The 72,089-nt window shown below is 47.3% G+C and overlaps 1 protein-coding gene across 1 annotated transcript; it reads left to right on the plus strand.

Moving 5' to 3' along the window:
- Positions 1–13,843: 13,843 nt before the first annotated feature.
- Positions 13,844–49,439, plus strand: TENT5B (terminal nucleotidyltransferase 5B). Its single transcript, XM_063954705.1, has 2 exons — positions 13,844–14,534; positions 46,561–49,439. Exons 1-2 carry the CDS (start codon positions 14,370–14,372, stop codon positions 47,578–47,580), a joined length of 1,185 nt encoding a protein of 394 aa, XP_063810775.1. The 5' UTR covers positions 13,844–14,369; the 3' UTR covers positions 47,581–49,439.
- Positions 49,440–72,089: the final 22,650 nt, after the last annotated feature.

A 72,089-nucleotide genomic window follows, 5' to 3' on the forward strand; every position in this document is an offset into this window, starting at 1 on the left:
TAGAAACAAAAGTGTACATGTGGTGAGTGAGTGTTTTTACATACAATTTTGAGGTTGAACCAAAAGAAATCATCGAGTTCTCGTGAGGTACATACGTGTAAGTGACATGCACGGTGGCTAGGGAGGCATCCTTGGTTAAACATAAAATTTGAGCATTAGAGTATAGCAGACCAGGAGGTCATACTGTAGCAGACCAGGAGGTCATAGCAGACCAGCAGGTCCAGGTACAGCAGACAAGGAAGTCCGCTATACAGTCCACAGGCACAACACCTAAAAGGGTTGGTGCAACACCCATATAGGCCATACAAGCTCTTGCTGAAGGAATTCGCAGCCGCAATTTTCGATTCCACTGGTCGCTCCGTACATAAGATTAGTTGCTTATGTGCTGAACGATTGTACCGCACGTAATTGTGTGCATTAGTAAACCTGACCGGTACTATTTGTGTACGAAGGTCATAAACGCTATTTGTACATTCTGACGTGATTTGTGTAATTTTTTATTTTTACAAAGGGAAGTTCGCTGGTCACTCAGGAATTGTCCAACAACCTCACCTTTACTGGAAAGAGTAAGTGTTCTGCGGATATCCCTCGCATGTTCCAGTAAACAAAGGTTAAATAGGTGCCCTGGGTCGAGTACGCCAGCACCATATCGGTGTGATCAGGTCGTATTGGTCGGCGTGGGCAGAGTGAGTAAGGTGCTCGGTAAACCTTACCGTCAACCTATCGTGAATATCTTGGTTTTTTGTAAGGGTCCGTAACACCTGCAAATTATGGGGGCCAGTTGTTCAGGAAGGGGGCGATCAACCTCGGTTTGGGTTGATTCCATAAACCGTCCAGTCGGGTCGGCAAGGTACGTAATGTGTGAAAAGTACGGAAGTCACACAGAAGCTTTATGTGATGAATGGGAGAGAATGACAGTACATGACGGGGAGAAATTCCCAAGAGTAGGTAGCTTCAGCACAGAAGTGTTAACGAATTTAAGGAGAAGGATATGTCTCATTAAATCAGCAAAGAGACGAATCAAGCATTATGATTATTTGCAGTTGTGGCAACAGGAGGGTGACATACAGAGAGGATTGGCTCAGGCGGCGGGATCTGGCTCGATCTGAAAACTGATAGCCACGGCCCCACCGCCACCATACATATCAGGAGAGAAATTGGTTGCGGAGAATGACGCACTAAGGTGTAACACACAAACACTTAGCAACTGTGTAAATGTTAAAGATAATGTTAACCAATTAACCAATGCAAGTATTAACCCGTGCAAGTTGTACCCTGTTTTGAACTTTCCTCAGGAGTGTGATCAAGAGGACGAATCGGCAACAATTTCAGCGCTCTCTCTAGCAGCCACCATAGCAGAGACCACAGTAGGCACAGCTCCACCCCCGAGATTAGTAACAAAGGCCCCTAGCGGAGGGATAGGTGAGGTCGTATCAACGGGTAAGTACGGCACCATACACTATGCTGAAACTATTTCACCACAGCCTGTAGAATCTACACAGAATGAGGTTGTTAGAGTTAATCCTGTTAAGGTAATAGTAGTTCCAAATGGGAAAACAGACACTTCAGGAGTCACTCCTGTTAGGAACATTGCCATGTATAGCCCATTTTCCCGAATGGAATTAAGGACCATAGTGTCTGAATTCCCTGACCCTAGAAAAGACTTAGTTGCCAGCAAAAATACATCAGAGACCTAGGTAACACGGTAGAGCCCAACAACAAAGACTGGCAGATATTGCTGAGAGCATGTTTACCCTCCAATGTTGACGCAACTCAATTTTTAGCTGACTGTGGATTAGATCAGGATGTACCTCTTACAGATGTGTACAACAAAGACAATGTAAAAAGAATAAGCTTACAGTTAAAAGAGTATTTCCCAGCGGTAGTTAAATGGAACAAGATTTTCTCCATTAGACAGAAAGAGTCAGAAACTGCTGCAGAATATTTTCACAGGGCATTATTAGAAATGGCAAAATACACAGGCATAGAGGACATTAAAACAAACATAAACCATCGAGAAGTAGCAGTATCGGTACTGATGGATGGTTTAAAAGAATCATTAAAGACTAGGGTACAGACCACACAACCATGTTGGCGAGGTCTGTCTGTGGCTACTTTGAGAGAGGCTGCTATTGATCACGACCGGAATATCACCAGACACAGGGAACAACAAGGTGATAAGTTAATGGCAGTAAGTATACAGGCCTTGACCACAAAACAGCCTGTGTTAATATCACCAAACCCTGTGGGTAAGTCAAATGTGGTAACATGTTATTCTTGTCACAAACAGGGACACTTTGCACGAGACTGTAGATCGAGAAATATACAAAAATCTTATCAACCCCCTAGACAACGACACGACACACGACATTGGGATCAGGGTCCGCAGAAACGGAGTTATGAGCCACATGCAGGGGAAACAAAAAGATATCCCCCGAACAGAGACTGGCAAGCCTCTGGTAGCTCCCAATTAACTCCATCACAAGTAGTTGCTGCCAGCGGGATTCAGGGAGGTCACCATACCCAATAGGGGTGTGGCCATACCTGTAATCTGCAGCCAGTAAAATTGATTGCAAGCCTTGGAAGTGAACCAGAAATTGCAATCAATGTAGCTGGTAAATCATTAAACTTTCTTGTAGACACAGGGGCGGCCAAATCAGTGATAAATTCGACAGTGGGCATGAGAACCACTGGTAAGACAATTCCAGCCATAGGGGTAACGGGAGTAGTCCAGCACTACCCTGTTAGCAAACCAGCCGAGATTACAGTAGGGCCTTTACATACCAAGCATTCCTTTTTGCTGGCTGCATCGGCACCGACTAATCTCCTGGGAAGAGATTTACTGTGTAAAATGGGGTGCGTCATTTATTGTACTCCTGAAGGTGTATTCTTGGACATACCTGAGAATCACGCTCAGGAAGTGCGAGACATGTTAGACTCCCCATCAAAGTTAATGTCACATACCATTATGACAAATAGGACTCCCTCCCAAGTAGAAGAAATGACATCTCAGATACCAGAGTCACTTTGGACTAAAGATGGACAGGACACTGGATTAATGGCAAACGTAGCTCCGGTAGTTGTACAAGTAAAAGATGGTAGGATAGCTCCAAAAATCCCACAGTACCCTCTGAAGCCAGAGGTGGAGTTAGGAGTGTACCCAGTAATAGAGCGCTTGCTACAACAGGGCATTCTGGTAAGAACGTCCAGCACTGCCAATAGTCCCATCTTCCCTGTTAAAAAGAGTGGGGGGAGGGGTTACCGGCTAGTGCAGGATCTAAGGGGGATTAACAAAATAGTTGAGAGTCAGTTCCCCGTAGTGCCAAATCCAGCTGTCATCCTAATGCAAATCCCTCCCACTGCGAAATTTTTCACTGTTATTGACCTCTGCTCCGCTTTCTTTTTGGTACCTCTGCACCCTGACAGTCAATATTTGTTTGCATTTACATACAGAGGAGTCCAATACACATGGACTCGATTACCACAAGGATTCATAGATAGCCCAAGTATATTTTCCCAGGCTTTGCATGATTGTTTACAGTCTTTCCAACCAGTGAGTGGATCAGTATTAATACAGTACGTGGATGATCTACTACTGTGTTCTGATTCATTGGAAGCATCCCTGAAGGATATGAAACAGCTCCTGTTTCATCTTTCAGACACAGGACACAAGGTTTCCAAAGACAAGTTGCAATTATGCCAAACTAAGGTAAAATATTTGGGACACTGTCTAACACAAGGACTGAGACACCTGACCGCTGATAGAATTCAAGCAATTAGAGACATGACTCTGCCACAAACCCAGCAACAGATCAGAACATTTTTAGGAATGTGTGGGTATTGCCGTAACTGGATCCCAGGGTTTTCCATTCTAGCGTTACCCTTGCAGGAGATGGTCTCCTCAAACAAACCTGATCGGATTTCGCATACAGACGAGTCTGAGACAGCATTTGAGAGACTTAAACAGTGCCTAACGCAGGCACCAGCATTAGGTATGCCAGACTATGGGAAACCCTTTGAACTATACGGAACAGAAAGTGCTGGTTGCGCGGCAGGCGTACTAACCCAAAAGCACGGTGATGCCAGCAGGCCAGTAGCATATTACAGCGCTCAGCTAGATACGGTAGCGCGATCCCTCCCCACATGCTTGCGAAGCGTTGCTGCGATAGCATTGCTAGTAACGAAAAGCGAAGACGTCGTGCTAGGTCACAACCTCACAATTCATACACCACATGCAGTGTCAGCCTTGTTAAATTCTGCCCAAACCAGACACGTCTCATCAGCGCGGTTTACAAGATGGGAATTGGCACTAATGGCCCCCGTAAACATCACCATAAGGAGATGCAGTGCATTAAATCCTGCAACATATCTCCCAGGTGTGCCTGGACAGGCACAAAGGGTGGAGGATGAGAGTGGTGGGGAAGGAGGATTTAATACAAAGGAAGACACACATGATTGTATGGAATATTTGACCCAAAATTTTACCGCAAGGCCTGACATCAGTGACAACCCACTGGAAGATGTAGAACTTACGTTCTACACGGACGGTAGTTGTCATAGACAGTCAGACTCGGGAGACTTGTGTACTGGATACGCAGTCGTAGATGACCAAGGCACCATAGAAGCGGAACCGCTAGGCCCACCTCACTCAGCCCAGGTTGCTGAACTGGTCGCCCTAACCAGAGCATGTGAATTGGCTAAGGGCAAATCAGCCAATATCTACACCGATTCTAGATACGCATTCGGGGTAGTCCATGATTTCGGAGCCCTATGGCGCCTCAGAAATTTCATGACGGCAGCTGGTACACCGGTAGCGCATGCAGCTCACATAACAAGGCTTCTAACAGCGATACAGGAACCCGACAGAGTGGCTGTTATCAAATGTAAAGCACACACATATAGCCAAGACCCAGTATCACTTGGTAACAGCCGAGCAGACGAAGCTGCTAAATTAGCAGCTGCTACCCCCAGACAGACAGACACCACACAACTGATGGTATTTAATACCATCAACACACAGAAGTTGTGTGAGATGCAAAATTTGTGTTCCACACAGGAAAAGGCAGTCTGGAAGGCAAAAGGATATGGCCAGGAGTCCTCTGGACTCTGGACGGATGGACACGGTAAACCAGTGGCCCCCAGAGCATACCTACCATGTTTAGCTGAGGCAGCTCACGGGCTGACTCATCTGGGCAAGGAAGGGATGTGCAAGTTGGTAAGAGCATATTGGTGTGCCCCAGGATTTTCATCTCATGCGAGTAAAAGAGCAATGTCATGCCTTACCTGTCTGAGAAAGAACATCGGAAAGGCAATACCTACAGAACCATCTCATATCCCACCTGCAGGCGGCCCTTTCCAGGTAATACAGATTGACTTTATTCAATTACCCCCTTGTCGAAATTTGAAATATGTACTTGTTTGTATAGATGTTTTTTCAAATTGGGTCGAAGCATTTCCAGCGGCCACAAATACCGCTATGTTTACTGCTAAGAAAATTGTGCAGGAATTTGTATGTAGATATGGTATCCCTAGAATTATCGAAAGTGATAGGGGTACCCATTTTACAGGTGATGTCTTTCAAGGAATGTGTAAATTGATGGGAATTGATAGCAAGCTGCACACTCCATACCGTCCACAGGCGAGTGCGAAAGTGGAAAGAGTGAACAGCACTATTAAAAATAAACTGAGTAAAGTAATGGCAGAGACGGGATTGACATGGCCAGAAGCTTTACCCATTGTACTGTACAGCATCAGAACCACTCCCAGGTCCCCTCTTAATCTGTCTCCCTTTGAAATCTTGTTTGGTCGACAACCGCATGTTATGATTAACCCTCAGGATGATTTGAAGTGTAACAATGAAGTGACTGTAAAATACTTGATTAACATGAGTAAACAGTTAAGGAATCAAAATGATAATCTGAAGTTAGTGATTCCTGATTTACCAGATAGTAATTGTCATGACATTGAACCTGGGGATTATGTAATGATACGGAATTTTCTACGCTCAGGTTGCCTTATTGACAGATGGGAAGGACCATACCAGGTCTTATTGACTAGCACTACAGCATTGAAGGTTGCTGAGAGAGAGACTTGGGTTCATTCGTCCCACTGTAAGAAGGTTGCTGATCCAGAGAGGTCCCGTGATAAGGAACAGACGGTAGAGGTTGTATCACTGGAGTGTCTGTTCCAGGAGGATTGAGGCGGCACCTGAGCATTGAAAATCACAAGACCAAAAGCAGTTGTCGATCCCCTGTTCCCTTTTATTGTTTTTCTCCAACTTCCCATCCCCTCTCCCTCAAATTATTTTTTCCCCCTTCTCATTCTTCTCCGTTTCCTCCTACAAGATGGACTTGCCCCAAGAGACTGTGATCCGGATTTTCCTGTTGACCATGATGTTGACCAGAGCAGTCTGTTCCGGCGAGAGTACCATGGAGGTCGAGAGAGGTTCTGGAATGGGTTCTGATGATAAAGATGGAGGCATAGTTTTCCAAGAACAACTTAACCAACAAGTAAAGGCGAGTATCAGAAAACGATCCGATAGCATTGACCATAGAAGGAATCGTGAAGGATTGTTAGCTGAAGAAAACTGTATCTGTCGACTCTGTAACAATGTCATTGAGGATGGGTGCATAAAGAAATGCCAATCCAGTTTTAATATCCATATGGACCGGCATCCATTGAGTGACTATCACTCCTTAGTGGGTAGTGTGTTAAATAAAACAGATTGTTGGGTATGCTCTCAAGTACCTCAAGGTCATAGCAAATCAGGGCTAGTACCATTTCCTTTAACGTTAGGGGAGGTACTTGAGTTAAGTGGTGGGAGACCGGTGGACAGGAGATTTAATATCTCCAGCCCTCCTAGTTTGAAGCTCCACCAATACCATGTGGATAGGTCCCTATTATGTTTTAACATCTCCAATCCCCGAAAGCCGGGAAATTGGGAAGTGTCATGGAGTAATCAAACCATGACCTTTTCGCATAGAGCAGATAGAATGCCTACAGATACAGAGCTTATACGCCACATAGCCAGTAGAGGAAAATCTTTCCGGTATAGGTATACCTTAGGAAATAGGATTACGAGAGTTGGAGAGGTATCACCAGGATACTGTGCACATATCGTACAACCTGATACGTGTACTAAGCAGATGGAAGAATTAGGGTTAGGAGATTTCACATGGAAGGTGTGTAATATGGTTATGTCCTACTCCGTCCCATATGTTCTCCCCGATGATGCATATTTCATATGCGGGAGAAAGGCGTATAAGTGGCTTGCCCCAAACTCTGAAGGATTGTGTTATATTGGAAAAGTACTGCCTGAAGTAATGACTGTATCACATGACAAAATGAAAGACATACACCGTGTTGCCCAAACTCCTTATACTCACACCCATTACGAGCACGTAGTTAAACGGCACCTGATAGAAAGAACAGAGCATCCGGCCTCTGACATGATCCATGAATCCACCGGGATTCAGTTTCTAATCACGTTAGACATCACTCGCACCGCCAGAGGAGTGTTGAATTATAAATACATATCTGCGCTTGCAAATTTGTTAGATAATATCACTGAAATGTATGATGACACGTTTAGGTATACTGGAAGGGAACTTCAAGCTTATAAAACAGAACTGGTACAGCATAGAATGGTTCTTAATTACCTCACAGCAGTGACAGGCGGATATTGTGTCACACTGGCAACACAATACGGCGTGAAATGTTGCACATATATTACGAATAGCACCGAGGACCCGGTCGAGGTCATAGACCAAAAGATGGACGATATTCTCCAACTGAAGTGGGAATTTCGCAGGAGACACAATCTCACTCTTGCTGCTGTAGGTAATGAGCTGACTGGTTGGGTGTCATGGTTGAACCCGCGAAATTGGTTCTCTGGTTTAGGAGACTGGGCTCAAGGAGTCATAATGGATGTTGGGAAGTTTCTCCTATGTATCTTAGGTGTTATCATAACGATTGGCTTGATATTTAGATGCGGTCAGGCTTTAATGAAGTGCAATCGTCGTACTAGGGTAATGAGTTTAAGGAGTGAGGAAACTGTAATTCCAATGGACTTGATTTATGACCCAAATGTAGAAACAATGATGTGATGAAAATGCGATTTCTACGGTCCGTTTCTTTCACCTGTTTTTCAGTTTCCTCCAAGGTAAAAAGACCCACTTGGACGAGGAATTTGATGAGCCGATATACAGACAACAGATGGATTAAAGAAGAAGTTTTGACAACCTGATACACAGATTTTTGATGAACTATGCCATGGATCCCCAGTTTCCCTAGAAATTTTAAAATTACGCTAACCCAACACTTTTGTAAATCTATGGACATTGACAGCTTTTGCTCGCACCTTATGGGCAAAAGCACAAAGAAGACTGCATTCAACAGACACCAAACAAGACCTCAATCGACGAATGTACATTTACCTGACATAGAATACCACCGCATTTACCGTAATTATGTCTTTTCTTCATTTCTACAACCCTCAGGTAATGACACACATAGTCGATAGGGAATACAGGCTCAGATATCAGCAATCACATATCTCCCCCATTCATGTATCATCAACTAAAATGTGCTCCCCCATTTTGTTACAACCAAAGCCGAAAAGAGCTCGGTAAAGTTTGACAGCCCATCCACAGACCCGTACCACGGGATAAGAAGGAATTCAAATGTATACTTCGCAATACCTCGAAGCTTGATTTAAAACACGTACGGCACGATGATACATGACCCCCAAGCACGGATTCATACACACATGCTTCTGCTATCTCACTAGGTCATACCCTTTTCCTACCTTCTCCTCTCCTCCCCTACCCAACCATGTAAATGTATTAACCCCTGACATATATTTTTCTCTTTTTGAAATGTTTTAGAAGGTGGCAGTTATTGTTGACTGCCAAAGGGTGGACTGTCAAAGTCAGAAAAATATCTCTATGCACACTACCATATTTGCACCTCACACAGGTCCGTGCTGCGCATGCGTACGCTCTCCCGTTCGTGCGCATACTCACAGTCGCGGGCACCCGCAGGCGCACGGTATGCGTATTTACGGTAGAGTTTATGTGATCGTAGCGTGCGACTCAATCGTTACATATTTTCACTATATAATGTATTTTGTAGATCATGGTCCCTTTGATAGATTCTGAAAGTTTGGTTAATATAGAATGTTCGTGAACAGAGAGATCCCTCTTTGTTTGATACGAAGGGTCAGACAGGAGTAATACAGTGGTGTTTAGTACCCATCGGAAGAGTATTTAATTAGCAATATTCCGGTGTTGGTTTGAAGCGGATTAATCGCTCGTGCGAATAGTTATGGACATAAGAAGTTTATGAACATTTACTGTATTTGCACTTACTTATCCATGCGGCGGGAAACCCAGTTTCCCTCCCACCTGAGCTGTTGGAAATAGTCACGGCCCACCTGTATGAATCAACCTATGACCTTTTGTTATAATGCGAGGAGGAATTCCTGTGTCCAATGAACAATGAGATTGTAGGGACCATTGAATTGCATTGTGTGTGGGGCATAAATAGACAGGCCGATCACATCCAGCTCTCACTCTTCAACGGTTATCATTGCTGAAAATCGGGAGCTGGATGTCCAGAGGCGCATGCGATCGTTTCCCCTTGTGCGTAAGTGTTTCTCCGCAACTATATTGATCTTCTTGTTATTGTGGGCCAATCTCTCTCTCTCTTCTCCTCTTTCTCTCTTATTTTCCTTTAAATAGTAATTGTATTATATTTCCTGTGTAGTTATCTGGTTAGGTAGTCTATGTTATATTGTAGTGTATGATTTGTATTTGTATTAATTCTTTTGCAAGTATATCATTCATAATATATATATATATTAGGTGTTGGACCCTAAGCCCAGGTATCTGTGTATTTCTTATAGTGTTAAGTACTCTCAGAGCGTCGGTGACGCTCAAACAGCTTCTGAGTTAATAAGGTTACACTGTGTTGCATCTACACCCTATCTCTACACTAAGGTTTTACAGCATATTACATTGTTTATGGTTTAGATTTAAAGGTTTAACATTGTGAGCGTCAGCGCCGCTGGTGATCTCCTCGTGGTCCCGAGCGTCCGCTACGCTATAGCGAATCATTACGTTAGTCAGCAGCCAATAGCATGCCTGCCTGTGATCTCTTGGCCGTGAGCGAACGTGACGCTTGAGCGTCTCGACTACGGCTAAGCGATTGTTACGCAACGAGCGTACCCTTACGGTACTTCATACGTAAATAGCGTACAGTGTTCTTAGACCTCATAAAGGGTTTTATATACGATAAATATTCAGCTTTATCACCTCAGTGTCAGATACACATTGCCCCACAGTGCCAGATACACAAATGCCCCCACTGTGTCAAATATACATTGCCCCCCAGTACCAGATACAGAAATGCCCCCACAGTGCCAGATACACAAGTATGCCCCCAGTGCCAGATATGCCCCCAGTGCCAGATACAGAAATGCCCCCAGTGCCAGATACACAAGTATGCCCCCATTGCCAGATATGCCCTCAGTGTCAGATATGCCCCAGTGCCAGATACACATGTCTCCGCAGTGCCAGATATGGCCACAGTGCCAGATACACATGTCCCCCCAGTGTCAGATATGCCCCCAGTGCCAGATATCCCCCAGTGCCAGGTACACAAGTCCCCCCCAGTGCCAGATATGCTCCCAGTGCCAGGTATACATGCCCCCCCAGTGCCAGATATCCCCCAGTGCCAGGTACACAAGTCCCCCAGTGCCAGATATGCTCCCAGTGCCAGGTATACATGCCCCCCAAGTGCCAGATATGCTCCCAGTGCCAGGTATACATGCCCCCCCAGTGCCAGATATCCCCCAGTGCCAGGTATAACATGCCCCCCCCAGTGCCAGATATGCCCCCAGTGCCAGATATCCCCAGTGCCAGGTATAACATGCCCCCCCAGTGCCAGGTATACATGCCCCCCCCTCCCCGCTGCCGTCCTGTCTGTGTGAGGGAAGGAGAGCGCAGCCTGCACCCTCTCCTTCCCCTCAGTCTCCGGCGGGTGTCTCAGTTTAATTCAGCGCCGATCCGTGAGCCAATCAGAGCTCGCACCCGCGAGCTCTGATTGGCTCACGGATCGGCGCTGAATTAAACTGAGACAGCCGCCGGAGACTGAGGGGAAGGAGAGGGTGCAGGCTGCGCTCTCCTTCCATCACATCAGCGGCGGTGCGGCGGGGACGGAGGGAAGAGGAGCGGCGGCGGCCCGTCGGTGTGGGTACGGCGTACCCACGGCTAAATTCTTACGGGTACGCCGTACCCACACACTTGCACCACTGGGCATTACATTAAATGGCATGACATGTAGGGAGCTTTACAGTGTGTGACATAATGTGTAAGGGGCACCTCGGTGTTACCATAATGTATAACGGCATTATAGTGTGGTTCATAATGTGTAAGGGACATTACTATAAACAGAAAAAAATAAAATAATTTAAGGGACATGAATCAGGAGCGAAAATAAAGTGCTATAGATCGTTTGACGGAGGGGGGCCTCAAACAAGTATCTTGCCTAGGGCCTTATTAGGTCTAAATACAGTTTTGAGATTGAATATGGGGGACAGTTCAGTGTCAACTATGCATAGAGCACTAAATATAATGAGAAGCGGTTAACATACCGGCAGTCAGGATCCCAGCGATCACAATACAGATGCCGGAATCTCGACAAGCAGTGAAACGCTGATGGCGAAATACTGGCAACACAGGCTATTCTCCCTCTGTGGGTGTCCGTGACACCCATAGAGGGGGAATATAACCTGTAGCGAGCACAGCGAGCCTCTGTACCCGCAGTGTGGCGAGCGCTCACCACGCTGCCTGCATACTGGTTACTGGAATGCCTCTGTCGGTATACTGATGGCCAACATCCTGGCCGTCAGTATACCATACTGAATCCTATATAACATGTTAAAACACATTATTACCTATACATTTACAGTATATGGCGCCAAGTGACGATTTAAAAAAAATGGCAAATGCGCTTCAAGTTTATCTTGTGGGAGCCTCGGGCCACAATGTCCTGGTCATGAATTTGCGCCATTAGCATGGGAACTTGTACCAGAACTTGTGTCAATGACTGGAATGCCAACTCGCAAACGGGTGCAAAGTCCACTGACTTGGGAAGACCCTTCCTAGTCAAATCTGTAAGGGGTGTCACTACAGAACTAAAGTCAGGGACAACTCATCTGTAGGGCCTTACAGTTTCTAAGGTCAGTGCCTGTCTAGGGGTTGTGGGCTGAGAAGTCTCTGGTTGCCTCTACCTCTCCAGGTTTGGGCCTACACCTTCTTCCTCCTAGACACAGCACCTCTGTAATTTCTACCTGGCATCCGTCTGACCTAACTGTCAGACCTGCCCTCCAATCCTCCTCTAACTACCTATCACTGGGGAAAACCTATCCTGTCACCTAGGTCTACTCTTACCACCTCATCTGCTACCTGTTCCACAGTGAAGGTGTACAGAGATATTTATTACGATAGCACTTCTTTTTATGATCCGTGGTCCAGAACTATTCCCTGATCCTGTGAGAACCGACCCATCTGCCATATTGTTCTAAAGCAGTTACGGTAGCGTCTAGTTTCTCTTCGTGGAGAGGACCTTTCCCATAACCCCCTGGGTCCATGTCACAATCTATTTGGAATAGAAAAGTGTGGCGAGCGAAGCGAGACACCGAGCCCGAAGCGTGGCGAGGGTCCAATGCTGCATAGACAAAAAAAAATTACCCCAAACGAATGGAGAACGAAGAAAAACATTTAGGAGCTGTAAGGGCGGAAGTTCTCTCCTGCCCTCTCGTTTTGTCATGTCCAGGTCCTTAGCACGAAGGACAAAGGTAACATAGACACAACCAAGCAGATACATTGTACACTAGTTATTTCTCCTATCACTCTTTAAATTCCCAGAGGATGCATTTATCTAATGGGAGAGCTCAGTGCATCATAGAAATCCCATATTACTTTGCTTTTTACACCAAAACTTTAGAGAAAACTAACAGGAGGGTGGCATTGAATGGTTCCCAGGTTTCCATCATCACATACATCCTATCCACGGTTTGCAGGGCCGTCACTATGTATGTGAGGAGTGTGCCACCGCACACAGTGCTGCAGGATAGCGGGCGCTGTTGGCAGCGCTTGACGATTATCTGTTTTTAATACTATTCACTAACATGTAGACATTAGTAAACCAGATCACGTTCTCTGTATAGTATGAAACATTTGTTAAACCTGCTGAAAAAAAAAAAAAGCAGTGGCATTGCCCACAAAGTCCAAGCAGAGGATTGCTTTAATTTTGTAAACCGCACTAATTGGGTGTGTACTGCAACTTTTGGGAGAATAGGCAATTATGTAACACAACCATAGGTAAATCTCATTTTACCGTTGCTTTAGTTTTCATAAATGCTCCCAGTACAGTGTCTTAAAAGACACATGGCCAACAGCTGATACACCTGAGAAGCTGTAACATTATTCTTTGACAAATAAAAATATGAATAATATTAAACAAAAGATGCACGAGATTCACAATGTACAAGTAATCAGCTTTCCTTGTCCTGTCGAGAGAGAGAGAGAGAGAGAGAGAGAGAGAGAGAGAGAGAGAGAGAGATTGAGATTAGTATGGAATGTTCTCTGCTGGTGCTGCGCCTGCAGTTGAAAATGTTAAATTCTTTCTATCTGCACACGCTGCTGCGGCTGACACTGTCTAACTCTATGACAGGTCCGTCCGTCCCTTTAAACCAAATATGCATTTGTATCCACCAATCAGCGCTGGGATTCCTTTGCAGCGGGAGGTACTTAGTGGCGACCAATCAGTTTGCAGTGTCGCAGGCAACTGCCAAATGGTGAAGCGTTGCTGCCATGAATGACGCAGAACGGGTTGGGTGGGGCCACACTAAAGTCAGTGTTCCTTTAAGCCAATCATAGACGAAAGATAAGAAAAGGCAGATGAATGATGTATGTCCCATCCAATCGGGATGAAGCTAGACTATCTATATAAGTCGCAGGCAGAAAGTGGGTGTTGCTCACTGGGTGCTCCGGCTGTCAGAAGTAACATCTTGTTCGGTGTGAGGACGCTAAGTGACCCGCCCCACTCGTCCGCCCTGATCGCTGACAGCCGCACCGGAGCAGCCCAAACCCCTCGCATCACTAACACCCTACTATCTGCAGTTGCCGCTTTCTTGGTTTTATATCTGTATCCGTCTCCCTGACGATCTCTCTCCTCCGATCAAGCAACTGCGGGACTTGTTGCTCCAGCCTCCACCCTCCCAGCGCTAGAGACAGGCCGAGCGGTCACACGTGTGGAGCCGTCTGACGAGTCCCAGAAGGATCAGCTGTCACCGAGCACCCGACATGGCCTCCCAGATACCGGCCGCCACCTCGCTGGCCTCTCCGCGCTTCAGCATCCTCTCCTGGCCGCAGATCCGCCGCCTGGATGCCATCCTCGGGGAGAGTGTGCCCATACACGGCCGCGGCAACTTCCCCACCCTAGCCTGCCGGCCCCGGCACCTAGTGCAGGTGAGACGTGTCTGTATGACTGGGTGTCCGGTCAGGGGATGGGCTGCTCTCCTGTGTGCCGGCCACGCACGTGGTGCAGAGGTCGGGTCTCTGGTGCCCCGGCAGCAGCAGCAGCATTGCTGTCAGTGTGCGCCCAACCGCACCTCTGCTCCCGGGCGCTGCAGTAACCACATCAGACCCCTTAGCGGTATAATGGGGGTTTTCTTCTCCTCCCCGTTATGACACCGTGCCATGATCGGCGGAGGGCCAGGCTGTAGCTCTATAGTGATTTGCAAGAGCAAATAGGCTGTCTCAGAAGGAATCCTGTTAGAGTAGACTGATGTTACGTAACACTCCTCCTCAACTGTGTCAGACTGCCTTGGTACTGTATTAGATATGGAAAGAGACACGTTATAGTCTGATTAAAAGGAATACTTGGTTTTTGCATGTCCGTACAAAATTGTTTTAAAAGACCTTTTACTTTTAAGTGGAGAATCTAGTGGACAATGCTACAAGCATAGATCTAGATTTCAGAGCTATTTTGTAATCTTTATATAAAGGCAGAAGTCCCCATATAGCTAAATGTTGTGGGCGTTGCACTTTGGAGCCATTAGTGCTATAGGTAATGTTACAGGCGAATGACTGGAGTTCCACTAATGTAGGCCTTGCTGATGGCTGTGCCATGTGTTCTACCCCTGCTGTATGTGCATCTTTCTGCCCATGATATAGTGACCTCCCCTATGGGATCTCTTCAGAACAGTCCAGGTTTGCAGTCTGGAGAATCTGCAAGCAGGTACATGTCAGCTGGATTGACACTGGAAAGCTTAAGCCCATTCTGTGAATGTCACCGGTGCATGCCCTTCCCCCTCCACATGTACAGCTCTCTAGGTCATTAGCGCGTGGCATGTGGAAGGATAAATTGTGCTGAGGCACTACATGTCTGTCATGGTGCCAGACTCTGGTAATCTTTATAACTAGTTAGACAGATAACCTGTCATGCTGTCGGTTTGCCCAGGGTACATTCCAGCTACAATTTTATCTGAGCTGATCATTTGCTATCTGGTCAGGAGTCTTGAAAGTTCTAGAACCGAAAAAAGCTATTGTATTACATGTGACTAGCTGGAAAGAACTCCTAGATCACGGTTTCAGTGTGCAGGCTTTTAGTGCAATGTGTGCACATATATAACCCAGTTTTCCAGACCATTGTTTCACTGTTGCAGTCTGAATCCACTTGGCCGGCAAGTAATGCATTACCACACTCTAACATGCCGTTCTCTACTTCTACCACATCACTTGTAACTGAACAGCTTGTTATTTATCCACCAGTGACCCACTTGTGCTGCCTCTCATTTGCAGTCTTAGCCACTATTGGAATGCACTGGAGATTATATCTTAACATTGTGCTTTGACTGAGCAAAGTCTGAATGCTGGATAATTAAGCAGAACGTGCTCTACTACTATATTCTGATGTTCCCACACTAAGGGGTATATGCAATTAGCGGCGAATCGCGGCAAATTATCGGCCGTTTTTCAACTCTACACAATTCGACAGGCTAATTTCGGCAAGTGGGTGCCGAAATTGACCATATGCAATAAAAAACGGATTCGACAGTCCCGCGGCCGAAAAACGGCCGATTTGACTGATTTTGATCCGGTTTTTTAAAAACGGGAAAAACACGAAAAAAAATGGCGTGGGGTCCCCCCTCCAAAGCATAACCAGCCTCGGGCTCTTCAAGCTGGTCCTGGTTCTAAAAATCCGGGGGGAAAATTGACAGGGATCCCCCGTATTTTTAAAACCAGCACCGGGCTCTGCGCCTGGTGCAAAAAATACGGGGGACAGAGTAGGGGTCCCCCGTATTTTATACACCAGCATCGGGCTCCACTAGCTGGACAGATAATGCCACAGCCGGGGGTCACTTTTATACAGTGCCCTGCGGCCGTGGCATTAAATATCCAACTAGTCACCCCTGGCCGGGTGACCCCTTCAATCAAGGGGTCCCCCCCAGCCACCCAAGGGCCAGGGGTGAAGCCCGAAGCTGTGTCCCCCCCCCATCCAAGGGCTGCGGATGGGAGGCTGATAGCCTTGAGAAATGTGAAAGAATATTGTTTTTTCCAGTAGTACTACAAGTCCCAGCAAGCCTCCCCGCAAGCTGGTACTTGGAGAACCACAAGTACCAGCATGCGGGAGAAAAACGGGTCCGCTGGTACCTGTAGTTCTACTGGGAAAAAAAATATCCAAATAAAAACAGGAGACACACACCTTGATAATAAAACTTTATTACACAACTGCCGACACACACATACTTACCTATGTTGACCCGCCGACTGCCACAGTCTCCGACGATCCGGGGTACCTGTGAAAAAAATTATTTGCCTCATCCAGTGTCCGGGAGATAATCCAAGTACTTGGTAAAAAAAGAGAACGCATACCCGACCATGCCGGACTGAAAGGGGTCCCATGTTGACACATGGGACCCCTTTCCCCGAATGTGCCGGGACCCCACGTGACTCCTGTCACTGAGGTCCCTTCAGCCAATCAGGAAGCGCTACTTCTGTGGCGCTCACCTGATTGGCTGTGCGCGTCTGAGGTCAGACAGCGCATCGCAAAGCCTCTCCATTACTTTCAATGGTGGGAACTTTGCGGGTAGCGGTGGGGTTCGGCTGACCGCGGGTGACCTCACCGCTGACGCAAAGTTCCCACCATTGAGTATAATGAAGAGGCTTTGCGAGGCGCTGTCGGACAGCTCAGACGTCCAGCCAATCAGCAGAGTGCCAGGACGTTGCGCTCGCTGATTGGCTGAAGGGACCTCGGTGACAGCAGTCACGTGGTGTCCCGGCATTTGGGGAAAGGGGTCTGATGTGTAAACATGGGACCCCTTTCAGTCCGTGGTTCGGGTAAATGCGGTTTGTTTTTTTGCCAAGTACGTGGATTTATATCTGGACACTGGATTGAGGTGAGTATAATTTGATTCACAGGTACCCCGGATCGTCTGATCAGGAGACGTGGCAGTCGGCGGGTCAACATAGGTAAGTTTGTGTGTCGGCAGGTGTGTAATAAAGTTTTACACTCAAGGTGTCTCCTGTTTTTATTTGGGTATTTTTTTTCCAGTAGTACTACAGGTACCAGCGGGCCCGGTTTTCCTCCGCATGTTGGTACTTGTGGTTCTCCAAGTACCAGCTTGCGGGGGAGGCTTGCTGGGACTTGTAGTACTACAGGAAAAAAACAATATTCTATACATTTTCTCAAGGCTATCAGCCTCCCATCCGCAGCCCTTGGATGGGGGGGGACAGCCTCGGGCTTCACCCCTGGCCCTTGGGTGGCTGGGGGGGGGGACCCCTTGATTGAAGGGGTCCCCACTCCCCCAGGGTACCCCGGCCAGGGGTGACTAGTTGGATATTTAATGCCACGGCCGCAGGGCGCTGTATAAAAGTGACCCCCGGCTGTGGCATTATCTGTCCAGCTAGTGGAGCCCGATGCTGGTGTATAAAATACGGGGGACCCCTACTCTTTGTCCCCCGTATTTTTTGCACCAGGCGCAGAGCCCGGTGCTGGTTTTAAAAATACGGGGGATCCCCTATCATTTTTCCCCCCGGATTTTTAGAACCAGGACCGGCTCGAAGAGCCTGAGGCTGGTTATGCTTTGGAGGGGGGACCCCACGCCATTTTTTTACCGGGATTTTACCATTCCATCTAAAAAAAAGAAAAAAATATTTTTAAAAATATATAAAAAATACTTGTGCCTCCAAAAAAGACAAACCAAGTACCTAATCCCTTCTAATATAAATAGATATGCTATTACCAATAAAAAAAACACCAAAAAAACCATGTTTTAAATTTTTTTTTATTAGTTTCACCCACCAAAGTGTGGCGGATTGAAAATGACGAATTTACTGTCTAAAAGCACTGTTGTCGAATTTCCAAACTTCAATTGAATATACTTTGGTCGAATTGCAGCACTTGTATCATTGCAGAAAAGTCGAATTTGACAAGTCGAATTTCAAAAAGTCGAATTTTGAAAGTCTGTTTTTTTTGACAGAAAGTACTGAATTGCATTGACTATTTTTTTTTTTTTTTGGCGAAAGTCCCGTTTTTCGCCAATTTCGGGAATTTGACCGCAATCGCATATACCCCTAAATGTACTTTTCAAACTTTTCACTACCTAATAGGTGTGAGCAAAAGTTATTCTGAAGATTTAAGTGACAGGTGCTTTCTATGTCCAGTTTACGACTGACTTTAATGAAGATAGCAATGCTCAAATTTATTATGCAATAATGCATTAAAAAGGTTTAAGGCTCGGATGAATATTTTTCTTGCGGTTGAATTTCCCTAATAGAATGCCTAAGCAAACATGAGCTCAATTGAAGGGCATCCTAATGTGGCAAAAAGCCTGCTCCCTGGGAAATGAGGAAGTGTAATGGGTTACGATATGCTGTTAGGTGATCTGGAAGATGTGAAGAGCTGAAAATGTGGGAGCATTGCATGTGGCATATGGAAGAAATTAGTGACCCACTGCGTATCTTACGACAAACCTAACCCTAGGCAAGTCTTTACCTTGCTTTTAATAAGGTATGCATGAATGATGAAGGCTGTAAAGAGGCCACGTGGTGCAGATTTTTCATCCCTCCAATTGCTATTCTATAGCCTCCCTGTATTGTGTGGATGAGGTCACATGAAATGGAGGTTGGCTGCTCTGGGCAATTGTTTAGACTTGTACATGATATTTCATGGAGTGTCAACTGTGGCCCTGGCTCTTAGTCAAAGTGCAGGGCTGTGGGTAAAGCTTGGCAGGGCATGAAGTCTTGAATACAAGATGAGGCCAACAATAGGGTGTGAAGTTAGATTAGGCTGGAGGCTTGATGAGCTGCCTATTGGCCATTAATGTTTAAAAGTATGGTGGCAACTCATCGTGAGTTGCTGGATTTTCACACTGCATATGCAGACAAATTGTCACACCTCCATAAGGTTAGCAGAAATCTCTGATCTATTGTGCCAAACTCCTGGAAGCATTAGTGTAGTTGATTCAACCCTTCCCTAACGTGGTGCACTGGATAGCTATGCTGCTGTAAAGCACTGGGGGTCAATAGTTCTTTCCAACCAGCGCCCTATGTGTGGCGTTTTTATGGTCTCCATGCTTTCATGGTTTCTTTGATGGACTGTAGTTTCCTCAATTCAAAAATTATGCTGGTAGGTTAATAGTATATGTGGTAGGGAATATAGACTAAGCTTCAATGGGGAGGAACTGTTGAGTGACCACAGATAATTTTTGATGTGTGCTATATTACAAGTGTCCTTTTAGGAGCTGGAACTTTTTTTTTTTCTTCTAATTACACCTTGCCATGGGGCATACCTGTCCAATAACTGGTGTTACTCCATAACGTTATGTTGACATCCATGGAAATGGGCTGTAGACTCGAGAATGTCTTGGTGCATAACTCTATTTCTCTAACGTCCTAAGTGGATGCTGGGGACTCCGTAAGGACCATGGGGAATAGCGGCTCCGCAGGAGACTGGGCACAAAAGTAAAAGCTTTAGGACTACCTGGTGTGCACTGGCTCCTCCCCCTATGACCCTCCTCCAAGCCTCAGTTAGATTTTTGTGCCCGAACGAGAAGGGTGCACACTAGGTGGCTCTCCTGAGCTGCTTAGTGAAAAGTTTAGTTTTAGGTTTTTTATTTTCAGTGAGACCTGCTGGCAACAGGCTCACTGCACCAAGGGACTAAGGGGAGAAGAAGCGAACTCACCTGCGTGCAGAGTGGATTGGGCTTCTTAGGCTACTGGACATTAGCTCCAGAGGGACGATCACAGGCCCAGCCATGGATGGGTCCCAGAGCCGCGCCGCCGGCCCCCTTACAGAGCCAGAAGACTGAAGAGGTCCGGAAAATCGGCGGCAGAAGACGTCCTGTCTTCAATAAGGTAGCGCACAGCACCGCAGCTGTGCGCCATTGCTCTCAGCACACTTCACACTCCGGTCACTGAGGGTGCAGGGCGCTGGGGGGGGGCCCTGAGACGCAATAAAAACACCTTAGATGGCTAAAAATACATCACATATAGCTCCTGGGCTATATGGATGCATTTAACCCCTGCCAGTTTTTCCTTAAAAAAGCGGGAGAAAGGCCGCCGAGAAGGGGGCGGGGCCTATCTCCTCAGCACACAAGCGCCATTTTCCCTCACAGCTCTGTTGGAGGGAAGCTCCCTGGCTCTCCCCTGCACTACAGAAACAGGGTAAAACGAGAGGGGGGGCACTAAATTTGGCAGATTAATAATACAGCAGCTATATAAGGGAAAAACACTTATATAAGGTTATCCCTGTGTATATATATATATATATATATATATATATATATATATATATATATATATATATATATATATATATATATATATATATATATATATATATATATATATATAGCTATAGCGCTCTGGTGTGTGCTGGCAAACTCTCCCTCTGTCTCCCCAAAGGGCTAGTGGGGTCCTGTCCTCTATCAGAGCATTCCCTGTGTGCTGTGTGTCGGTACGTTGTGTCGACATGTATGAGGAGGAAAATGGTATGGAGGCGGAGCAATTGCCTGTAATAGTGATGTCGCCCCCTAGGGAGTCGACACCTGACTGGATGGTCGTATGGAAGGAATTACGTGATAGCGTCAGCACTTTACAAAAGACTGTTGACGACATGAGACAGCCGGAAAAACAGTTAATACCTGTCCAGGCGTCTTAAACACCGTCAGGGGCTCTAAAGCGCCCGTTACCTCAGATGGTCGACACAGACCCAGACACGGACACTGACTCCAGTGTCGACGGTGAGGAAACAAACGTATTTTCCAGTAGGGCCACACGTTACATGATCACGGCAATGAAGGAGGTTTTGAACATTTCTGATACTACAAGTACCACAAAAAAGGGTATTATGTGAGGTGTGAAAAAACTACCCGTAGTTTTTCCTGAATCGGATGAATTAAATGAGTTGTGTGATGAAGCGTGGGTTTCCCCCGATAAAAAACTGCTAATTTCTAAAAAATTATTGGCATTATACCCTTTCCTGCCAGAGGTTAGGGCGCGTTGGGAAACACCCCCTAGGGTGGATTAGGCGCTCACACGCTTATCAAAACAAGTGGCGTTACCGTCTCCGGATACGGCCGCCCTCAAGGAGCCAGCTGATAGGAAGCTGGAAAATATCCTAAAAAGTATATACACACATACTGGTGTTATACTGAGACCAGCAATCGCCTCAGCCTGGATGTGCAGTGCTGGGGTGGCTTGGTCGGATTCCCTGACTGAAAATATTGATACCCTGGACAGGAACAGTATATTATTGACTATAGAGCATTTAAAGGATGCATTTCTATATATGCGAGATGCACAGAGATATTTGCACTCTGGCATCAAGAGTAAGTGCGCTGTCCATTTCTGCCAGAAGAGGGTTATGGACGCGACAGTGGTCAGGTGATGCGGATTCCAAACGGCATATGGAAGTATTGCCGTATAAAGGGGAGGAGTTATTTGGGGTCGGTCTATCGGACCTGGTGGCAACGGCTGGGAAATCCACCTTTTTACCCCAGGTCACCTCTCAGCAGAAAAAGACAGTCTTTTCAGGCTCAATCCTTTCGTCCCCATAAGGGCAAGCGGGCAAAAGGCCACTCATATCTGCCCCGGGGCAGAGGAAGGGGAAAAAGACTGCAGCAGGCAGCCTCTTCCCAGGAACCGAAGCCCTCCCCCGCTTCTGCCAAGTTCTCAGCATGACGCTGGGGCCTTACAAGCGGACTCGGGTACGGTGGGGGGTCGTCTCAAGAATTTCAGCGCGCAGTGGGCTCACTCGCAAGTGGACCCCTGGATCCTGCAGGTAGTATCTCAGGGGTACAAATTGGAATTCGAGACGTCTCCCCCTCGCCGGTTCCTGAAGTCTGCTTTACCAACGTCTCCCTCCGACAGGGAGGCGGTATTGGAAGCCATTCACAAGCTGTATTCCTAGCAGGTGATAATCAAGGTACCCCTCCTACAACAGGGAAAGGGGTATTATTCCACGCTGTTTGTGGTACCGAAGCCGGACGGCTCGGTGAGACCTATTTTAAATCTGAAATCCTTGAACACTTACATACAAAGGTTCAAATTCAAGATGGAGTCACTCAGAGCAGTGATAGCGAACCTGGAAGAAGGGGACTATATGGTGTCTCTGGACATCAAGGATGCTTACCTCCATGTCCCAATTTGCCCTTCTCACTAAGGGTACCTCAGGTTTGTGGTACAGAACTGTCACTATCAGTTTCAGATGCTGCCGTTTGGATTGTCCACGGCACCCCGGGTCTTTACCAAGGTAATGGCCGAAATGATGATTCTTCTTCGAAGAAAAGGCGTCTTAATTATCCCTTACTTGGACGATCTCCTGATAAGGGCAAGGTCCAGGGAACAGTTAGAGGTCGGAGTAGCACTATCTCAAGTAGTGCTACGACAGCACGGGTGGATTCTAAATATTCCAAAATCGCAGCTGATTCCGACGACACGTCTGCTGTTCCTAGGGATGATTCTGGACACAGTCCAGAAAAAGGTGTTTCTCCCGGAGGAGAAAGCCAGGGAGTTATCCGAGCTAGTCAGGAACCTCCTAAAACCAGGCCAAGGGTCAGTGCATCAATGCACAAGGGTCCTGGGAAAAATGGTGGCTTCTTACGAAGCGATTCCATTCGGCAGATTCCACGCAAGAACTTTTCAGTGGGATCTGCTGGACAAATGGTCCGGATCGCATCTTCAGATGCATCAGCGGATAACCCCGTCTCCAAGGACAAGGGTGTCTCTCCTGTGGTGGTTGCAGAGTGCTTATCTTCTAGAGGGCCGCAGATTCGGCATTCAGGACTGGGTCCTGGTGACCACGGATGCCAGCCTGAGAGGCTGGGGAGCAGTCACACAGGGAAGAAATTTCCAGGGCTTGTGGTCAAGCCTGGAGACATCACTTCACATAAATATCCTGGACATCTACAATGCTCTGAGCCTAGCAAGACCTCTGCTTCAAGGTCAGCCGGTGCTGATCCAGTCGGACAACATCACGGCAGTCGCCCACGTAAACAGACAGGGCGGCACAAGAAGCAGGAGGGCAATGACAGAAGTTGCAAGGATTCTTCGCTGGGCAGAAAATCATGTGATAGCACTGTCAGCAGTGTTCATTCCGGGTGTGGACAACTGGGAAGCAGACTTCCTCAGCAGACACGACCTCCACCCGGGGGAGTAGGGACTTCACCCAGAAGTCTTCCACATGATTGTGAACCGTTGGGAAAAACCAAAGTGGACATGATGGCGTCCCGCCTCAACAAAAAACTAGACAGATATTGCGCCAGGTCAAGGGACCCTCAGGCAATAGCTGTGGACGCTCTGGTAACACCATGGGTGTACCAGTCAGTGTATGTGTTCCCTCCTCTGCCTCTCATACCCAAGGTACTGAGGATCATAAGAAGGAGAGGAGTAAGGACTATACTCGTGGCTCCGGATTGGCCAAGAAGGACTTGGTACCCGGAACTTCAAGAGATGCTCACAGAGGACCCGTGGCCTCTACCTCTAAGAAAGGACCTGCTCCAGCAGGGACCCTGTCTCTTCCAAGACTTACCGCGGCTGCGTTTGACGGCATGGCGGTTGAACGCCGGATCCTGAAGGAAAAAGGCATTCCGGATGAAGTCATCCCTACCCTGATCAAAGCCAGGAAGGATGTAACCGTACAACATTATCACCGTATTTGGCGTAAATATGTTGTGTGGTGCGAGGCCAGGAAGGCCCCTACAGAGGAATTTCAACTGGGTCGTTTCCTGCATTTCCTACAAACAGGACTGTCTATGGGCCTAAAATTAGGGTCCATTAAGGTTCAGATTTCGGCCCTGTCGATTTTCTTCCAAAAAGAACTGGCTTCAGTTCCTGAAGTACAGACGTTTGTCAAGGGGGTACTGCATATACAACCTCCTTTTGTGCCTCCAGTGGCACCTTGGGATCTAAATGTAGTTTTGGGATTCCTAAAATCACATTGGTTTGAACCACTTTCCACTGTGGACTTAAAATATCTCACATGGAAGGTGGTAATGCTGTTAGCCCTGGCTTCAGCCAGGCGTGTCTCAGAATTGGCGGCTTTATCCTATAAAAGCCCTTACCTAATTTTTCATACGGACAGGGCAGAATTGAGGACTCGTCCTCAATTTCTCCCTAAGGTGGTTTCAGCATTTCACTTGAACCAGCCTATTGTGGTGCCTGCGGCTACTAGGGACTTGGAGGACTCCAAGTTGCTGGACGTTGTCAGGGCCCTGAAAATATGTTTCCAGGATGGCTGGAGTCAGAAAATCTGACTCGCTATTTATCCTGTATGCACCCAACAAGCTGGGTGCTCCTGCTTCTAAGCAGACTATTGCTTGCTGGATTTGTAGTACAATTCAGCTTGCACATTCTGTGGCAGGCCTGCCACAGCCAAAATCTGTAAATGCCCATTCCACAAGGAAGGTGGGCTCATCTTGGGCGGCTGCCCGAGGGGTCTCGGCTTTACAACTTTGCCGAGCAGCTACTTGGTCAGGGGCAAACACGTTTGCTAAATTCTACAAATTTGATACCCTGGCTGAGGAGGACCTTGAGTTCTCTCATTCGGTGCTGCAGAGTCATCCGCACTCTCCCGCCCGTTTGGGAGCTTTGGTATAATCCCCATGGTCCTTACGGAGTCCCCAGCATCCACTTACGACATTAGAGAAAATAAGAATTTACTTACCGATAATTCTATTTCTCATAGTCCGTAGTGGATGCTGGGCGCCCATCCCAAGTGCGGATTGTCTGCAATACTTGTACATAGTTATTGTTACAAAAATCGGGTTATTGTTGTGAGCCATCTTTTCAGAGGCTCCTCTGTTATCATGCTGTTAACTGGGTTCAGATCACAGGTTGTACGGTGTGATTGGTGTGGCTGGTATGAGTCTTACCCGGGATTCAATATCCTTCCTTATTGTGTACGCTCGTCCGGGCACAGTATCCTAACTGAGGCTTGGAGGAGGGTCATAGGGGGAGGAGCCAGTGCACACCAGGTAGTCCTAAAGCTTTTACTTTTGTGCCCAGTCTCCTGCGGAGCCGCTATTCCCCATGGTCCTTACGGAGTCCCCAGCATCCACTACGGACTATGAGAAATAGAATTATCGGTAAGTAAATTCTTATTTTAACCCACCTATGTGGTAGGTACAGTGAGGAAGCAATGCCATTAACCTGGTAGATACACTCCGGCAGTGAGAAGAGAATGGAGTTATTCAGTTACTCCTGCAATAAGTATGTGACTAGACCTTACTGTGGCTTTTTGCTTGTACATACCTGAGGGTGTGAGTAGAAATCCAAATTGACTAATGCCTTGTGGCTAGTCGTGCACTTATTTGCCATAACTGCATTGTCTACCACTTGTCCTGGGGAAATTCAGGAATCCACAACTAAGATCTGGGCATTAGTTGTGGTAAGGTGCACCTCCCACGTTAAGTGCTGTGCATGATGCAGTCAATCGAATAGCTTCAGGCACTTAAACTGGGAGCTACGTTCCTGCAGTACTAATTGAATAGCCCCCTTACGGTAAATTTTATTAGGTCTTGGTACTTTGGTCTATTAATGAAACAGTGGAGAAGTTGCCCATGGGAACCAATCTGCTTCACAGTAACATTTATCAAGTGCAGTCTATAACATTTATATGTAGCATCTGATTGGGGTCTATTCATGGAGAAGTTGCCCACTCCATAGTATCTATCTGCTTGTAATTTTGCAGGCTATGGACCTTATTCGGCTTCAGTTGCAGCTCTGGTTTTTGGCAAAACTGCAACTGGCTGCTAATGTATGCTGCGGCTGTCCAACATGCAGATACCTTGCAGCAATGCGATCAATGTCTCAGGAGCCAGGCTGTGACATCACACGGCCGCCCTGAACTAGCCCACACTTTAGTCGCCACACCTACTAACTCCATATCGTCAACGTCGTTTCCCCCCCACCCCAACACACAGGCAGAGGCTTTTGCATAGTGAGATGTGATCACATCTCCCAGCACGCAGTGTGGTCTTGCATGTATGCACTATGGTGGGACTGGGGAGAATGCAAATGCATTGCAGCTGAAAGGTCCATGAGCTGATTTGATGTAACTTCCTTTCTCAAGGCTTTGATAAATCTTTTCTCTGACGTCCTAGTGGATGCTGGGAACTCCGTAAGGACCATGGGGAATAGCGGCTCCGCAGGAGTCTGGGCACATCTAAAGAAAGCTTTAGGACTACCTGGTGTGCACTGGCTCCTCCCCCTATGACCCTCCTCCAAGCCCCAGTTAGATCTCTGTGCCCGAACGAGAAGGGTGCACACTAGGGGCTCTCCTGAGCTCTTTGTGAAAGTTTTAGTTTAGGTTTATTATTTTCAGTGAGACCTGCTGGCAACAGGCTCACTGCATCAAGGGACTAAGGGGAGAAGAAGCGAACTCGCCTGCGTGCAGAGTGGATTGGGCTTCTTGGCTACTGGACATTAGCTCCAGAGGGACGATCACAGGTCCAGCCTGGATGGGTCCCGGAGCCGCGCCGCCGGCCCCCTTACAGAGCCAGAAGAGCGAAGAGGTCCGGAAAATCGGCGGCAGAAGACGGTCCTGTCTTCAGATAAGGTAGCGCACAGCACCGCAGCTGTGCGCCATTGCTCTCAGCACACTTCACACTCCGGTCACTGAGGGTGCAGGGCGCTGGGGGGGCAGCGCCCTGAGACGCAATAAATCGATAAAAACCTTATATGGCTAAAATAAATGCATCACATATAGCTCCTGGGCTATATGGATGCATTTAACCCCTGCCAGAACATACAGAAAAACGGCTCCGTTGGAGGGAAGCTCCCTGGCTCTCCCCTGCAGTCACTACACTACAGAAAGGGGTTAAAAAAGAGAGGGGGCACTAATTAGGCGCAGTATAAATAATACAGCAGCTATAAAGGGGAAAACAGTTATATAAGGTTATCCCTGTGTGTGTATATGTATATGTGTATATATATATGTGTGTGTGTGTGTGTGTGTGTGTGTGTGTGTGTGTGTGTATGTATGTATGTATGTATGTATATATATATATATATATATATATATATAATAGCGCTCTGGTGTGTGCTGGCAAACTCTCCCTCTGTCTCCCCAAAGGGCTAGTGGGGTCCTGTCCTCTATCAGAGCATTCCCTGTGTGTGTGCTGTGTCGGTACGTTTGTGTCGACATGTATGAGGAGAAAAATGATGTGGAGACGGAGCAGAGTGTCTGTAATAGTGATGTCACCCCCTAGGGGGTCGACACCTGAGTGGATGTACTGTTAAAAATTACGTGACAGTGTCAGCTCTGTATAAAAGACAGTGGTTGACATGAGACAGCCGGCTACTCAGCTTGTGCATGTCCAGACGTCTCATGGGCCGTCAGGGGCTCTAAAGCGCCCGTTACCTCAGATGGCAAATACAGACGCCGACACGGATACTGACTCCAGTGTCGACGGTGAAGAGACAAACCGTGTTTTCCAATAGGGCCACACGTTACATGATTGAGGCAAAGGAAAATGTTTACACATTTCTGATAATGAGTACCACCAAAAAGGGGTATTATGTTGGTGAGGAAAAACTACTTGTAGTTTTCCTGAATCTGAGAAATAAAATGAGGTGTGTGATGATGCGTGGGTTTCCCCCGATAACAATTGATAATTCTAAAAAGTTATTGGCAGTATACCTTTTCCCGCCAGAGGTTAGGGTGCGTTGGGAAACACCCCCTAGGGGGGATAAGGCGCTCACACGCTTGTAAGAACAAGGGCTCTACCCTCTCCTGAGATGGCCGCCCTTAAGGATCCTGCTGATAGAAAGCAGGAGGGTATCCTAAAATGTATTTACACACATACTGGTGTTATACTGCGACCAGCAATCGCCTCAGCCTGGATGTGCAGTGCTGGGTTGGCGTGGTCGGATTCCCTGACTGGAAATATTGATATCCTAGATATATTATTGCCTAGAGAGCAATTAAAAGATGCATTTCTATATATGCATGATGCACAGCGGAATATTTGCCGACTGGCATCAAGTATAAGTGCGTTGTCCAATTCTACCAGTAAAGTGGTCAGGTGATGCGGATTCCAAACGGCATTTGGAAGTATTGCCTTAAAAAAAAGGGGACATTTGGGGTCGGTCTTTCAGACCTGGTGGCCACGGCAACAGCTGGGATATCCACGTTTGTACCCCAGGTCGCCTCTCAAAATAAGACGCCGTATTATCAGGCGCAGTCCTGTTTGGCAAGCGGACAAAAGGGTTCCTCTTTTCTGCTCGTGACAGAGGGAGAGGAAAATGGCTGCAGTGATCAGCCAGTTCCCAGGAACAGAAACCCTTTTCCGCCTCTGCCAAGCCCTCAGTATGACGCTAGGGCTTTACAAGCTCAGGCACGGTGGGGGCCCGTTCTCAATGAATTTCAGTGCGCAGTGGGCTCACTCGCAAGTAGACCCCTGGATCCTTCAGGTAATATTTCAGGGGTACAAATTGGAATTCGAGACGTATTCCCCTCGCCGTTTCCAAAAGTCTTTACCGACATCTCCCGCTGACAGGGAGGCAGTTTTGGAAGCCATTCACAAGCTGTATTCCCAGCAGGTGATAATTAAGGTACCCCTCCTGCAACAGGGAACGGGGTATTATTCCACACTATTGTGGTACCGAAGCCAGACGGCTCGGTGAGACCGATTTTAAAATCTAAAATCTTTGAACACTTACATACAGAGGTTCAAATTCAAGATTGAGTCACTCAGAGCAGTGATTGCGAACCTGGAAGAAGGGGACTACATGATGTCTCGGGACATCAAGGATGCTTACCTTCATGTCAAAATTTACCCTTCTCACCAAGGGTATCTCAGGTTATGATACAGAACTGTCACTATCAGTTCAGACGCTGCCATAGGGATGGTCCACGGCACCCCGGGTCTTTACTGAAGTAATGACCGAAATGATGATATTCCTTCGAAGGAAGGGAATTTTAGTTATCCTTTACTTGGACGATTCCCTGATAAGGGTAAGATCCAGGGAACAGTTGGAGATCGGTGTAGCACTATCTCAGGTAGTGTTGCGGCAGCACGATTGGATTCTCAATATTCCAAAATCGCAGCTGGTTCCGACGACTTGTCTTCTGTTCCTAGGGATGATCCTGGACACAGTCCAGAAAGAAGGTGTTTCTCCCGGAGGAGAAAGCCAGGGAGTTATCCGAGCTAGTCAGGAACCTCCTAAAACCGAACCAAGTCTCAGTGCATCAATGCACAAGGGTTCTGGGTAAAAATGGTGGCTTCCTACGAAGCAATCCCATTGGGCAGATTCCACGCAAGACTTTCCAGTGGAACCTACTGGACAAATGGTCCGGGTCGCATCTTTAGATGCATCAGCGGATAACCCTGTCACCAAGGACAAGGGTATCCCTCCTGTGGTGGTTGCAGAGTGCTCATCTTCTAGAGGGCCGCAGATTCGGCATTCAGGACTGGGTCCTGGTGACCACGGATGCCAGCCTGCGAGGCTGGGGAGCAGTCACACAGGGAAGAAATATCCAGGGCTTATGGTCAAGCCTGGAGACATCACTTCACATAAATATCCTGAAGCTAAGGGCCATTTACAATGCTCTAAGCTTAGCAAGACCTCTGCTTCAAGGTCAGCCGGTGTTGATCCAGTCGGACAACATTACGGCAGTCACCCACGAAAACAGACAGGGTGCCACAAGAAGCAGGAGGGCAATGGCAGAAGCTGCAAGGATTCTTCGCTGGGCGAAAAACCATGTGATAGCACTGTCAGCAGTTTTCATTCCGGGAGTGGACAACTGGGAAGCAGATTTCCTCAGCATGACCTCCACCCGGGAGAGTGGGGACTTCACCCAGAAGTCTTCCACATGATTATAAACCGTTGGGAAAAACTCGACAGGTATTGCGCCAGGTCAAGGGACCCTCAGGCAATAGCTGTAGATGCTCTGGTAACACCGTGGGTGTACCAATCAGTGTATGGGTTCCCTCCTCTGCCTCTCATACCCAAGGTACTGAGATTGATAAGATGGAGAGGAGTAAGCACTATATTCGTGGCTCCGGATTAGCCAAGAAGGACTTGGTAACCGGAACTTCAAGAGATGCTCACGGAGGATCCGTGGCCTCTACCTCTAAGTAGGGACCTGCTCCAGCAAGGACCTTGTCTGTTCCAAGACTTACCGCGGCTGCGTTGACGGCATGGCGGTTGAACGCCGGATCCTGAAGGAAAAAGGCATTCCGGATGAAGTCATCCCTATCCTGATCAAAGCCAGGAAGGATGTAACTGCAAAACATTATCACCGCATTTGGCGAAAATATGTTGCGTGGTGCGAGGCCAGTAAGGCCCGACGGAGGAAATTCAACTGGATCGATTCCTACATTTCCTGCAAACAGGAGTATCTATGGGCCTGAAATTGGGGTCCATTAAGGTTCAAATTTTCGGCTCTGTCAATTTTTCTTCCAAAAAGAACAAGCTTCAGTCCCTGAAGTTCAGATGTTTGTTAAAGGGGTACTGCGTATACAGCCTCCTTTTGTGCCTTCAGTGGCACTTTGGGATCTCAAGGTAGTTTTTGGGTTCCAAAAGTCACATTGGTTTGACCCACTTAAATCTGTGGAGTTAAAATATCTCACAGGAAAAGTGGTCATGCTGTTGGCTCTGGCCTGGGCCAGGCGCGTGTCAGAATTGGCGGCTTTATCCTGAAAAAGCCCTTATCTGATTTTCCATTCGGACAGGGCGGAATTGAGGACTCGTCCTCCGTTTCTCCCTAAGGTGGTTTCAGCGTTCACCTGAACCAAACCTATTGTGGTGCCTGCGGCTACTAGGGACTTGGAGGACTCCAAGTTGCTAGACGTTGTCAGGACCCGGAAAATATATGTTTCCAGGACGGCTGGAGTCAGGAAATCTGACTCGCTGTTTATCCTGTATGCACCCAATAAGCTGGGTGCTCCTGCTTCTAAGCAGACTATTGCTCGTTGGATTTGTAGTACAATTCAGCTTGCACATACTGTGGCAGGCCTGCCACAGCCAAAAAACTGTTAATGCCCACTCCACAAGGAAGGTGGGCTCATCTTGGGCAGCTGCCCGAGGGGTCTCGGCTTTACAACTTTGCCGAGCAGCTACTTGGTCAGGAGCAAATACGTTTGTAAAATTCTACAAATTTGATACCCTGGCTGAGGAGGACCGGGAGTTCTCTCATTTGGTGCTGCAGAGTCATCCGCACTCTCCCGCCCGTTTGGGAGCTTTGGTATAATCCCCATGGTCCTTACGGAGTTCCCAGCATCCACTAGGACGTTAGAGAAAATAAGAATTTACTTACCGATAATTCTATTTCTCGTAGTCCGTAGTGGATGCTGGGCGCCCATCCCAAGTGCGGATTGTCTGCAATACTGGTACATAATTATTGTTACCAAAAAATTCGGGTTATTGCTGTAGTGAGCCATCTTTTCTAGAGGCTCCTCTATTATCATGCTGTTAACTGGGTTCAGATCACAAGTTGTACAGTGTGATTGGTGTGGCTGGTATGAGTCTTACCCGGGATTCAAAATCCTTCCTTATTGTGTACGCTCGTCCGGGCACAGTATCCTAACTGAGGCTTGGAGGAGGGTCATAGGGGGAGGAGCCAGTGCACTCCAGGTAGTCCTAAAGCTTTCTTTAGATGTGCCCAGACTCCTGCGGAGCCGCTATTCCCCATGGTCCTTACGGAGTTCCCAGCATCCACTACGGACTACGAGAAATAGAATTATCGGTAAGTAAATTCTTATTATTGCTCTAACTGCCCAAACACTAGCTGATTTTGAGCTCACAACTGTCTCCTACTGTAGAAAAAGTGGTAACCCCCCCTTCCTCTGTGAACATCGCCGGGCACGGGGAAAATCGCTCACTGAGCTATTTTCCTGCCAGTGATGTTCACAACGCTTGGAAAAACGCCCAGTGTGTTTGCACCTTAAGACTTGGAAAATTTACTCTTAATGTGTATATCACAAATACAGAAAGTTACACAGCTGGGTTCAGTAGCATACTTTGATTCCTGTTGCGTATTTCTTGTTCAGACTGTATTTGAACTGTTGTAGTAAGTATTTGTGTTTCTCAAGTAGGTTCAAGTTGCTTGTCTGGGGTATAATGCATTTTGGGGTTTTTGTGTGAAAAGTAAGCTTTCAAAGTTCTTCAGTTCCCAAGTTGTGTGTAAATGCTGAAGGCTGCTATTACAAATCCCCTTATCGGAATGCAGTCAATTTACCTACACTCAATCCCGACTGTCAAAATACTAACCATTGACAGACTGTCAAATACAGACTGTCAAAGTTGACATGATTTTTTTTTTTTTTTTTTCTATAATTGAAACCAACTTGTTCATACTTTACCAGCCCAGTGAGCCTAGATGGGTTATCTAATAGTGTGCCGAGCGCAGCAAGGCTTGCAAGGGGACACGGTACACTTATACGGTGTCCATGTCGATATACACCAAAAAATTAACTCATCGCTAGTTTGACCGGTTGACATTTTAAATGTCTGTTTTTGACCTCGTCAGGATTTTGATCATCGGTCAATTGTCAGGATGGGGTCGATGCAGTTCAGAGAAGTAAATGGCAACGGGAAGGAGCTCCCAGAGCTATGAAATTCAGTGCAATGTTAAGGCGGTGAATGTCCGTTCTTGCCGACTAAATGGGTTTTAGTTGCAAGAATGGAGATTCACCGACTAAAGTGACTCGCTGCGATGCTGCTTGTGTCACTGTAGGGCACAAAACAGCACTGCAGACATAGTTCTGTCAGATTTCTGGTGCAAGAAGAAATCTTCTAGTTGTGGATAGCATCATGTTAAACTGAATTGCTCTGGGAGCTCCTTCCCAGCACTATTCAATTTGCTCTGAATTGACCCCCATGTAGACAAGTGATTGGACCCCTTCCCTGCCCCCTCAGGCTGCAAAATGGTGTGCTCCTTCAGCAGAAGGTATAAAATAAGGCACTGGTTAGATCATTTGCTATAAGATTCATGGGATCTTGGTAGGTTGTGTAATATCATATCATATTTCCAGGGCAATGCTGGACTGGTATACATGAAATTTGGTAACCCAGATGGACTGGCCAGCTCAAAACGGGGGCGGATATAGACTTTTTTTGGGTTAAGAATGAACTCACTCCTCCCTCTACACAACTCCTCCCATGTCCTGTACTGCCCCTCCCATTTTCACTCTCCTGGTTTTATCTGTCCGCATTCTGGGCCTAATTCTGATGTGGTTGTAACGATTCCTGTTATCTTTTGCTGTTCACAGTTGCGATTATGTGCACTCCTGGGATGCTGGATGAATCTTCTGTGGTTCATCTTGGTTACTGTGGCCACTTTTCTTATGTCTGCCTAGATCATCATAGGGATGGGGAAAGCACAGTGGGTGACTGGGGTCCTGAGGTTTGGGGGACACCCTGGTGGATGGCTTGCGGAAGACACTGGCCTGTGGCTGCCCTTTGTCACATCCAGGGTGTGGACGTTGCAGGTTTTCAGGGTGACTAAGTTCTGGGACACAATCTCCAGGGCGGTCAGGTTGACCATGGCCAGGAAACTTGTTCTTGGAGGCCAGGCGCAGGGTGTCCGGGTGGAAGACCACATTGTAGACCACCTCCCTCACCCCCTCTGGACCCAGCTCCTCTCTGATCAGGCGCAGGGCAGGCTCCACTGCTGGCTGGCCTGCCCCTCCACGTCTGTGGTGGGTGCTTACGGACGCCTGCAGACATTCAGGAAGGACATGCCCGGGGTACAGGAACTGATGTCCATTCTCTCTCGCTCAATCTAGCTGATCTCCTGCTCGTAGCGGTGCCTGTTCCCTGGGTCAGAGGCCTCCACTGACTTCCTGGAAAGTGGCTCAGAAGCACTCCTGTCCGTGACCCCGGAGGAGCTGTTCCTCCAGCCGGGCCACCACCAGGATGCCCCTCCACTGATCTCCTAGATGACATGAGTGCATGGATGAGGTCTGAAAAGCATGGCTGTCGTTCGTCCAATTGGGAGCGGTGTGAGCAGGATTACTGCAGCAGTGAGGGGAGGAATGTACTGCTGAGGGCACGATGCACTGCAGCTGCATTGGGCTGACAGCGAGGACTAGCTGGAGCTGCAACATCTGCCCCCACCCCAAGCTAAATCCAGCCCTGGTTCAAAGTCCAGATCTTAACCCCATTGAGAATCTCTTGGACAAACTGGAACCTTAAGTGTCACTGTACTTGGGGTGGAATGGTGAAACATACTGCCTGCCGTTGTCCATGAACTTGTAGACCATTTGCCAAGAAGGGTGTCTGCGGTAATCACGGCCTAGTATAGAAATCCTACATTATTGCCTGCATCTGTAGATATATCCTATTTTGTGCTCATCACTGCACAATTCCTCAGACATTGGCTCCCTGTCCGTCCAACCTCTTAAATGCTTTCATATATTCTTCCATATTTGTACTGTCTGTACCATGCTGCCAATGGCTTGCTGTGCTGTCTGCCTAATCTGCTGATAAAGCAGACTGGCATGTTATTGGGCTTTGAGACTGCGCTGAGCAGGGTGTCTAGGTAGCAGAGAATATAATGGCTAGAATAAGCTGTACTCAAATGCACATCAGTGCAGGGCAGTTGGCCTATCTGATTACTGAAGGACACTAACACTGAACTATACATTTTGATGTAATTTTTGTTGAGCTACTTGTACAACAAAATCTAAGGTACAGCTGCCTGAAGAATATACTGGATCTCTGATTAATGTGCCCTGGCTAGGGTTGGGACCTAGCTGGTAATGCTACTTTAATGTCTGGGAATGTAAAATAAACCTCAATCTGTAATTAAATGTGCTATTTGCATTTCAAGAGCTGGTTAATATTGGCTCTTTATGATGGCAACAGAAAGGTAGTCACAATACTTAATATTAAAGGTGTTAGGGCCTCGGGTGTTTTGTGGCTAGGTGGACTGCAACACTTGGGTGTGAAGGGAGAATAAATCGCCTCACCATAGATGAATAGTAAGATGCTCAAAGCAGTGACTAACAATATCTCCTCACACCCTCTGAGCAAGTAACATGACACTAATATGGCATTGGAGACCTTACGATGATCAAACAACAATTAGTCTGCAGGTTTTCTTTATAAAATACAAAAATCTTATGGCATCTAGTGGCTGTCTGTAGCTAGGTTGCATCTAATGTCTCAAGTGTTGGGTGTGAATGATTACATCCAGTAAGTAACACAAATGGAATCTATGGAGAGATCTAGCACCCCACCATAACACTTGCATTTGTAATGGGGGAAGCAGTTAGCTTTCTGACCGATGGGATCCCCACAGTCAATATAAAGATGCAGGGATCCCAAGGGAGGATACAATGCCGACGCCTACATAACGCTGCTCAGGATCCCAGCATTCTGATCGTCCTCACAGCAGGATATGCTGGTGTCCTGGTGGGGGTTTTAGGGACAGGGGAGGTGAGGGTTAGGGAAGAGGTGATTGTTAGAGGGATTAATGGGGGTCTGTCAGGATTCTGATGGACGGGATGCCACTGTTGGTATACTGACAGCTTGCATCCCGTCCATCAGCAAATCATACTGAACCATATAATGGTACAGTAAAGCTGGCTACACACTGAGCAATATATCGGCCGTTCAATCCCTAGATCGTGAGCCCATTTGCAAGTATACCCAGTCTAGGAGCTCTCATTCAAACATCTAAACAATTTATGTACTGAAGCAGTGGGGTTTTTTTTTTATTTCTCTGACGTCCTAGTGGATGCTGGGAACTCCGTAAGGACCATGGGGAATAGCGGCTCCGCAGGAGACTGGGCACAAAAGAAAAGCTTTAGGACTACCTGGTGTGCACTGGCTCCTCCCCCTATGACCCTCCTCCAAGCCTCAGTTAGATTTTTGTGCCCGACCGAGCTGGGTGCAATCTAGGGGGCTCTCCTGAGCTTCTTAGGAAAAGTTAGTTTTAGGTTTTTTTATTTTCAGTGAGACCTGCTGGCAACAGGCTCACTGCATCGAGGGACTAAGGGGAGAAGAAGCGAACCTGCCTGCTTGCAGCCAGCTTGGGCTTCTTAGGCTACTGGACACCATTAGCTCCAGAGGGACCGAACACAGGCCCTGCCTCGGAGTCCGGTCCCAGAGCCGCGCCGCCGGCCCCCTTACAGAGCCAGAAGCAAGAAGTCCGGAAAATCGGCGGCAGAAGACATCAGTCTTCACCAAGGTAGCGCACAGCACTGCAGCTGTGCTCCATTGCTCCTCATGCACACCACACGCTCCGGTCACTGATGGGTGCAGGGCGCTGGGGGGGGGGGGGGGGGGGCGCCCTGAGCAGCAATATGAACACCTTGGCTGGCTAAAATACATCACATATAACCCCCAGGGCTATATGGATGTATATTAACCCCTGCCAGATTCCTGAAAAAAGCGGGAGAAAAGCCCGCCGAGAAGGGGGCGGAGCCGATCTCCTCAGCACACTGGCGCCATTTTCCCTCACAGCTCCGCTGGAAGGACGTCTCCCTGACTCTCCCCTGCAGTCCTGCACTACAGAAAAGGGTAAAACAAGAGGGGGGGGGCACTAATTAGGCACAGTATAACATAAACAGCAGCTATAAGGGGAAAAACACTCTGTATAGTGTTATCCCAACATATATATAGCGCTCTGGTGTGTGCTGGCATACTCTCCCTCTGTCTCCCCAAAGGGCTAGTGGGGTCCTGTCCTCTATCAGAGCATTCCCTGTGTGTGTGCTGTGTGTCGGTACGACTGTGTCGACATGTATGAGGAGGAAAATGATGTGGAGGCGGAGCAATTGCCTATAATGGAGATGTCACCCCCTAGGGAGTCGACACCTGAGTGGATGGGCTTATGGAAGGAATTACGTGAAAGTGTCAGCTCTTTACAAAAGACGGTTGATGACAGACAGCCGGCTACTCAGCTTGTGCCTGTCCAGGCGTCTCAAAGACCATCAGGGGCTCTAAAACGCCCGCTACCTCAGATGGCAGATACAGACGCCAACACGGATACTGACTCCAGTGTCGACGATGAAGAGACGAATGTGACTTCCAGTAGGGCCACACGTTACATGATTGAGGCAATGAAAAATGTTTTACACATTTCTGATAGTACAAGTACCACTAAAAAGGGTATTATGTTTGGTGAGAAAAAACTACCTGTAGTTTTTCCTGCATCTGAGGAATTAAATGAAGTGTGTGATGAAGCGTGGGTTTCTCCCGATAAAAAAACTGATAATTCCTAAAAGGTTATTGGCATCATACCCCTTCCCGCCAGAGGATAGGGCACGTTGGGAAACACCCCCTAGGGTGGATAAAGCGCTCACACGCTTGTCTAAACAGGTGGCACTACCGTCTCATGATACGGCCGCCCTTAAGGAACCTGCTGACAGAAAGCAGGAGAATATCCTAAAATGTATATACACTCACACGGGTGTTATACTGCGACCAGCAATCGCCTCAGCCTGGATGTGCAGTGCTGGGGTGGCTTGGTCGGATTCCCTGACTGAAAATATTGATACCCTGGATAGGGACAGTATATTACTGACTATAGAGCATTTAAAAGATGCATTTTTATATATGCGTGATGCACAGAGGGATATTTGCCGACTGGCATCAAGAGTAAGTGCGCTGTCCATATCTGCCAGAAGAGGGTTATGGACGCGGCAGTGGTCAGGTGATGCTGATTCCAAAAGGCATATGGAAGTATTGCCTTATAAAGGGGAGGAGTTATTTGGGGTAGGTCTATCGGACCTAGTGTCCACGGCAACTGCTGGGAAATCCACATTTTTACCCCAGGTAGCCTCTCAACATAAGAAGACGCCGTATTATCAGGCGCAGTCCTTTCGGCCCCATAAGGGCAAGCGGGCGAAAGGCTCCTCATTTCTGCCCCGTGGCAGAGGGAGAGGAAAAAGGCTGCAGCAAACAGCCAGTTCCCAGGAACAGAAGCCCTCTCCCGCTTCTGCCAAGTCCTCAGCATGACGCTGGGGCTCTACAAGCGGACTCAGGCACGGTGGGGGCCCGTCTCAAGAATTTCAGCGCGCAGTGGGCTCACTCACAAGTGGACCCCTGGATCCTTCAGGTGGTATCTCAGGGGTACAAATTGGAATTCGAGACGTCTCCCCCCCCCCCCCCGCCGTTTCCTAAAGTCTGCCTTACCGACGTCTCCCTCCGACAGGGAGGCGGTATTGGAAGCCATTCACAAGCTGTATTCTCAGCAGGTGATAATCAAGGTACCCCTCCTGCAACAGGGAAAGGGGTATTATTCCACGCTGTTTGTGGTACCGAAGCCGGATGGCTCGGTGAGACCTATTTAAATCTAAAATCTTTGAACACTTACATACAGAGGTTCAAATTCAAGATGGAGTCACTCAGAGCGGTGATCGCGAACCTGGAAGAAGGGGATTATTTGGTGTCTCTGGACATCAAGGATGCTTACCTCCATGTCCCAATTTACCCTTCTAACCAAGGGTACCTCAGGTTTGTGGTACAGAACTGCCACTATCGGTTTCAGACGCTGCCGTTTGGATTGTCCACGGCGCCCCGGGTCTTTACCAAAGTAATGGCCGAAATGATGATACTCCTTCGAAGGAAAGGAGTTTTAATTATCCCTTACTTGGACGATCTCCTGATAAGGGCAAGATCCGAGGAACAGTTGGTAGTCGGAGTATCACTATCTCAAGTAGTGCTGCGGCAGCACGGTTGGATTCTCAATATCCCAAAATCGCAGCTGATCCCGACGACACGTCTTCTATTCCTAGGGATGATCCTGGACACAGTCCAGAAAAAGGTGTTTCTCCCGGAAGAGAGAGCCAGAGAGTTATCCGAGCTAGTCAGAAACCTCCTAAAACCAGGCCAAGTATCAGTGCATCAATGCACAAGGGTCCTGGGAAAAATGGTGGCTTCCTACGAAGCAATCCCATTCGGCAGATTCCACGCAAGAACATTCCAGTGGGACCTGCTGGACAAATGGTCCGGATCGCATCTTCAGATGCATCGGCGGATAACCCTGTCCCCAAGGACAAGGGTGTCTCTCCTGTGGTGGTTGCAGAGTGCTCATCTTCTAGAGGGCCGCAGATTCGGCATTCAGGACTGGGTCCTGGTGACCACAGATGCCAGCCTGCGAGGCTGGGGAGCAGTCACACAGGGAATAAACTTCCAGGGCTTGTGGTCAAGCCTGGAGACATCACTTCACATAAATATCCTAGAGTTAAGAGCCATTTTCAATGCTCTGAGCCAAGCAAGACCTCTGCTTCAAGGTCAGCCGGTGCTGATCCAGTCGGACAACATCACGGCAGTCGCCCACGTAAACAGACAGGGCGGCACAAGAAGCAGGAGGGCAATGGCAGAAGCTGCAAGGATTCTTCGCTGGGCGGAAAATCATGTGATAGCACTGTCAGCAGTGTTCATTCCGGGAGTGGACAACTGGGAAGCAGACTTCCTCAGCAGGCACGACCTCCACCCGGGAGAGTGGGGACTTCACCCAGAAGTCTTCCACATGATTGTAAACCGTTGGGAAAAACCAAAGGTGGACATGATGGCGTCCCGCCTCAACAAAAAACTGGACAGGTAATGCGCCAGGTCAAGGGACCCTCAAGCAATAGCTGTGGACGCTCTGGTAACACCGTGGGTGTACCAGTCAGTGTATGTGTTCCCTCCTCTGCCTCTCATACCCAAGGTGCTGAGGAGTATACGGCGGGGAGGAGTAAGAACTATTCTCGTGGCTCCGGATTGGCCAAGAAGGACTTGGTACCCGGAACTTCAAGAAATGCTCAGAGGACCCGTGGCCTCTACCTCTGAGAAGGGACCTGCTCCAGCAGGGACTCTGTCTGTTCCAAGACTTACCGCGGCTGCGTTTGATGGCATAGCGGTTGAACGCCGGATCCTAAAGGAAAAAGGCATTCCAGACGAAGTCATCCCTACTTTGATAAAAGCCAGAAAGGATGTAACCGCAAAGCATTATCACCGCATCTGGCGGAAATATGTTGCGTGGTGCGAGGCCAAAAAGGCCCTGACGGAGGAATTTCAACTGGGTCGATTCCTGCATTTCCTGCAAGCAGGAGTGTCTATGGGCCTAAAATTAGGATCCATTAAGGTCCAGATTTCGGCCCTGTCGATTTTCTTTCAGAGAGAACTGGCTTCAGTGCCTGAAGTCCAGACGTTTGTTAAGGGAGTGCTACATATACAGCCTCCTTTTGTGCCTCCAGTGGCACCCTGGGATCTGAATGTTTTGGGTTTCCTAAAATCACATTGGTTTGAACCACTCAACACTGTGGACTTAAAATATCTCACATGGAAAGTGGTCATGCTGTTGGCCCTGGCTTCAGCCAGGCGTGTGTCTGAATTGGCGGCTTTATCCTGTAAAAGCCCTTACCTGATTTTTCATACGGACAGGGCAGAATTGAGGACTCGTCCTCAATTTCTCCCAAAGGTGGTTTCAGCGTTTCATCTGAACCAGCCTATTGTGGTACCTGCGGCTACTAAGGACTTGGAGGACTCCAAGTTGCTGGACGTTGTCAGGGCCCTGAAAATGTTTCCAGGACAGCTGGAGTCAGAAAATCTGACTCGCTATTTATCCTGTACGCACCCAACAAGCTGGGTGCTCCTGCTTCTAAGCAGACTATTGCTCGCTGGATTTGTAGTACAATTCAGCTTGCGCATTCTGTGGCAGGCCTGCCACAGCCAAAATCTGTAAAAGCCCACTCCACAAGGAAGGTGGGCTCATCTTGGGCGGCTGCCCGAGGGTGTCTCGGCTTTACAACTTTGCCGAGCTGCTACTTGGTCAGGGTCAAATACTTTTGTGAAATTTTACAAATTTGACACTCTGGCTGAGGAGGACCTGGAGTTTTCTCGCTCGGTGCTGCAGAGTCATCCGCACTCTCCCGCCCGTTTGGGAGCTTTGGTATAATCCCCATGGTCCTTACGGAGTTCCCAGCATCCACTAGGACGTCAGAGAAAATAAGAATTTACTTACCGATAATTCTATTTCTCGTAGTCCGTAGTGGATGCTGGGCGCCCATCCCAAGTGCAGATTATCTGCAATACTTGTAAATAGTTATTGTTAACAAATCGGGTTATTGTTGTGAGCCATCTATCCAGAGGCTCCTCTGTTATCATGCTGTTAACTGGGTTCATATCACAAGTTGTATGGTGTGATTGGTGTGGCTGGTATGAGTCTTACCCGGGATTCAAAATCCTTCCTTATTGTGTACGCTCGTCCGGGCACAGTATCCTAACTGAGGCTTGGAGGAGGGTCATAGGGGGAGGAGCCAGTGCACACCAGGTAGTCCTAAAGCTTTTCTTTTGTGCCCAGTCTCCTGCGGAGCCGCTATTCCCCATGGTCCTTACGGAGTTCCCAGCATCCACTACGGACTACGAGAAATAGAATTATCGGTAAGTAAATTCTTATTATCCTCCTCCCCCCCCCCCCCCCCCCTCAAATTTTTTTGTCTGCATCAGAGTAGTTACAAAAATCTCATGACTATCACTTCTGTTAGTGATGATCAAGCTTGCTGTAGTCTCTGTTCTAACTGTTTTGTCCCACACTGGATTGCTTCAGTTTGGCACACTACATGTAACCAACAATTTTGTAAAGTCATTATTTTTTATTTTTTTATTTCATAGATGACCAGACTCTTCCATAGATATGTAGTAACGTGGGGAACATACTGTAAAACAGAGGCTCCCCACACTATTGCTTTGAATTTGGCACCCCCTTGTAAGCTTTTAATTCGGGAAGTTTGTACCAGCATTTAGGAGCCCTCATGGCTTACCACTGTAATCTTTCCAGTAGCTGCATGAGCACAGGGCCACACTGAATTCATATTAAATACCTTTCACGCTTAACACGATTTGATATCTGTCTGGATTAATGTTGGGGAGAACATCTTACATCTTCATACTAGTCTAAGGGGGGGCAGTTCATTTGTTTACCTGCCACTAGATGGTGCGTGACAGCGCAATTCATTTGTTGCTTTGTTCGTGTGCAAATCAACTAGCCGCCTCCTGAGATTACGAGCTGAAATGTGCAAATGTGACTTCTCACGCTGCGGACAGTATTTTAGTATGGTTTTGTGTGTTGGAAGCAATGGGTGCCTGATCAGAACAATAGCACTTCTGACGAGCACCCTAAAAATGATTTAATAGCAGAGAATCCACAAGTATATAGTGCTCAGTGCTCTCATATAGGTCAAATCTACAATTTATACTTAATGTCCAAATCAGGGTCAGATCAGTCCCACAGATGAGAGAATCCCTTCTTACAATCCTCTGCTCTTGTTCTCACAAAAATAGACTTCTATTTCCAGTAGTAGCTCATGATATGAAATAAAAAACAATACAGGATCATGGTGCAATATATCCCAAACTTTCTTCAGATGATATCATATGCAGATGTTAAGGATCCAATGCTTACCCCACTCACACTATATATGGTGTCTGTCCGCACCTACTACATGGTGGCTAGACAAGACTGGGGAAATGAGGATATCTAATCTCTACCTGAATGGTTTCTCTAACAGTACAGTTTGTCTTGGAGTGCACAACTGTAGTGGAACTTGGCTGTACAATCTACTTGGCTAGCACATGTTATGCAAGTCACTCTTAAGGGCCCTACACGCTTAGCGACCCGCCGCCGAGCCTGCAGACGGGCGACTTGGTGGTAGGTGACGGGGGCAGGGAAGTTTCTTCCCTTCCCCTGTCACCCAGCTCCATAGAGCTGCATGCTAATATGGACAAGATTGTCCATATTGGCATGCATGTTTAAACGAGCCGGCACCAGCGATGAACAAGTGCTGGGCCGCGCATTCATCGGTGGTGCCTACACACTGAAAGATGGGAACGAGGTACAGTTCATATCTTTCACTGGTATCGACCATTGTGTAGGGCCCATTACTTGCTCTATTGAACATTGGGGCAGATGTATTAAGCCTGGAGAAGGCATAAGGAAGTGCTAAACCAGTGATAAGTGCAAGGTGATAAACGCACCAGCCAATCAGCTCCTAACTGTTTTACATATTGGAGCTGATTGGCTGGTGCGTTTATCACCTTGCACTTATCACTGGTTTAGCACTTCCTTATGCCATCTCCAGGTTAATGCATCTGCCCCAGTATGAGCTGTCTGCCTTCTGTGGGTTGCATTGTAATGGAAAATTGTTATGCAGGCCTTACCTCAGGTAGGTAACTCCCTGATGTTGATCGGCACTCAAATGCATGTTAAGAGTGGACAGATATGGCAAGTTGACGGGGTTTCAGTTTGCTTCATAGGAAGTGCCGTTTAATCGGTGCCTGACAGATCAATGCAGTTGTTCCAGACACCTATTAATTATCGTGCTTGTCACACCCAAAATAGACCAGGTTGGCCAGGTTGTGTTTGAAAATACAAGCTAGACGTCTAGTGTGTCTGCAACAGTAGGGTAGCACTTTCTGCAGTCATGCCCTATTGGAAAACATTTGGTAGCTACTTCAGCTGAGGTGTGAGTGTTATAAAGCTGCTTCCTGGGGAAATGCTCTGACAGGCTTGCACATCTGATGAGAATGTTTTCTGGCGTGCAAGGAATTTAGGCTGCTCACCTCTGCAGGTGCCTTTTATCCTGCGTATATGCATGTCACCATGCAAACTGGCTATACCTGGTTGAGCAGTTTAGTTTTTTTTTTTTTTGTTTTGTTTTTTTGTAATAGCTGCAAGTATATAGAATGGGCGGTTATTACTGCCTTTATATAACAGGTCTGCCCTAATTGTAAAGAGTGTGCTGTAACATGTGCTGACTATTATAACACACCCATCTGCTCTTATAATACTGAACATGATGATCCATTCACTGTTCTTGCAACTCGAAGCTCCTTGAGTCCTGTTGGAGAGCGATTTATAAATAAAATTATTAACTCTTGAGCATCTTACAAAATTACCTGAGCATTTATTTACTAAATGATATCGCTGGTGTTGCAAAAACATGCAAAGCTCAAATTCTTAATGAAGGAACCATTCTAATATTGATATATGTGCCAAATGTACTAGTAATAGCTGATTTGCCCCTGATGCTTTGCAGTTTGATCTAACTGTTTTAGAATATCTTGCAGAGAAAAGGTACTTGAAAGCCATACCCACTTTCTGTTCCTCTACATCAGGGATGGGAAACCTTTGTCCCTCCAACTGTTGAACTACACATACCAGCATGCCTTGCAATAGTTTTAGCATGGCCAAATAGCAAAACTGTAGCAGGGCATGCTGGGATCTATAGTTCAACAACTGGAGGGCCAAAGGTTCCCCACCCCTGCTCTACAGCCATAACTGTCTGTGTGGCAGTGTAGTTTCTGAACATCAATCAACCAAGTGTTCACCTTTGATCGGTCATAGGTACAGAGGCACTGAAGTGCTGTTGCTTCCCACTTGGCAATGGGAGAAGTTGGGACCTGCCAAATCCCTGCTGTCATTGCCACATAGGACTTTGTTGATTTAGGTCCAATGTTTCTATCTAGACTGATGCAGTAACTGGTGGAGTTGTGTGTATAATCCATCATAACTCTAATCCAGGACACCTATGATGTACACAGGTTCTGTAGCTAGCTAAATTCAAGTCTGCATTTCAGCCATGAACTTGTGTACATCATAGGTGTCCTGGATTAAAGGGATATTATGGCAAGCCTCCATGTCTTAAATATGCAAATATACCTTGTGTTTAATATACACACACACACACACACACACACACACACACACACACACACACACACACACACACACACACACACTATATTATACTTATATAATTTTCCAACTAAACTAGAATTTGATAGGTCTAATTTTTATAGTACACATGGCTGTCTTGATACTTTGATTACAAATGTAGCTCCCATCCTGTATCAGGTCTGATGTGGCTATTGTAGTGTTGCATAACATGTATAAGGGAATGGGAGTGTTATGATGGATTAAAATGTTAAACACCTGCCAATTCAAAGCTTGGACTCCTGACAGATGCTGAGAGGTGAATTTGTCCCAGAGAAACATGTCACAGCATAGCAACCTGCTGAGTATGCAGAGCCTGAAACGTGTTTAGTCTGGAATCATAGAATACACCAATTAAAATGTACATTTAAAGTTCTAGGTTTGGTAGACTTATCCAGCTGTGTATGCTGAAAACTATGGAGGGTAAAAAAATAAAACTTCCATAAACGCCCTCTTATTCATGCTGCAGTTCCCTCCACTGCACTTTTTGTTACTGCACTGCATTCATCTCAGCCACGCACTTGGAATGGAATTCAGTGAGTCACAAAGGCGGATCCTGTGTATCCGACCTATTGGAGTTGGAAGTTGTGTTGATGGACAGGGATGTGATGTCGTATGGCTTTTCTAGTATCTCCAGCTACCCTGTTGCTGTAAACATGTTGCTGGAGCTTTGCCAGCTTTCCTACTCTACAGGACAAACCCAGTGCTGCAGATTACTTTAAACCTTTACCTCCAGCTTGATCTGTCCTATGCAATTAGTGTTCCTTAACATAACTATTGAGGTTTTTGTAGCAACATACGGTTTTCCGTGGCCTGTTTCACCACCATATTATATGATCTTGCAAAGCCTTCTTTCGTAAACCAGGCAATGGCATACACGCTAAAATTATCTGGTTCACCTGCCTGTTAGCTGCAGATTGCCCAGATAATTGTAAGTGTATGCGTGCAATTGATCAGAAAATACTGATCTGTTGGGTAGGCTGGATCAGCCAGCTTGTCCGTTCAATCCAGGATTTTCTAAGTTAAGTCTGCTGCTTTTGGGCAGTGCATGCACTGCTGTGGCTGACGGGGGAGAAAGAAGAGTGCAATACACTGAGATCTTGGTGTATGCACATGATATCTGCAGGGTGTCTGTCAAATGTCAGGTTTTTTTTAATCCAGCATGATCAATATTTTTGGTTGTTCATGCACATACGCTGTACAATGATTTGGGAGATCTGTTGCTATAGGGTGGATAGGCCAGATAATTGTAGTGTATGCCCAGTTTTAATCATAACTACTTTATGAGCAAGAATTGTAACTGTCGTTTTTTTTTTTTTTCCCCCTCTTCCCCTGCAGGTGGTCCGGGGCCGTCTAGAACAAAAAGGTATTGTCGTTCACAATGTGCGACTGAATGGTTCTGCTGCAAGTCATGTGCTGCATGAAGATAGTGGCTTGGGCTATAAAGATTTGGACCTCATATTTATGGTTGACTTGAAAGGGCCTGGAGCCTTTCAGGTAGTAAAGCATGCAGTTCTTGATTGCCTCCTGGACTTCCTGCCTGCAGGTGTCAATAAGGAGAAGATCACACCCATGACTTTAAGGGAAGCTTATGTTCAGAAATTGGTAAAGGTTTGTACTGAAAGTGACCGGTGGAGTCTAATATCCTTATCAAACAACAATGGAAAAAACATGGAATTGAAGTTTGTGGACACTCTAAGGCGTCAGTTTGAGTTTAGTGTAGACTCCTTCCAAATAATACTTGATTCTATGCTTATCCAGCGTTCAGAGGCTCAAATGTCTCAAAGCTACCACCCCACTGTGACTGGAGAAAGCATGTATGGGGACTTTGAGGAAGCCATGGACCACTTGCGTAATAGGATCATTGCCACCCGAAACCCTGAAGAGATCAGAGGAGGTGGTCTACTCAAATACTGCAACTTGCTTGTACGTGGCTTTACACCCAAGTCGGAGGTGGATATGAAAACCATGCAGAGGTACATGTGCTCCCGTTACTTCATAGATTTCCCTGACATACGGGAACAGTTGCGGAAGCTTAAGTGCTATCTGCAGGATCACTTTGTCGGGATGGAGGACAAGCGTTATGACTGCCTGATGACTCTTCACAATGTAGTAAATGAGAGTACAGTTTGCTTAATGGGACATGAACGTCGTCAGACGCTAACACTTATTGCTTCTTTAGCTATTCAGGTATTATCTGAGCAGAATCTTGTTTCAGCCATCCCAAACTATACCTGCTACTACCAGCCGGCCTCCTTCATGGGTGATGGGAACTACAGCAGTTACTACTTCACACCTATCCAGCCTCTTGTGTCCTGCAGTCACTCCTACCAGACCTGGCTTCCTTGCTGCAACTGACACCAAGATGACCTGCTTATCTCCAAACCTAAACAAGAAAACTGCATTTTAAATGTTCCTAAGAGCAGACACTTTTCTGCCACCTTGATCTTTTCTGGAGATCATGAAACGATTAGTATGGGGTGATCCTCCTTCAAGGCTTTCAATCAAATAAGCTGTTATTCTGCAAAAGGACTACCACTAATCGCAGCTTCCCTCTGTACTGATGTAGGTCAAAAACCAGTGTAAATATTGGGTGTTTGGACCAAAGAGGAGTTAAAACACTTAAGTGCCTATACTGCTTGAATGGTTTTAACTCCTAGATTCTATAAACCATTTCTTTAAGATCACCTAACCATTGTACTGGATATCCCAGCAGCTCACTTGTAATGACACACCAGTTCATTACTGATTTGCAGTCAATGGGTATTTGAGCCTTTTACATATAATTCTGTAGTATGTGCCATTTATGTGAAGTCTGCAGAAAAATGTTTTGTCAGTCTCTACTTCCATTCTGCGATTTTTGGTGCTATGGGCATATATCCTACCCAGATTTGGGCAAGTACTTGGAAAATAAACTAAAGTAGGGCCACATGATTGAACTCCACTTGGAAAAAAAATTATATCACCTTTATAGGCTGGCTGAAGTCCAGTAAATTCAGGCTTGGTTTTAGGAATAAAGGGAATGTTGGGCTGTACTATAAAACTACTAAGAATGAAACTAATGGCTGACAATTGAAATCTGAAAGTACCTGCCCTCTGAACAGAGTGGGTAATACATTGCTTTTAGAACTTCTCAGAGATGAAGTTAGTGCTGTTTTACATTTAGAAATGATCTGACAAGGTCACCATACACAATGAGCTGGAAAGATGCAGCAGTTTGTTGCTTTTAAAAGCAGTTGGCCATAGCTTAAAGTGAGTCGCAAACTTTAGCTTGAATTTGTTGGGGAAGGGGGGGGGGTAGCTTGCAATATCATAATATCTCAACTGATATTGTACAGTCTAAGTGGGGACTTTTTTTATTTTAATCTCACCACCTATAATCTAAAAGTACAGTTAATTACAACAGCCCCTGGAGACCACATATATGCATACATTTCACTTGAACATGCATGACACATGAGCATTTACTTCATTCCAGATTAATTTTCAGTAGCTAGGTACATACTATACAATTATTAGGTGGATTTGCCAATAACTGGGTGATCTGCCTGATCTAATGCAGTGTTTATGAATGATTGTTTTGGGTTTTGCCAATAAACCTGAGCAATCTTTCCTACAACCGCTTACCTACAACTATAGGGGCAGTAAAGACTTTTCAATCTGGGCATATGTCCAGGTGTTAAAAAAATAAATAAAAAATGTGTAGGTAAACCCAGTATATTTTATATCCCCCCCCCCCCCCCCCCCCCTTCTTAGCTGATCTAATGAGCATTTAAAAAAAAAAAAAATCAAAGTGTGTAGTACAGATGTCTGGACCTTCCTCTACTTGAATAAGCGGCCTGCTTGTTCGTCCGATCTGAAAAATCAGACCATGTGTACCTAGCTTTAAGCGTCCATTTCGTTTGTCCACTATTATTTAGGCCTTTGGGGGGGGATTTTTATTCTCAATTGAAGTGCTGGCATTGAGGCAAAGGTGTGTTCCCTGCCTTGTATAATCCATAACCACCCAGGTCATAATGTAACATGCTAGACTGCTGCAGAGATCTGGTAAGCTATGTCTGTGACTGCTCCCATCCCTCCGGAACCTTTCCAGGAATAACTGCCTGGAGAACAGTGAAATGTTCATAGCCGATGACACTGCTCCCCCAGAATGGACACTTTGGCATGATGGTGACACTCCTTCTAGAGCTGTGCAATTGCTTTAAGCAGGCCTTGGTTTTAGACTGCAGACACCACTTAAGTGCAAAACCATGTGTTTTTTGGGGGGGGGGTTTTCTTTGGGTGGGGGCATTGGAGGGGGTATACTCTCCTCAAATTGGTGAGAAATCCCATTTGTGTTTTAAGGACACTTAAACTTTTAATATTTAACTGATGCGGCTGAACACGCGCTTGGTTTTATGTTAACTTTTTGTTAATGTGCCTTTTTAATACTTTTTAGATATTTTGTATCGCTTTAAAGGCTGAAAACATCTAGGCTATGTTATGCAGGATCAGCTGAGCCAGTGGCAGTTTCAGGATAAAATGTAATCTAGCCTAACAACTTGTTTAGATGCTCATTATGTTTAATTAGGAGTTTGGAACATCAGTCTATCTCCTGTCTAGCAGTTGAATCACATACATGTTAATTACATTATTTTTTATTAAATATGGCTTCAGTTACTAACAATGTTGAAGGAATGAGGTTAAAATTCCTTGTAGATGTTCCCCCATAACTTTGTAGTCTTCTGCAAAAAGAAGAAAATATTCCTTGATTTGGTGTATACAGACTCAATAGTTCAAACTGACAATTCCCCCTACTTTGTCCTTACTGTAATGCAAAAGGTGCCAAAACATTGTTTGGGGCTCGTGTTCCTTTTTTTTTTTTTTTTTTTTTTTTTTTTACACCACCAACTTCACACAAACTATTAAAGTTCTAATTTTGCAGTATGGTAATTTTTTTTTTTTTTATTCTTTATGATCAGTTTCTCTAGTTCAGCTAGGTTTGTAAGCATTATAAATGTGCTACATCTCATATCAAGTATTAGAACTTTTCCTCCAACTACTGTGACCAGAGTATCTTCTGTCTGTACTATGCAATTCTTGGTCTCTATTTTTACACTCTGATATTGCAGACACCTGTCATTACTCTGCTTGTAAATGTCTGTCTTGCTCCACCTGACTTTTTTTTTTTTTTTAATGAGATTCATTTAATTACATTACAGCATCTTGGGTGGAGTGCAGATCTGTTAACCAGTACGTGTCACACTACAACAGTTTAGTAGTATATCAACCTGAAGCTTTGCTTTCTCACTTTATGTGAAGACTACTTGTTTCAGGATACAACTTGTAAAGCTGGACATACACTACACAATTATTTGGCAGAGCTGGCTGGCATGAAAATTTGGTAATGAGAGTAAATGACAACCATTTGCTCCGAACACTGGAAAACAGACTAAAACTGCTGTTCATACAAACTGGTTAAATTCATACTTCAACCAGTATGGGCATCATGCAGCAAGCATAGCATCCCACCACTCTGTTTCTCTTCATGCATACAGCATTAGTAAAACACAAAGGACAGCTGTTGCAGTAAGAACTGTCCTTTGCGATGATTAGGACTTCTGTGTTTAGGACCCAGAGTCCTGTCTGCGCATGTGGCGGGTGACTATTGCACTGCAAGGGGCGCTAAGAGGGATCCAGTTGGATCCTGCACAGTGGGGAGGTGAAGTAGAAGCACTTGGGCTTCTATAGGGCAACACCATCTGAACATGCAAAGTTGTCCACTGCATACAAGCACTTGAATCTATTGTATTCTGGAGCTTGGTGTGTGTTCATTTTCCAATGTATGGGACAAAAGGGTCGGTTTGTCATTTTGCTCTCATCCATTACCAGATTTTCATTCCAACCAGCCTGGTAGCTGATCTGCCTGATTAATTGTATAGTGTATGCCTAGTTTAAGATTGCAGCCACAGGCCCTCTTTCCTGTGTCTGTATAGGAGTGAGAAATGTTGCACTCTTACAAAATCACTGTACCATCTGTAGACAAAACCAGACGATTCCTATAGCCCCACCTCCTAAAGTTAGGAAGGGCTTATTGAAGAGATGCTGCCAATCCAGAAAAATTAAAGTGCTACACTCCTGCCCAAATTTAGGCAGTGCTTTCCAATCCTGGGTGTGCCTGACAATTGGTGACTTCATTCTTGTAGCTGCCTGCTCTGCTCATTCCCAGAACCTGAGCACACTTAACTCTTTAACTACCAATAAGGCCAATGTTCCAAACATGCAGTGCAAAAAACCCAACAAACTGCATGGGCACTATTATAATGTTTTATAGTGTACAGTTTTAGCCCCCTCCTCTCTACGTTACTACTAGTTTTCTAGCGTAAAGTAATACAATTTTCAGTTTTGCTTACAACATTCGATAGCAGAATAATTCTTCCAAATAGCCCATTTTGTATAGGGAAGGGGTGGAAATGTGCAGTGTTAACTTACAATGTGTTATCACCCCTCTGGGGGTTGTGGAGATCAAAAAAAATAAAAATATATTTTCTCACGGTGTGCCTCATCATTGCCGTTAGTGTTATTTGCTAAATTGTATCGGACACCTCAGTCACAATGGCTATAATAGGGTGACCATAATATCCATTTAATCTGGGACACATGATTTACACAGGTTCTGCGGCTGGCTAAAACCAGGTGAAAGTCAGGCTAGCGGTTTAGCCAGCCTCAGAACCTTTTGTAAATCATAGGTGTCCCAGATTAAAGGGCTATTATGGTCACCCTAGCTATAATCATGCTTCAAAGAGACTAGCTGTGCAGTCATTAACCTGTCCACTCTACTGAGAATTCTAGTACCGGCTTGTCATGAGTAGACCAAAACTTCACGTAAGTAGCTGGTTTTATGTTTAACTGAGTGTGTGGCATAGTTTTAGGTTATATTGTCATAACGTATCTTTCTTGTGGTTACTACCTCATCCCTTAAATTCTGGACACGTATTAATTACACAGGTTCTGAGGCTGATTAAAACCAGGTGAAATGGAGTCTTGAAGTCAGCCAGCCACAGAACCTGTGTAATGTGTCCAGAATTAAGATTCACTGGTCACCACTAGCTAACACTTTTGTTCTAAAAGGGATACAAGGCACAGCAGGCTGCGTTATAACAAGGTTGCTGGCTGATGCATTGTCATGTTGGATGAACTTCTCAGTTTGACATGAGCCTTTCTGCTCATTTGGTTTAAGCGGTGAACAATGTGTTGGGGCAGCAGACTTTCTAATGTGTTTTCTCAGCCAGTTATGCTTGGAGTGTGGGAAAACATAGAGTTCATTCCACCTGGTCAGAATCTCTCCTAGGCAATCCATGTCTTAAACACACTACAGCAGCGGTTCTCAAACTCTGTCCTCGGGGGCACACACAGTCCATGTTTTGCAGGTCTCCTCACAGAATTGCAAGTGAAATAATTAGCTCCACCTGTGGACCTTTTAAAATGTGTCAGTGAGTAATTAATACACCTGTGCACCTGCTGGGTTACCTGCAAAACATGCACTTTGTGTGCCCCCGAGGACTGAGTTTGAGAACCTCTGCACTACAGCAGTGGTTCTCGGCATCCTCCCAAGAGGTCACATGTTACAGACTTCTGTCTGTGGAAGCAGGTGTGGTAATTACTGACCCAGCAAAATGGATTAACTCTCATCTATGCATGATTGTGCAGAGATACACAAACATGACCTGTTTGTCCTACATGAATTCCCATAAGTGTATAAAAAAAATAAGCAAAAAAATAAATAAATGCTTGCCTAGAGCAGTGTTTCCCACCTCCAGTCCTCAAGGAACCCCATCAATGAATGTTTCTCTGACGTCCTAGTGGATGCTGGGGACTCTGTAAGGACCATGGGGGAATAGATGGGCTCCACAGGAGACTGGGCACTCTAAAGAAAGATTCAGGACTATCTGGTGTGCACTGGCTCCTCCCCCTATGACCCTCCTCCAAGCCTCAGTTAGATTTCTGTGCCCGGCCGAGCTGGATGCACACTAGGGGCTCTCCTGAGCTCCTAGAAAGAAAGTATAGTTTAGGTTTTTTATTTTACAGTGAGACCTGCTGGCAACAGGCTCACTGCAGCGAGGGACTAAGGCGAGAAGAAGCGAACCTACCTAACCGGTGGTAGCTTGGGCTTTTTAGGCTACTGGACACCATTAGCTCCAGAGGGATCGAACACAGGACCCGACCTCGTCGTCCGTTCCCGGAGCCGCGCCGCCGTCCCCCTTACAGAGCCAGAAGCAAGAAGGTCCGGAAAATCGACGGCTGAAGACTTCTGTCTTCCTCCAAGGTAGCGCACAGCACTGCAGCTGTGCGCCATTGCTCCTCATGCACACCACACACTTCGGTCACTGATGGGTGCAGGGCGCTGGGGGGGGGGGGGGGCGCCCTGAGCAGCAATAATATACACCTTGGCTGGCAAACTAACACCATATATAGCCCCAGGGGCTATATAGGTGTAAATTAACCCCTGCCAGATGTTTTAAAATAGCGGGAGAAAGCCCGCCGAAAAAGGGGCGGAGCCTTCTCCCTCAGCACACTGGCGCCATTTTCCCTCACAGCTTCGCTGGAAGGATCGCTCCCTGGCTCTCCCCTGCAGTCCTGCACTACAGAAAGGGTAAAAAAAAGAGAGGGGGGGGCCACAATTTAGGCGCAGTATACAATATATATATGCAGCTATAAGGGAAAACACTTTTATAAGGTGATATCCCTGTGATATATAGCGCTCTGGTGTGTGCTGGCATACTCTCCCTCTGTCTCCCCAAAGGGCTTTGTGGGGTCCTGTCCTCTGTCAGAGCATTCCCTGTGTGTGTGCTATGTGTCGGTACTGCTGTGTCGACATGTATGATGAGGATAATGATGTGGAGGCGGAGCAAATGCCAGTGAATGTGATGTCACCCCCTGCGGGGTCGACACCTGTGTGGATGGACTTATGGAAGGAATTACGTGACAGTGTCAGCTCCTTACATAAAAGGTTTGACGACATAGGACAGCCGGCTTCTCAGCTTGTGCCTGTCCAAGCGTCTCAAATGTCATCAGGGGCTGTAAAACGCCCGCTACCTCAGATGACAGATACAGATGTCGACACGGATACCGACTCCAGTGTTGACGACGATGAGACTAGTGTACCCTCCAATAGGTCCACCCGTTACATGATTGAGGCAATGAAAAATGTATTACATATTTCTGATAATACCCCAGGTACCACAAAAAAGGGTATTGTTTGGTGAGAAAAAACTACCAGTAGTTTTTCCTGCATCTGAGGAATTAAATGAGGTGTGTGAGGAAGCGTGGTCTTCCCCAGATAAGAAATTAATAGTTTCTAAACGGTTATTGGCAGCGTACCCTTTCCCGCCAGAGGATAGGTCACGTTGGGAAACGCCCCCTAGGGTAGATAAAGCGCTGACCCGCTTATCAAAAAAGGTGGCACTACCGTCTCTGGATACGGCCGCCCTAAAGGAACCTGCTGATAGAAAGCAGGAACATACCCTTAAAGCTATATACACACACACCGGCATTATATTGAGACCCGCTATTGCATCGGCTTGGATGTGCAGTGCTGCAGCTGCGTGGTCAGATTCCCTGTCGGATAACATTGATACCATGGATAGGGACAATATTTTGCTGACGATAGAGCATATAAAAGACGCTGTCTTATACATGCGTGATGCACAGAGAGATATTTGCCGGCTGGCATCAAAAATAAGCGCTATGTCCATTGCCGCCAGAAGGGGGTTATGGACTCTGCAATGGTCAGGCGATGCCGACTCGAAGCGGCACATGGAAGTTTTGCCCTATAAAGGGATGGAACTTTTTGGGGATGGTCTGTCAGACCTCGTTTCCACAGCTACTGCTGGGAAATCGACCTTTTTGCCACAGGCTACCCCACAGCAAAAGAAAGCACCGTATTATCAGGTACAGTCCTTTCGGCCCCAGAAAAATAAGAGGGCTAGAGGCTCATCCTTTCTGCCGAGGGGCAGAGGTAGGGGGAAAAAGCTGCAGCACACAGCTAGTTCCCAAGAGCAGAAGTCCTCCCCTGCGTCCGGTAAGTCCACAGCATGACGCTGGTGCTGCTCAGGCGGACCCGGTATTTCAGCACACAGTGGGCTCTCTCACAGGTGGATCCCTGGGTCCTTCAAGTAGTGTCTCAGGGGTACAGGCTGGAATTCGAGACGTCTCCCCCCTGCCGTTTCCTAAAATCTGCCTTACCGGCAACTTCCTCTGCCAGGGAGGCAGTGTTGGTGGCTATTCAAAAACTATATTCACAGCAAGTGATTGTCAAGGTACCCCTCCTTCAACAGGGAAAGGGTTACTATTCCACAATGTTTGTGGTACCGAAACCGGACGGTTCGGTGAGACCCATCTTAAATTTAAAAGCCTTGAACACTTATATCAAAAGGTTCAAGATGGAATCGCTCAGGGCGGTTATTGCGAGCCTGGACGAGGGGGATTACATGGTCTCCCTGGACATCAAGGATGCGTACCTGCATGTCCCTATTTACTCTCCGCACCAGGAGTACCTCAGATTTGTGGTACAGGACTGTCACTATCAGTTCCAGACGCTGCCGTTTGGGTTATCCACGGCACCGAGGGTCTTTACCAAGGTAATGGCCGAAATGATGATACTCCTTCGCAAGAAGGGAGTTTTAATTATCCCATACTTGGACGATCTCCTGATAAAGGCGAGGTCCAGAGAACAGTTGGTAGTGGGGTTAGCACTTTCTCGGGAAGTGCTACAACAGCACGGCTGGATTCTCAATATTCCAAAGTCACAGCTGGTCCCGACAACACGTCTTCTGTTCCTGGGAATGATTCTGGACACAGACCAGAAAAGAGTTTCTTCCAGTGGAAAAAGCCGAGGAGTTGTCATCTCTAGTCAGAGACATCCTAAAACCAGGACAGGTGTCAATACATCAATGCACACGAGTCCTGGGAAAAATGGTAGCTTCGTACGAAGCAATCCCATTCGGAAGGTTCCACGCAAGGACGTTCCAGTGGGACCTGTTGGACAAATGGTCCGGGTCCCATCTCCAGATGCAACAGCGGATAACCCTGTCGGCAAGGACCAGGGTGTCGCTGCTGTGGTGGCTGCAGAGGGCTCATCTACTAGAGGGCCGCAGATTCGGAATACAGGACTGGGTCCTGGTGACCACGGATGCCAGCCTTCGGGGCTGGGGTGCAGTCACACAGGGAAGAAATTTCCAAGGACTGTGGTCAAATTGGGAGATTTCGCTTCACATAAATATTCTGGAGCTAAGGGCCATTTACAATGCCCTAAGCCTAGCAATGCCCCTGCTTCAGAACCAGCCGGTACTGATCCAATCAGACAACATCACGGCGGTCGCCCATGTAAACAGACAGGGCGGCACAAGAAGCAGGATGGCGATGGCAGAAGCCATAAGGATTCTCCGATGGGCAGAGAATCATGTGTTGGCACTGACAGCAGTGTTCATTCCGGGAGTGGACAACTGGGAAGCAGACTTCCTCAGCAGGCACGACCTCCACCCGGGAGAATGGGGACTTCATCCAGAAGTCTTCCAAATGCTGGTAAACCGTTGGGAAAGACCACAGGTGGACATGATGGCGTCCCGCCTCAACAAAAAGTTGAAAAGATATTGCGCCAGGTCAAGGGACCCTCAGGCGATCGTTGTGGACGCTCTAGTGACACCGTGGGTGTACCAGTCGGTTTATGTGTTTCCTCCTCTGCCTCTCATTCCCAAGGTACTAAGAATAATAAGAAAGCGAGGAGTGAAAACTATACTCGTGGTTCCGGATTGGCCAAGAAGAGCTTGGTACCCGGAACTTCAAGAGATGCTTGCAGAGGACCCTTGGCCTCTGCCGCTCAGACAAGACCCGCGGCTACGTTTGACGGCATGGCGGTTGAACACCGGATCCTAAAGGAAAAGGGCATTCCGGAGGAAGTCATCCCTACCCTGATCAAAGCCAGGAAGGATGTCACCGCAAAACATTATCACCGCATTTGGCGAAAAATATGTTGCGTGGTGTGAGGCCAAGAAGGCCCCGACGGAGGAATTTCAGCTGGGTCGATTCCTGCATTTCCTGCAAGCAGGGGGTGACGTTGGGCCTCAAATTGGGGTCCATTAAGGTCCAGATTTCGGCTCTGTCGATTTTCTTCCAAAAAAGAACTGGCTTCACTGCCTGAAGTTCAGACGTTTGTCAAAGGAGTTCTGCATATTCAGCCTCCTTTTGTGGCCCCAGTGGCACCTTGGGATCTCAATGTGGTTTTGGAATTCCTGAAATCACATTGGTTCGAGCCACTTAAGACTGTGGATTTGAAATATCTCACGTGGAAAGTGGTCATGTTGTTGGCCCTGGCTTCGGCCAGGCGAGTATCAGAATTGGCGGCTTTGTCTTGTAAAAGTCCTTATCTGATTTTCCATATGGATAGGGCAGAGTTGAGGACTCGTCCTCCGTTTCTCCCGAAGGTGGTCTCAGCTTTTCACTTGAACCAACCTATTGTGGTGCCTGCGGCTACTAGGGACTTGGAGGATTCCAAGTTACTGGACGTAGTCAGGGCCCTGAAAATGTATGTTTCCAGGATGGCTGGAGTCAGGAAGACTGACTCGCTGTTTATCCTGTATGCACCCAACAAGCTGGGTGCTCCTGCTTCTAAGCTGTCTATCGCGCGCTGGATTTGTAGCACAATTCAGCTGGCGCATTCTGCGGTGGGATTACCGCAGCCTAAATCAGTGAAAGCCCATTCCACAAGGAAGGTGGGCTCATCTTGGGTGGCTGCCCGAGGGGTCTCGGCTTTACAACTTTGCCGAGCTGCTACTTGGTCAGGGGCAAACACGTTTGCTAAATTCTACAAATTTGATACCCTGGCTGAGGAGGACCTGGAGTTCTCTCATTCGGTGCTGCAGAGTCATCCGCACTCTCCCGCCCGTTTGGGAGCTTTGGTATAATCCCCATGGTCCTTACGGAGTCCCCAGCATCCACTAGGACGTCAGAGAAAATAAGAATTTACTCACCGGTAATTCTATTTCTCGTAGTCCGTAGTGGATGCTGGGCGCCCATCCCAAGTGCGGATTGTCTGCAATACTTGTAAATAGTTATTGTTCCTATAATCGGGTTGTTATTGTGAGCCATCTGTTCAGAGGCTCCATTGTTATCATACTGTTAACCGGGGTTCCTATCACGTGTTATATGGTGTGGCTGGTATGAGTCTTACCCGGGATTCAAAAATCCTTCCTTATTGTGTCAGCTCTTCCGGGCACAGTTCCTAACTGAGGCTTGGAGGAGGGTCATAGGGGGAGGAGCCAGTGCACACCAGATAGTCCTGAATCTTTCTTTAGAGTGCCCAGTCTCCTGCGGAGCCCGTCTATTCCCCATGGTCCTTACGGAGTCCCCAGCATCCACTACGGACTACGAGAAATAGAATTACCGGTGAGTAAATTCTTATTTTTTCACGCTTGGTGCTGGTGCACAGGTGTAATTGTTGTGGTAACGTGAAGAGCCTCAGCTAGTATTCATTTCATGTATGATTCTGTGAGGAATCCTGGAAACATACACTGTAAGGGCTAAAACACACTACCCGGTTTTTGCCGGCCGGGAAAAAGCCGGACGGCTTTTTCCCGTGCCGGCATTGTAGTTAACAGTGTGAGGGGTAGGGTCCCTTCACACTGCACGGCCCCGGCCCGGCTGCCGGGTTGCAGCCGGGTCTCACCACTGGAAGGTCCGGCGGCCGCCGGGCCGTCTTTGCAGCCAGTAAACTGTGTGTGTGAAGGGGAGCTTTCACACACAACGGTTTTTTCGGAAGCCGTGTCTGATGCTGCGCATGCGCACAGCATCACACACGGCTCAAAGCCGTCCTGTGTGCGAGACTCTGCCGGTTTCTCCCGGATGGCAAAAAGCCGGACAAACTTTGTCCGGCTTTTTGCCATCCGGGAGAAACCGGCCAGTGTGTTACAGCCCTAAAGCTGGCTACATGCCTAAAGATTTCAGTCCATTCCGGTTGGTGGTAACAAAAATCTGGTAATGTACGGGAGCAAATTACATTTGACCGTTTGCTCCCAAACACTGGGTAAAGGACAATGGTCATTCATACAAATTTAGTTAAAAGCATTTGATTCAACAAATTTATCAGAACAATCTTTTTGTCACTTTTCCAAATTCATATAATTGCAGAGTGTAACATATAAAAAAATAATAAGAATTTACTTACCGATAATTCTATTTCTCGGAGTCCGTAGTGGATGCTGGGGTTCCTGAAAGGACCATGGGGAATAGCGGCTCCGCAGGAGACAGGGCACAAAAAGTAAAGCTTTAGGATCAGGTGGTGTGCACTGGCTCCTCCCCCCATGACCCTCCTCCAAGCCTCAGTTAGGTACTGTGCCCGGACGAGCGTACACAATAAGGAAGGATTTATGAATCCCGGGTAAGACTCATACCAGCCACACCAATCACACTGTACAACCTGTGATCTGAACCCAGTTAACAGTATGATAACAGCGGAGCCTCTGAAAGGATGGCTCACAACAATAATAACCCGATTTTTGTAACTATGTACAAGTAATGCAGATAATCCGCACTTGGGATGGGCGCCCAGCATCCACTACGGACTCCGAGAAATAGAATTATCGGTAAGTAAATTCTTATTTTCTCTATCGTCCTAGTGGATGCTGGGGTTCCTGAAAGGACCATGGGGATTATACCAAAGCTCCCAAACGGGCGGGAGAGTGCGGATGACTCTGCAGCACCGAATGAGAGAACTCCAGGTCCTCCTTAGCCAGGGTATCAAATTTGTAGGATTTTACAAACGTGTTTGCCCCTGACTAAATAGCCGCTCTGCAAAGTTGTAAAGCCGAGACTCCTCGGGCAGCCGCCCAAGATGAGCCCACCTTCCTTGTGGAATGGGCATTTACATATTTTGGCTGTGGCAGGCCTGCCACAGAATGTGCAAACTGAATTGTATTACACATCCAACTAGCAAAAGTCTGCTTAGAAGCAAGAGCACCCAGTTTGTTGGGTGCATACAGGATAACAGCAAGTCAGTTTTCCTGACTCCAGCCGTCCTGGAACCTATATTTTCAGGGCCCTGACCACATCTAGCAACTTGGAGTCCTCCAAGTCCCTAGTAGGCGCAAGACACCACAATAAGCTGGTTCAGGTGAAACACTGACACCACCTTAGGGAGAGAACTGGGGACGAGTCCGCAGCTCTGCCCTGTCCGAATGGACAAACAGATATGGGCTTTTTTTGAGAAAAAAAACCACCAATTTGACACTCGCCAGGTCCAAGAGCATGTTCACTTTTCATGTGAGATGCTTCAAATCCACAGATTTGACTGGTTTTAAACCAATGTGTTTTGAGGAATCCCAGAACTACGTTGAGATCCCACAGTGCCACTGGAGGCACAAAAGGGGGTTGTATATGCAATACTCCCTTGACAAACTTCTGGACTTCAGGAACTGAAGCCAATTCTTTCTGGAAGAAAAAGCGACAGGGCCGAAATTTGAACCTTAATGGACCCCAATTTGAGGCCCATAGACACTCCTGTTTGCAGGCAATGCAGGAATCGACCGAGTTGAAATTTCTTCGTGGGGCCTTCCTGGCCTCACACCACGCAACATATTTTCGCCACATGTGGTGATAATGTTGTGCGGTCACCTCCTTTCTGGCTTTGACCAGGGTAGGAATGACCTCTTCCTGAATGCCTTTTCCCTTAGGATCCGGCGTTCCACCGCCATGCCGTCAAACGCAGCTGCGGTAAGTCTTGGAACAGACATGGTACTTGCTGAAACAAGTCCCTTCTTAGCGGCAGAGGCCATAAGTCCTCTGTGAGCATCTCTTGAAGTTCCGGGTACCAAGTCCTACTTGGCCAATCCGGAGCCATGAGTATAGTTCTTACTCCTCTACGTCTTATAATTCTCAGTACCTTAGGTATGAAAAGCAGAGGATGGAACACATACACTGACTGGTACACCCACGGTGTTACCAGAACGTCCACAGCTATTGCCTGAGGGTCTCTTAACCTGGCGCAATACCTGTCCCGTTTTTTGTTCAGACGGGACGCCATCATGTCCACCTTTGGTAATTCCCAACGGTTTACAATTATGTGGAAAACTTCCCCATGAAGTTCCCACTCTGCCGGGTGGAGGTCGTGCCTACTGAGGAAGTCTGCTTCCCAGTTTCCATTCCCGGAATGAAACACTGCTGACAGTGCTATCACATGATTTTCCGCCCAGCGAAAAGTCCTTGCAGTTTTTGCCACTGCCCTCCTGCTTCTTGTGCCGCCCTGTCTATTTACGTGGGCGACTGCCGTGATGTTTTATCCCACTGGATCAATACCGGCTGACCTTGAAGCAGAGGTCTTGCTAAGCTTAGAGCATTATAAATTTACCCTTAGCTATATTTATGTGGAGAAAAATCTCCAGACTTGATCACACTCCCTGGAAATTTTTTCCTTGTGTGACTGCTCCCCAGCCTCTCGGGCTGGCCTCCGTGGTCACCAACATCCAAAACTGAATGCCGAATCTGCGGCCCTCTAGAAGATGAGCACTCTGTAACCACCACAGGAGAGACACCCTTGTCCTTGGATATAGGGTTATCCGCTGATGCATCTGAAGATGCGATCCGGACCATTTGTCCAGCAGATCCCACTGAAAAGTTCTTGCATGAAATCTGCCGACTGGAATTGCTTCGAAGGAAGTCACCATTTTTTTACCATGGCCCTTGTGCAATGATGCACTGATTTTAGGAGGTTCCTGACTAGCTCGGATAACTCCCTGGCTTTCTCTTCCGGGAGAAACACCTTTTTCTGGACTGTGTCCAGAATCATCCCTAAGCACAGGAGACTTGTTGTCGGGATCAGCTGCGATTTTGGAATATTTAGAATCCACCCCTGCTGTTGTAACAGTATCCGAGATAGTGCTACTCCGACCTCCAACTGTTCCCTGGACTTTGCCCTTATCAGGAGATCGTCCAAGTAAGGGATAATTAAGACGCCTTTTCTTCGAAGAAGAACCATCATTTCGGCCATTACCTTGGTAAAGACCCGGGGTGCCGTAGACAATCCAAACGGCAGCGTCTGAAACTGATAGTGACAGTTCTGTACCACGAACCTGAGGTACCCTTAGTGATAAGGGCAAATTTGGGACATGGGGGTAAGCATCCCTGATGTCTCGGGACACCAGATAGTCCCCTTCTTCCCGGTTCGTTATCACTGCTCTGAGTGACTCCATCTTGATTTGAACCTTTGTAAGTGTTCAAATTTTTTTAGATTTAGAATAGGTCTCACCTAGCCTTCTGGCTTCAGTACCACAATATAGTGTGGAATAATACCCCTTTTCTTGTTGTAGGAGGGGTAATTTAATTATCACCTGCTGGGAATACAGCTCGTGAATTTTTTCCCATACTGCCTCCTTGTCGGAGGGAGACCTTGGTAAAGCAGACTTCAGGAGCCTGCGCAGGGGAAACGTCTCGACATTCCAAACTGTACCCCTGGGATACTACTTGTAGGATCCAGGGGTCCTGTACGGTCTCAGCGTCATGCTGAGAGCTTGTCAGAAGCGGTGGAACGCTTCTGTTCCTGGGAATGGGCTGCCTGCTGCAGTCTTCTTCCCTTTCCTCTATCCCTGGGCAGATATGACTCTTATAGGGACGAAAGGACTGAAGCTGAAAAGACGGTGTCTTTTTCTGCAGAGATGTGACTTAGGGTAAAAACGGTGGATTTTCCAGCAGTTGCCATGGCCACCAGGTCCGATGGACCGACCCCAAATAACTCCTCTTCCTTTATACGGCAATACACCTTTGTGCCGTTTGGAATCTGCATCACCTGACCACTGTCGTGTCCATAAACATCTTCTGGCAGATATGGACATCGCACTTACTCTTGATGCCAGAGTGCAAATATCCCTCTGTGCATCTCGCATATATAGAAATACATCCTTTAAATGCTCTATATTTTTAGTCAGGGAATCCGACCAAGCCACCCCAGCTCTGCACATCCAGGCTGAGGCGATCGCTGGTCGCAGTATAACACCAGTATGTGTGTATATACTTTTTATGATATTTTTCCAGCCTCCTGTCAGCTGGCTCCTTGAGGACGGCCCTATCTATAGACGGTACCGCCACTTGTTCTGATAAGCGTGTGAGCGCCTTATCCACCCTAAGGGGTGTTTCCCAACGCGCCCTAACTTCTGGCGGGAAAGGGTATACCGCCCATATTTTCTATCGGGGGGAACCCACGCATCATCACACACTTCATTTAATTTATCTGATTCAGGAAAAACTACGGTAGTTTTTTCACATCCCACATAATACCCTCTTTTGTGGTACTTGTAGTATCAGAAATATGTAACACCTCCTTCATTGCCCTTAACGTGTGGCCCTAATAAGGAATACGTTTGTTTATTCACCGTCGACACTGGATTCAGTGTCCCTGTCCCTGTCTGTGTCTGTGTCGACCGACTAAAGTAAACGGGCGTTTTAAAACCCCTGACGGTGTTTTTGAGACGTCTGGACCGGTACTAATTGTTTGTCGGCCGTCTCATGTCGTCAACCGACCTTGGCGCGTGTTGACATTATCACGTAATTCCCTAAATAAGCCATCCATTCCGGTGTCGACTCCCAAGAGAGTGACATCACCATTACAGGCAATTGCTCCGCCTCCTCACCAACATCGTCCTCATACATGTCGACACACACGTACCGACACACAGCACACACACAGGGAATGCTCTGATAGAGGACAGGACCCACTAGCCCTTTGGAGAGACAGAGGGAGAGTTTGCCAGCACACACCAAAAACGCTATAATTATATAGGGACAACCTTATATAAGTGTTTTCCCTTATAGCATCTTTTTTATATATTTCTAACGCCAAATTAGTGCCCCCCCTCTCTGTTTTAACCCTGTTTCTGTAGTGCAGTGCAGGGGAGAGCCTGGGAGCCTTCCCTCCAGCCTTTCTGTGAGGGAAAATGGCGCTGTGTGCTGAGGAGATAGGCCCCGCCCCTTTTTCGGCGGCCTCGTCTCCCGCTCTTAACGGATTCTGGCAGGGGTTAAATATCTCCATATAGCCCGCGGAGGCTATATGTGAGGTATTTTTAGCCAAAAAAGGTTTTCATTTGCCTCCCAGGGCGCCCCCCTCCCAGCGCCCTGCACCCTCAGTGACTGCCGTGTGAAGTGTGCTGAGAGGAAAATGGCGCACAGCTGCAGTGCTGTGCGCTACCTTAAGAAGACTGAGGAGTCTTCTGCCGCCGATTCTGGACCTCTTCTCGTTTCAGCATCTGCAAGGGGGCCGGCGGCGAGGCTCCGGTGACCATCCAGGCTGTACCTGTGATCGTCCCTCTGGAGCTAATGTCCAGTAGCCAAGAAGCCAATCCATCCTGCACGCAGGTGAGTTCACTTCTTCTCCCCTAAGTCCCTCGTTGCAGTGATCCTGTTGCCAGCAGGACTCACTGTAAAATAAAAAACCTAAGCTAAACTTTTCTAAGCAGCTCTTTAGGAGAGCCACCTAGATTGCACCCTTCTCGGCCGGGCACAAAAATCTAACTGAGGCTTGGAGGAGGGTCATGGGGGGAGGAGCCAGTGCACACCACCTGATCCTAAAGCTTTACTTTTTGTGCCCTGTCTCCTGCGGAGCCGCTATTCCCCATGGTCCTTTCAGGAACCCCAGCATCCACTAGGACGATAGAGAAATATATATTTCTCATATGTCCCAGAGGATGCTGGGGTCCACTTCAGCAGCATGGTTTATAGACGGTTCCACAGGAGCCATGGACACTAAGACTTTTCAAGGGTGTGAACTGGCTCCTCCCTCTATGCCCCTCCTCCAGACCTCCGTTTTAGAAATGTGCCCAGCCAGACTGGATGCACTCCAGGGGAGCTCTACTGAGTTTCTCTGAAAAGACTTATGTTAGGTTTTTTATTTTCAGGGAGGACTGCTGGCAACAGTCTCCCTGCTTTGTGGGACTGAGGGGGCCGAAGTAGGAACCAACTTCCTAAAGAGTGTCATGGCTCTGCTTCTGGCTGACAGGACACCATTAGCTCCTGAAGGGTACTGAATGCTAGCTGTGCCTAGATGCTCACTCCCACAGCATGCCGTCACCCCCCTTGCAGAGCCAGAAGTCAGAAGATAGGTGAGTGTTAGAAGAGAGATCTTCAATCAAGGTGACGACTAAAGGTACCGCGCGGCTGGCGGGAGTGCAGCGTGCCATACTGCCCACACAATACAGGCACTGCAGGGTGTGGGGGGGCACCCTGGGCAGTATGAAACCTTAAAAAATTGGTAGAAAAGGGACATAAGATGCCGAGGCACAGCCCTACCCCCACCAGTATAAATATAGTTATCAAATTCTCTGAGGAGAAATGCGCCATTGTGGGGGCGGAGCTTCCTCAGCCAGCACACTGCTCAGCACCATTTTCTCTCTTAAGCTGCAGAGACAACGCTTGTCCTCCCTCCACTACTGAATACAAGTATCAGGGTGCAAAATGGTTGGGCACAGTGAAATTAGTGCTTTATATTGTGTATTTACATTATAAAAAAAGTGCTGCATGTCAGTGGGCATTTTATGTTTCACAGGCATTGTGTTACTGGCGCTGTGTTTGTGAACTGGCTGCTCCTATCTGTCCTTCTGACAGATTTTACTGTGGGTCTGTCCCCTATAAGTCCTGGAGTGTCTGTGCACGTGTGTGACATGTCTGTGGCAGGGAGTTCTTCCCTTGAGGGAGCCATTTTAGGGACACAGAGTTGTAATGTGGTGGCGCTGCTGGCACACCACGAGCCTGAATGGGTGAAATACGTGATAGTGTGAATCATATCAGTAGGAGATTAGATAAGTCTTGAGTCTCATGCAGAAAGCTGGAGAAAATCCGCGGAAGATGTGATTTTTCAGGGTTCTGCTTTCTCATCTGCAGGTGACCCCTCTGGGTCACATAAGAGATGCACTCTGAGGAGCTCTACTGAGTTTCTCTGAAAAGACTTTATGTTAGGTTTTTTATTTTCAGGGAGAACTGCTGGCAACAGTCTCCCTGCTTCGTGGGACTTAGGGGAGAGAAGTCAGACCTACTGCTGTGAGTTTAAAGGCTCTGCTTCTTTGGCTACAGGACACCATTAGCTCCTGAGGGTCTGATCGCTAGGTACGCCTAGATGCTTGTTTCCAGAGCCCGCCGTCACCCCCCTTGCAGCAGAGCCAGAAGTCAGAAGACAGGTGAGTAGAAGAAGACAGAAGACTTCAGTGACTGCTTCATGCTCCCACACTCAGTGACAAAACCATGGGGGTAATTCCAAGTTGATCGCAGCAGGATTTTTGATAGCAATTGGGCAAAACCATGTGCACTGCAGGGGAGGCAGATATAACATGTGCAGCGAGAGTTAGATTTTGGTGGGGTGTGTTCAAACTGAAATCTAATTTGCAGTGTAAAAATAAAGCAGCCAGTATTTACCCTGCACAGAAATAAAATAGCCCACCCAAATCTAACTCTCTCTGCAAATGTTATATCTGCCCCGCCTGCAGTGCACATGGTTTTGCCCAATTGCTATCAAAAATCCTGCTGCGATCAACTTGGAATTACCCCCCATGTTCACTGCAGGGGAGGCAGATATAACATGTGCAGAGAGAGATAGATTTGGGTGGGTTATTTTGTTTCTGTGCAGGGTAAATACTGGCTGCTTTATTTTTACACTGCAGTTTAGATTTCAGTTTGAACGCACCCCACCCAAATCTAACTCTCTCTGCACATGTTAAATCTGCCTCCCCTGCAGTGCACATGGTTTTGCCTAACTGCTAAAAAAAATCCTGCTGCGATCAACTTGGAATTACCCCCTATATCCAGCCCCCTCATCTGGTTCATTCACAGCCTGCTACCTCCTCGGGCAAATCTCAGCTGCTGGATCCTCAAACTTTGCTAGACGTGACACAGGGAGGTGGTATGCGCCGCAATACAAAAATTGTGTCTCAATCAAGTCATTGTCAGGGTTCCCCCGTCGCAACAGGGAGAAAGCTTTTATGCGAGCCTGTTCATGGTCCCGAAGCCAGACCTCTCAGTCAGACCAATCCTGAACCTCAAATCCCTCAATTTCTACCTAAAGAAATTCAAATTCAAGATGGAATCTCTCCGGGCAGTGATCTCCAGTCTGGAGGAGGGGGATTTTATGGTGTCGGTAGACATAAAGGATGCCTACTTACATGTTCCCATTTATCCTCCACATCAGGCTTACCTGAGGTTTGCAGTTCAGGATTGCCATTACCAATTTCAGACGTTGCCGTTTGGTCTGTCCACAGCTCCGAGGGTTTTCACCAAGGTAATGGCCGAAATGATGGTTCTCCTGCGCAAGCAATGAGTCACAATTATCCCGTACTTGGACGATCTCTTGATAAAGGCGTGATCCAGGGAACAATTACTGCAGAACATTACGCTATCCCTGACAATTCTGCAGCAACATGGTTGGCTCCTAAACTTGCCAAAATCACAGTTGGTTCCGATGAGACGGCTGTCGTTTTTGGGAATGATTCTAGACACAGAACTACAGAGTTTCTCTTACGTCCTAGAGGATGCTGGGGACTCCGTAAGGACCATGGGGTATAGACGGGCTCCGCATGAGACATGGGCACAATAAAGAACTTTAGAATGGGTGTGCACCGGCTCCTTCCTCTATGCCCCTCCTCCAGACCTCAGTTAGATCCTGTGCCCAGAGGAGACTGGGTGCATTACAGGGGAGCTCTCCTGAGTTTCTCTGAAAAAGAATTTTGTTAGGTTTTTTATTTTCAGGGAGCACTGCTGGCAACAGGCTCCCTGCATCGTGGGACTGAGGGGAGAGAAGCAGACCTACTTAAGTGATAGGCTCTGCTTCTTAGGCTACTGGACACCATTAGCTCCAGAGGGTCGGAACGCAGGTCTCACCCTCGCCGTTCGTCCCAGAGCTACGCCACCGTCCTCCTCACAGAGCCAGAAGATAGAAGCCGGGGGAGTAGAAGAAGAAAGAAGACTTCAAAGGCGGCAGAAGACTTCAGTTCTTCAGTGAGGTAACGTTGCGCGCCATTGCTCCCACACACACACACACAACAGCGGGCACTGTAAGGGTGCAGGGCGCAGGGGGGGTGCCCTGGGCAGCAATTATTAGCCTCAAGGGACACTGGCAGATGTACAGATACTGCGGAGGCAGTATATTATTAACCCCCGCCAGTTTTTTGATTATTTGAGCGGGACCGAAGCCCGCCGCTGAGGGGGCGGGGCTTGATCCTCCAGCACTAACCAGCGCCATTTTCTCCACAGCACTTGCAGAGAAGCTGGCTCCCCGGACTCTCCCCTGCTGAACACGGTCACAGAGGGCAAAAAAGAGGGGGGGGGGGCACATGTAATTGGCGCAGTGAGTGTTATTATATATATTTTTATATAAAAGCGCTGTCCTAACTGGGATTTTATTCCAGGGTCTGGTGGCGCTGGGTGTGTGCTGGCATACTCTCTCTCTCTGTCTCTCCAAAGGGCCTTATTGGGGAACTGTCTCCATATAGTTATTTCCCTGAGTGTGTGGGGGTGTCGGTACGTGTGTGTCGGCATGTCTGAAGCGGTAGGCTCTTCTAGGGAGGAGGTGGAGCAGATGATTGTGGTGTCTCCGTCGGCAACGCCGACACCTGATTGGTTGGATATGTGTAATGTTTTAAATGCAAATGTGGCTTTATTACATAAGAGATTGGACAAAGCAGAGTCCAGGGATAAAGCAGGGAGTCAATGCATGGCTTTAACTGTGTCACAGGGCCCTTCTGGGTCTCAGAAACGCTCACTGTCCCAAGTAGCAGACACTGATACCGACACAGATTCTGACTCCAGTGTCGACTACGATGATGCGAGGTTACACCCAAGGGTGGTCAAAAATATTCATTACATGATTATTGCAATAAAAGATGTTTTGCATATCACAGATGACCCCTCTGTCCCTGACACGAGGGTACACATGTTTAAGGAAAAGAAGCCTGAGGTAACTTTTCCCCCATCTCATGTGCTGAATGAGTTATTTGAAAAAGCTTGGGAAACTGCAGATTCCCAAGAGAATTCTTATGGCGTATCCTTTCCCGGCAAAGGACAGGGTACGGTGGGAATCCTCGCCCAGGGTGGACAAGGCGTTAACGCGCTTGTCCAAAAAGGTGGCGCTGCCGTCTCCAGATATGGCAGCCCTCAGGGATCCTGCTGATCGCAGCTAGGAAACTACCTTGAAGTCAATTTATACACATACGGGTGCCTTGCTCAGACCGACAATAGCGTCGGCTTGGCTTTGTAGCGCTGTGGCGACTTGGACGGATACCTTGTCAGCTGACATTGATACCCTGGATAGGGATACCATTTTATTGACCTTGGGTCACATTAAAGACGCAGTCCTTTATATGAGAGATGCTCAGAGAGACGTTGGCCTGCTGGGTTTGAGAGCCAACGCCAGGGCGATTTCTGCTAGGCGAGCCCTGTGGACCCGCCAATGGACGGGTGATGCCGACTCAAAGAGGCATATGGAGGTTTTGCCTTACAAAGGTGAGGACTTATTTGGGGAAGGTCTCACGGACATGGTTTCCACAGCTACTGCAGGTAAATCTACTTTTTTACCTTATGTTTCCTCACAGCAAAAGAAAACGCCACAATATCAGATGCAGTCCTTTCGGTCGCATAAGTCCAGAAGAGGTCGGGGCTCTTCCTTCCTCGCCAGAGGTAAGGGTAAGGGGGAAAAACTGCCGGCTACGGCTAGTTCCCAGGAGCAGAAGTCCTCCCCGGCTTCTACTAAATCCACCACATGACGCTGGGGCTCCGCTGAGGGAGTCCGCCCCGGTGGGGGCACGTCTTCGACTCTTCAGCCACGTCTGGGTTCAATCAGAGGTGGATCCCTGGGCAATGGAAATTGTATCCCAGGGTTACAAGCTGGAATTCGCAGACGTTCCTCCTCGCCGGTTTTTCAAATTGGCCTTACCAGTTTTAGCTGCAATTCAAAAACTGTGTCATCAACAAGTGGTTGTCAAGGTTCCCCTACTTCAACAGGGGAAGGGGTACTATTCAACCCTGTTTGTGGTCCCAAAGCCGGATGGCTCGGTCAGACCCATTCTGAATTTAAAATCCCTAAACCTGTACTTGAAAAGGTTCAAATTCAAGATGGAATCGCTTAGGGCGGTTATCGCCAGCCTGGAAGGGGGGGATTTTATGGTGTCACTAGACATAAAGGATGCATACCTTCATGTCCCCATACATCCTCCTCATCAGGCGTACCTGAGATTCGCGGTACAGGACTGTCATTACCAGTTTCAGACGTTGCCGTTTGGGCTTTCCACGGCCCGAGGATTTTCACCAAGATAATGGCTGAAATGATGGTGCTCCTGCGCAGGCAGGGAGTCACAGTTATCCCGTACTTGGACGATCTCAAGATAAAAGCGAGATCGAGAGAACAGTTGCTACAAAGCGTGTCGCTCTCCCTAATAGTGCTGCAACAACACGGCTGGATTCTCAATCTACCAAAGTCACAGTTGGTTCCAACGACCCGGTTGACTTTCTTGGGCATGATTCTGGACACGGAACAAAAGACGGTTTTTCTCCCGATGGAAAAAGCCCAGGAACTCCAGAATATGGTCAGAGACCTGTTAAAACTGGAAAGAGTGTCAGTCCATAAATGCACTCGAGTACTGGGAAAAATGGTGGCGACCTACGAGGCCATCCCCTTCGGCAGGTTTCATGCGAGGACATTTCAGTGGGACCTTCTGGACAAGTGGTCCGGATCCCATCTTCAAATTCATCAGAAAATAAGCCTGTCCGCCAGGGCCAGAGTGTCTCTCCTGTGGTGGCTGCAGAGTGCTCACCAGAGGGTCGCAGGTTCGGCATTCAAGACTGGGTTCTGGTGACCATGGACGCGAGCCTCCGAGGATGGGGGGCAGTCACACAAGGAAGAAATTTTCAGGGAACATGGTCAAGCCAGGAGGCTTGTCTACACATCAACATACTGGAATTAAGGGCCATATACAACGGCCTACGACAAGCGGAGAATCTCCTTCGCGACCTACCGGTTCTGATTCAATCAGACAACGTCACAGCCGTGGCTCATGTAAACCGCCAAGGCGGGACAAGGAGCAGAGTGGCAATGGCGGAAGCCACAAGGATTCTGCGCTGGGCGGAAAATCACGTAAGCGCTCTATCAGCAGTCTTCATTCCGGGAGTGGACAACTGGGAAGCAGACTTCCTCAGCAGACACTATCTCCATCCAGGAGAGTGGGGACTTCATCAAGAAGTTTTTGCAGAGATAACAAGTCAGTGGGGACTTCCACAAATAGACATGATGGCGTCGCGCCTCAACAAGAAGCTTCGGAGGTATTGTGCCAGGTCAAGGGACCCTCAGGCAGTAGCGGTAGATGCCCTGGTGACACCATGGGTGTTTCAGTCTGTCTATGTATTCCTTCCTCTTCCTCTCATCTCCAAAATATTGAGAATCATACGAAGAAAATGAGTGCAGACAATACTCATTGTTCCAGATTGGCCTCGAAGGGCCTAGTATTTCGATCTTCAGGAGATGCTCACAGAGGATCCATGGCCTCTTCCTCTCAGGGAGGACCTGTTGTAGCAGGGGCCCTGCGTGTTCCAAGACTTACCGCGGTTACGTTTGACGGCATGGCGGTTGAACGCCAAATCCTAGCTGGGAAAGGTATTCCGGAGGAAGTCATCCCTACTCTGATAAGGGCTAGGAAGGAGGTGACGGCGAAACATTATCACCGTATCTGGAGGAAGTATGTTTCTTGGTGTGAAGCCAAGAATGCTCCTGCGGAAGATTTCCATCTGGGCCGTTTTCTCCACTTTCTACAGACAGGAGTGGATATGGGCCTGAAGTTAGGCTCCATTAAGGTACAGATTTCGTTCCTATCAATTTT

The sequence above is a fragment of the Pseudophryne corroboree genome, chromosome 2 (genome assembly GCF_028390025.1).
Source record: "Pseudophryne corroboree isolate aPseCor3 chromosome 2, aPseCor3.hap2, whole genome shotgun sequence".
Classification (NCBI taxonomy): Eukaryota; Metazoa; Chordata; class Amphibia; order Anura; family Myobatrachidae; genus Pseudophryne; species Pseudophryne corroboree.

Bases quoted from the DNA above. Each gene is read 5' to 3' on its own strand.
- TENT5B (XM_063954705.1), top strand. From the start codon at position 14,370: ATGGCCTCCCAGATACCGGCCGCCACCTCGCTGGCCTCTCCGCGCTTC. The intron at 14,535-46,560 runs GTGAGACGTGTC...CTTCCCCTGCAG, and splicing joins GGCCCCGGCACCTAGTGCAG to GTGGTCCGGGGCCGTCTAGA.